Source organism: Spinacia oleracea, chromosome 5 (assembly GCF_020520425.1).
Source record: "Spinacia oleracea cultivar Varoflay chromosome 5, BTI_SOV_V1, whole genome shotgun sequence".
NCBI classification, from domain to species: Eukaryota; Viridiplantae; Streptophyta; class Magnoliopsida; order Caryophyllales; family Amaranthaceae; genus Spinacia; species Spinacia oleracea.
In genome coordinates, this window is record NC_079491.1 from 42,556,842 (window position 1) to 42,628,930 (window position 72,089).

The following is a 72,089-nucleotide window of genomic DNA, read 5'->3' on the forward strand; positions in this document are numbered from 1 at the left end:
GTTTACTATTCATATGGTCAAAGTTTAAAAACTTTTACCGTAATTAATAGTATGATTAAGAGTATAAATGTTAACTTGTGGGATATCATTGGATTCGTTTCAATATAAATTTTCTAAATATCTATTTTTTATAATTTTTACTAATACGAAATTAAAATTATTAATGGTCAAAGTAGTGCATTGGAGACCGTGCATAATGGAAAAGTGAGGAACATTATGGAACGGAGGGAGTAATTAGTTATAAATAATAATAATAATAATAATAATAATAAGTAATATAATAATATAAATATAAATAATAAGTAATATAATAATATAAATATAAATAATAATTAATACAATAATATAAATAATAATATAAGTAATATTGATATAAATAATAATAATAATAATAATAATAATTATTATTATTATTATTATTAATATTATGATTATTATTATTATTATTATTATTAAGTTAAATTGAATTGAATTAAACTGAACTGAACTTAATGCTGCTGAACTGATCTGAACTGAACTAAACTGAACTGAATGCTCCTAAACTGAACTGAACTGAACTGCCAAATAAGTTCTGAAACTGAAATTAAGACAAAAAGAACAGGGCCTTAGCCGCTATCACAATGGCGGTAATAATTTGGTAATTCCTTTATTTTAAGTTGAAAAATGGTTTTATAAAAGCAAGGAATTATTAGGGTGTTACAGTGTGAGTCTGAGCTGATTCTTCAGTTTGGCTAAGGGTGTGCCCTTAGTCCTTTTGACTAGTTTGTATATTGTGTTTGGTTGATCTTTTGTTTTTTTTTTAGGATAAGGAAAGAAAACTAGGAGGACTACCTAGCTCACCCTCTCGGGTGACCCTCCCTTTCAGATGTAATAGAATGACTCCGAGATGTAGAAATAAAATCGAAAAGAACAAAGAAGCTACACTCTACCCTCAAACTACCCAGCCCCGGTTCCAAGAAAACTTGGTGAATAGACTACAATGGTGAATGATTAGTCGAGCGATAAAAGATACACCTTTCGATCTCACAGATGAACTCGAAGACCATATATAACTGCTTAAATTAAACTACCCTGGATATATAAAAAAGCTCCCTACAAAAAAAAACTAAAAAAATAAATAAAAATAAACTAACTAGGTTGAGAAATTACAATAAAGCTTCCTTATTTACTATACAGAAAAGATGCATGTAGACAAATGTACTCCAATGGAATTGAAAAGGACTTTGCACGACCTTTGCCGAAGCTCGTGAAATTGCTAAAGATGGCTGAAACTGAAAGTGGAGGCCACTCCCACTGAACTTTTGATGAAGTGATGCTCCTCCATCACCTCACAAAACCTCACAATTCATGACGGGGTTCGGATATTGTAGAACTTCCAGATCCAGCCGACTAAGGCATTTGGAGGGTTGGGCGTTCTCAACATGAACACAATGATATTTCAATTTGATAGGGATGATAGTCTAGATCGATTTTAGACCAAACCAACCGAATTTTGAAATTGACAAAATGACAGTCGGGACATGGATTTAAAAGCATAAAAGACTATAAAAAGAGGGCTATTTACATCATCATTTTTCTTGAAGAAAGGTAAATTCTTTACTAGTTGGCTACATTGAGTAAATAAGTACCTCAATTCAAGAAACAATGGAGGAGGTTGACTTATTTTCTCCAATTCTAGATCTAGTTTTTCATGGACGGCTAGAAGAAGTAAGGCTTTGAGTTTTTTTCTATTATTTGGGGCTAGGGTTTCTAGAGAGAAGGAGAAGCCCTTCTCTCTAGAAAGCTTCCCAAAGCATTGTGTTTGGTTGATCTATAAAATTTCTTTCTTGCTTGTCAAAATAATAATAATAATAATAATAGTAATAATAATAATTGTTACTTATTATATTATTGAAACTTTAACTTATTAGACATGATTGTAATTTATATGAACTGGAACTTATTTTTAAGGTGAAAAGAACGCCCCCTTAGAGCAACTCCAGTGGTTAAAAAAGTGACATGTTCACAAAAATAAAAACATGTATGTGAGCAGGTAGCCAATCATTGGTACATCAATGACATAAGCAACTACCATGACAGTACAACACATGAGGAGGGGTTTACAACCTTCATGGAAAGAATGGGATTTTGGAATGTTAGGGGGCCTAACTAGATAAACAACAATATATTAAGTTTGAAACCATTACAACATTGGTTTGTTTGGGCTCTTAGAAATTAGGGTGAAGCCTGTCAACTTCCAGAAGGCTTTCCCTGTTATTGGTGCTGAATAGAGTATTGTTGCTAATTAGTGTAAACATCCTGGTGGACGAATATGGGTTATTTGGTAAATCTTGTAGCGATTTTAAGCTGATAGATGAAAAAGAAGAGGAAAAAAAAACAAATTGTTTAATAAAGATTTTAGGGAGCTAAAAGGTATTGTAATCGACCAATGAGAAAATTTAAGTTTAAATCAAGTGTAGCTAGAAATTTGACGTGACAAACGTAGCTAGAAAAATATTGTAGGCAACCACTTTGATAAGCGGGAACCCAGATTCTAACCCGTGTAGTTGAAAAATAGGCTCAAGACCCGACCCAGGAAAACCTAGGTACGACAGGAAGCGGTGCGCAAGAAGCCAAGAACCGGAAAAGTGAATACAAACTATGAAGAGAAGCGAGAAGTAGGGAAAGGGTATTTGGCGCCATTAGACCACTACAGTCTACAGAAACCAGCACACCGCTGCCATGATTACCAGAGCTTTACACCGTCTCCGATCTCCGATCACCACCTCCTTCATCCACCACCTAAACGGCGTCAGCCACCTCTCCTCATCCGCTGCTATTGACCCTGCGGCGCAACCGCACAGAAACTCCGCCGCCGCATCCGATGCTGACACTCCCAAATCCGCTCGTCCTTCCACTATAACGTGGGAGCCACGGCTTCATAACTCCGCCAGCTTTATTGGGACTGTCGAATTCCCTCTAAAGCAATATGCTACCCAGGATGAGCACCTTGGTGTTTACACTTCCCTTCGTGTGAAAACCTCTCCTCATTCTGATACTTCTTTCTGGTAAGATTCTTCTCTCTCTCAGCTTAATTTCTATATTTCTTTCTTATTTTAGGAATTATATTTTGGGTAATGTAAAATTTTAACTGGAAAGAATAATCTCAATTTTTGGTCATATTTTTTTGATTAATCTTGTAAACTGTATTAGTCTTGAGTTTGCATCATTTATTGCGAATACGGTACGAAAAAAGTGGATGTTTGATTGCCCACATGACATGATGTTATATCTGTTCATACAAAATGGAAAAATTGCAGGTTGTTGTCTCGTGACATTTAATTTTGGTTAAGGAGGATCATCTGATTTAGAGTGCTCGAATTTGGTGTTAATGAGAAAATACTATTGAAACTTAAAAGGCTAAAAATCTGTGGCAGTGAACACTATATTGAGTAATTGTTAAAATCTATGTTGTCAATACAAGCAATTATCACAGGATGGAAAGAGGGTTTTATATTGTTACAAAATATATTTTTCTAAATCTGGATGAGCTGTAGTTTGAAAAACGGTGCCAGTTAAAACTTACTTCCTAGAAAAGAAATGTAAAATGAGACTTCATTTTTGTGGAACATCAAGTATAGTGTTATCCATGCTTTTGACTGGTCGAGAAAATATGTTTTGATATCACAGATGCTTAAGACATCAAACATTTAAAAGCCCATTATAGGCGATTGAGCGTGATCCTTTTATTTGAATGGCTAGTCAAGCTAGACTCCATAAAAGAATAGGAGTATCCTTTCGCTTTGATTTGCTATTTGGCTTGCTAAATGGTCCTGATTCTTTTTAGAATTCTTACCTCCATATACACCTAGAATCACTCCTTGCAACATGCAAGTGTTTGTTATCCTAGCTGTAGACCGTTTTCAAGAGAAAATCAGAAATGAAAGAAAATTTTCTCACTTCTCCCTGGTTAAGGTAGGTATTAAGGATTCAAATTAACTTTATTACTTTTTTCAGACGGTTGTTCATGGAATTGGTTTCTCTTATATCAGCTTGAGAGTAACCTCCGGGAGTTCCTTTAAATGCCACCATGTTATCTGACTTATAAGAAATTGTTGTGTTTCTTGAGTTTTCAATCAACTTTGAGGAAGTTTTAGAGGCCTTTATTACATCCATATCGATGCCATTCAGAATTTGGACCTTCATTTTCCATAACAAAGGGGTGATAGTTATGCCCTTCGTTTGTTGCTAATAGTTCCTCATACATTGTTGGAGATATGATAACCTGTGAGTTGTTCCTCCTGTTAAATATCTCTATCCTATCGTATGCTCTTCCTAGAAACGGGGACAAATCTGTTTCCACACATCATTTTCAGAGAGTTGCCAACTATCTAATAATCTAATGTTCCATGCGAAACCAGAAGATGTCAAATTCTAAACCTCATCTATGGTTTTCTTGATCTCATAGTTCTTTACCTATCTAAATTCTAAACCCAAGCTGACTAGTGGTAAAGATGTGTACGTAACTGGCTTTGCCAATGTTGTGGAACTTTTGTTACTACGTAATCTTAACTTTAAAAGGTGCGAGGGGCAAAGGGTCTCTAAAGCCGAGGCTCTAAGAGAAGGCGTGTGCACATCTCATACGCGAGACACTATTGTAAAAGCCAAAAATTTTGTTGTAAAATTTATGTTTAAAATACATTACTGCAGCTTTTTAGTTTCTAGATGTGTTGATGAATATTGGTGATAAGAAGCATATTTTTGGTGGTTGAAATGTATTGTCTTCGATTTTCAGATGAGAAGTTCAATTTAAAATGATAATCAAATTCATTATACAGCCTTTTACAACGAGCTGTAGAAATCAGCGGACATCAATATTTGTTAGAATTAATATAGCATAGGTTTTTAGGAATTGATTTATTGGTGAACTAGCTAATATTGCTTTAACCTAATCTTGCCATTACCATCCACTATTTTCAGTATATGGACGTAGCAAATTTTCTAAACTGGTCTAATTTATAATAGAGTTTAAGAGATTAAATGGTTAATTGGTTACACCATATATGATGTTTTTCGGGCCATGTTATCGCTATTTTTCCCTCTTTCTTGAGTTCTAATTTTCAAAAATAAAATATAATTGCCTGCAAAAGTTTTGTTGTCTTAAAGAGTTCTCCTGATGTTAACTATCCTAGAACGTACACCTTTCAATATTGTGTACTGTTTCTTGTACAGTATAAGTCTCGAGATGTGGGGTGCGTTGGCTGAGAGAGCTTTGCTGCATTTGAAGCAAAAGGATTATATATACGTTTCTGGTGAACTGGGATCATATACAAAAGCAACTTCAGACGGGAAAGAAAGTTTGAAATATAAGGTGTAGTTTGCTTGTGCTTTTTGTCTTCTCCTTTTTTTTTTGTTATTTGTATTTTTTTGTTTTTGAAATGTTTCATCTGGATATAGGCGGGCTATCATTTTTTTCTTTTCTTAGAATAAATGTTTCATTTTTTAATTTGAAGGATATCTTAAAACCCTATTAGGGGGTGTTTGGTTCGCGGAATTTTGGTATAAGGAATGAGTTTGGAAAGGTTTAAATCCATACCTTGTGTTTGTTTAAGAAAATTTCAATTTCTAAACCCATCCCGCAACTCCCACAAGGTATGGGGATCCAAGGGGGTCCCTCTTCTTTTTGGTTGAATTTCAGGGAAATTCGGTTCAGTTAAGGAAAATTCAATTCAATTTAATTTAATTTAATTCAACGTATATTGTATTTATTTATTATTTACTTACTATTATTATTATTATTATTATTATTATTATTTAGTATTTTATTATTTTATTATTAATTATTATTATTCTAAATTATTTATTTATTATTATTATTATAATTATTTATTTTATTATTTATTTTGAAATATAATTATAATTTAATTATTTATTATGGAGTATTTATTATTTTTATTTTTTATTAATTTTTTCTTGGGAAAGCAAGTAAAATATACTCCTTGTCCCAATTTAGTTGTTATACTTTCCATTTACGTCCGTGCCAATTTAATTGTCACATTTCCTTTTATGGAATGAACCCACTAATATTTTGTTACATCTCTCTTCCCACTACCAAAAGTTATGGCCCTACATCCTCTCACATTCAATTAAAAAATTCCTTCACTATTTCTCATTTCATCTACTTTTCTATTAAAATATACTACCTCCATTTCAAAATGATCTTTACACTTTCCGTTTTAGTCCGTTTCATAATGTTCTTTACACTTTGCTTTATTCTATTTTAGATATGAAAATTTACTACCATACCCTTCTTGCCCCATAATATTTACAATTTCCCGCTCAAATTCTCTTACTTTATTCATTTTTTTTCTTACACTCACCCACCTTATTACACATTTCTTTTACTTTATCCATATTTTATTACTCCCTCCGTCCCAGATTAGTTGTTACACTTTCCTTTTTCGTCCGTCCCAAATTAGTTGTTACACTTCTAAATTAGGAATGACCCCACAATTATTATATTGTCCTTCTCTTCCCACTAAATCTTTTTTTGTCCCCACACCCTCTCTCATTCAATTAAAAAAATACCCCACTAACTCCTATCACATCTACTTTTTCAATAAAATAATAATTGATAACCACACTACTACTTATCGCATTAAACTGTGTGCCCAGGAGAGTGTAACAACTATTCAGGGACAGAGGGAGTATATTCAACCAATTTTTTTATTTATGTCTTAATATTTGTGCAAATAGGTACCGTAAAGGTCTTTATGAAACGGAGGTAGTAATAGATAAGCATGCAACAACTTATCACATAAAACTCAGTGAAAACCTTGGTACGACAATTAAATTGGGACGGATGGAGTATATTGTAACCAAACCAAAGTTTTACAACCTAGTAGAGAGCAAGGGAAAACCTTGACCCAAACAACAAATCAGAAGGCTAAGCAAGCCTAACAACTAACAAGCCCCTAAAAACTAATACCCAGGAGGCAACAAATCATCAAACCAGCTCTTGTTTGTAGTGCTAACGTTCTTCCCAATGATGTTCTTGATTCTGTTCTTGACATCAGCCTTGATATGCAACAAAATCTGCTTATTTGTTAGGGACTTTGGTTCCGCAAACACCTAGATTCCTAGCTTTTCAGATGTGGTAAACTATGCTTGCAACTGTAGCATATGTGACCTTCCTTCTAAACCCCCCTTTACAGTTTCTTCTTGTCTAGGAGAGCACAAAGGGGATGGTTCTTCTCTAACAGTGCAAACCCAACCATGTCAGAGTTTGAGTCAAGCACTGAAACTATACTGACAATCAAATTGGAGGTGAGAAAGAGACTCAGTGATGGAACCACAAGTAGGACAAAGGTCATTTGAACCAAGGCCTTACTTGTAAAGCCTCACTCTAGTTTTGAGTCTATCCTGGATAGCTAACCAGAGCATAATCTAAACCTTGGAACAGTTCTATATATTAGGTGTGCCAGTTCACAGTAGAAGAAGGAAGAAGGAGCACTGATACTGTTAACCCCTTGATGGAGTACTTTAGAGTGTGAGGCCAAGCAGCAGTGTGAAGATTGTGCATTTAGCCTTAACCCGATTAACTTGATGGCCAGCTAGCAGTCATGGGATCTGTGAATTGCTCCCAGTTCTTGTCCTTCACATAAAGGGTGTGAATCCATTTCACCCACAAGTTGTCTTGCTTTTGTGCAATGGACCAAGCTTGTTTTCCCGGTGCAGCTTGGTTTCAAAGCACCAGATTTCTGAAACTTAGCCCCCGTTGATTTTTGGGAAGACAGTCTGTCCCAGGTAACTCTGCCCATCATCATAAGCACCTAACCAGAGGAAAGACCTACAAATGGAGTTGATATTTATTATTTATTACTAATTATTAATTATTAGTTATTTATTGTTTACTACTTATTATTTATTACTTATTTCAGTTCAATAGTTCACTTAAGTTCGGTAGCATTCAGTTTAGCTCAAAGAAACTGGGCCTCATACCTTTGGTATCAAACTGAAGAAAACTATTCATTCAATCAAGTTCCAACCCCATACCACCCTGGATTCATTCTCGATTCCAAACTCATATCACTTTGCAAACCAAACGCCCCTTAACTGATTTACCGAAAGCCATGAAGTGATATGAGACCCTTTTCTTGAGTTTTGACTGTGCCTCTAGCATCTTATACACAATGGAAAAATCTCCGATGAAAAGATATCTAAGGAGCTTTTATTCCTTTGGATGCTCCAGATTGCTTAATTTCTACACTCCTTGTCATTTGATTTTGATGGGCTAAATTTTACTTCATAACTGCCTTGCCTTTACTGTTTTAATGTAATCACTAGAAATCCTTTGCCGTCTATGCCCTCATGTTTTTCACTTCGTGTGACGTTATTTTCAGTTGTTTTCATTCAATCAATATCCAGGTTAAGTTCCTGACCTTTTTGCTGCTTTTATGTCGCTTAAGCTGATGCACAGATCAAATTCAGCTCGCTACACTCTTTAATTTGCAAAAAGTCCATTTTTAATTACAACATTTCTTCACATAGATTTCATCCAAGCTGTAACTATGAGTATTTCAAGCCTCAAAGCTAAAGGAATATCCAGAATCTTCAAATTCCTCTCATCTTTCTGTAATTTCTGTAAGACACTACATGTTGTAGCCGGAATCAACTCTGGCATTTCAGCTTACTAATCTGTAATCCTCATAAGGCCACGTAATTGATGCGTAGCTTATTTGTTTTTACTTGTAGACTCCTTCTTTTCCCTTCCACTTCCTTTTGCGCCTTTGCATCAGGCTCTTTTTCCTGTCTGTATATTACTTCTCCTTCATTCCCTTTTTTGAGGACATGTGCTGCTGCCATTGGTCTTTTGTGCTCTGCACTCGGCAGAATTTTATACAACTATTCCGGTTATTCATTTCGCTTAAGATTAATTGATCCAAGCCATTTAACTATATCCACCAAAATAAACACTAATAAAGAAGTATTTCCCAACATGTCTCATGCTAAATCATGGAAACAAAGTGAATGGTTAAGAAAGACATTTTCATCTTATTGCTTAAGTAGCTGTATGAAATAGCTTTATGTACCGTAATGTCAAGAATCTGTATTAGGATATTCTTAGGTAGCAAAAGAAAATTGTAGAAGCATATGAAAGGGATGGAAAAAAAGTCGAGTCTCAAGTGGTCATTAATTTTCTTTCTTTAAGAAACTTTGCTCGTGCTGAATGGTTTTGCAGTCGAATGCATCATATCAGCTTTATCCTACAAAACGTTTGCAGCAACAAATTATGTTCGCACTGCATTTTTGCTACACACTTCTCTGTTGGCTACCTGAGTTGAGGTTTCTTATATTTTGGAATCTGTTAAATCTTTTCAAGACATGCATAATGCACATCTTAGGGAGTAGGTGAAGGTCTATAGCCAGATCAAATTTTTGCATCTCTTTTTTTTCTCTTGTTTGTTTTAGTTTGGCTGTTGAGAAGAGGCCGGAGACAAGAGGATTTGTAATGGTGATGCTACATTGCTTGTCATGATTGCTTCCTGACTTTAGATATTCTGTAGTCATTGTTAATTTGTTATCACTTGTTATGATATATGTCCCTTGCTGATTTTAGCCCGTGATGTGCACGGATTCTATTAAATTGTAAAGTAAAATAAAACTCCTATGCCAATTGCTATGTTTTGATCGAAGACCTAAAGTATACATTCTCATACCCTAAAATAGCGGGAGAAAATCGAGTTGCTTGGAAGACATGACAATAGAAATAGCCTATGTTATAAATTTTATTCCGTAATTGCCGAAGAGATTTATGAAGGTAAAAAAAGATCTACCTACTGACCACTTAAAAAAATTACTCCCTCTGTCCCAGAATAGAATAGTCGTTACACTTACCTTTGCACAAAGTTTTAGGTGATAAATGGTTGTTTGGTTATCAATTGTTATTTTATTGAAAAAGTAGATGTGATAGGACTTAGTGTGGTATTTTTTTAATTGAATGAGAGATGATGTGGGGACAAAAAAAAATAGTGGGAAGAGAGAGACAATATAATAATTGTGGGGTCATTCCTAATTTAGAAGTGTAACAACTAATCTGGGACGGACGAAAAAGGAAAGTGTAACAACTAATCTGGGACGGAGGGAGTACGTAGTACTATCAATAATTTTATTTACTTTTGTAGTATTATATGGTGTCCAATGTGTCCCTAATCTATAAAGTAACAATATACAACCCTTATTAAGTAAGGAAGCAATAAAAACTTCTCTAATTAATTCACAATATCCAAATAACATGAGTTACTAATTTTTTTTTAGAAGAAACTACACACTACTGCCATGCACAATTTGAAACAAAACATTAATCTCATTGTTTGAAACATTAATATATCCCTTCCGCGTTGGTGTTGTGGGCACGAATCATTAATGGAAGGGATGATGAACTAATTAAAGCTAAATATTCATACTATTTGAAAAAGGAAGAAACACAACTTTGCTAAAGGTTTACGGAACTTATTTTGCACCCCATGCTAAACAAAATCTCATTTTTTAGACTTTGAAGGCTGGTGAGGTTATGACGACCTGATTTATACAAGGAACTAAAAAGAGTTGCATAGTTATATGATTCTATATATTATTGTTTCGTATCAAGTAATAATTGTAGTGGCGTTATAATTCTTTCTTAGTATCTTTTATTTATCATATTACATAAAATAAAATAAAAATATTATTTTCCTAGGTGGCGCTTTTTATGCAATTCAAATGTTCATCTTTTATATAGATGGTTAGATAGAGAAGTATAAGATTAGAGTATTTGCTTTTGGATGGAACACTCTCGTGTATAGAGTTTTATTAGATATATATCTTTATTTATTAGAGTTTTATTAGAATTTAATTAATTAAAATATGTAGATGACACCTATTAATTTATCTACGTGGCACAAGCATTTTTTAATTCTAAAATAGATTAGACATCTTATTTCTCATTGGCCGAAATCTAATAATTTTAGAAGTATTTTTTAATTTTAAAATAATTAGAAATCTTATTTCTCATAGGCCGAAATCTAATAATTTCTTACTTGACGCTCTAATAACTGAGCAAATATGTCCGCTTTAATTATAGAAAATTAGATCAGTGTTTGATTCTGGATTGAATTTCATTTTAGATTTATTGTTTAATTATTAGAGCGTTTTATTTTGGATGGAGTTGTATATATTAGTAATTAATTAATTAAAGTATGTACGTGACACATAATTATTTATCTAAAAGTGACACTTGTCTTTTTTAATTCATAAATAAAAAATTAGAAATCTTATTTTCATTGGCCAAAACCATTAGATTTTCTACATGACGCTCTAATATTGGATTAGTGTTTGATTTTGGATTGAATTTTATTTTAGATTAATTTTAGATTTTGGATTGAATTTTATTTTAAATTTTATTTTTTAATCATTAGAGTGTTTTATTTTGGACGGAGTTGTATATATTTGTATTTAATAAATTAAAATATCTATGTGGCACCTAATTATTTATCTACGTGGCACTCGACTTTTTTAATTATAATATAAATTAGAAATCTTATTTTTCTTTGGCCGAAACCATTAGATTTCTTACGTGGCGCTCAAATAGCTCAGCGGATATGCCCGCTTTAATTATATATATTAGATTAGATACTAATACTCACTGGCAGCGTCACTACTACGAGTGTTTTTATGTGGGGGAAGGTGCAGTGAAGGTTTGAGGATAAGAGGGAAAGAGATAACTTGAGATGGAAAGTTTTTGGCTATGTTACTGAAGTGTACCTGATAATTTCTGCAAGTGAAACAATCGTAAGCTCTTTCTTTCCTGAAGATAATCTTTTGGAGTCCTTGATTTAATAGATATTATTGTTTTGGTGTAGAAATTGATTTCAGAATAAATTTTTTGATGAAGAGCAAATTTTTTAATTTTTTTCTCTTCAAGTCCATAACTTTCTGAAGAAAATGGGGACAGAGGAGTTACTCCAAATCGGATATGATGGTGAGGGTAATATGCTTATGTGCCTGGTCATATTTTATTTTTAGTTTGACGATGTTGAAGCTCATTAGGATGTGATATGATTTCCAATAATGTGCCTTCCAGCCAAAAGGTTACAAATTGCAACTGAGATGGATCGGATCCATAGACGTGTGGGCAGAGGTTCAATTTACACATATTTGTCCTTCTCAATCACAGGGTCTTTAACCTGTTTGATTTGTTTTTGCAGGTGACTGCAAAGGAATTAAATTATGTAAAGCTAGATGAGTCTGGGAAGCACTCGGATCACCAGCAAAAGGAAAGAGAGGCACCCGGGAAAAATTCTCCGAGAGTTTTGGATTCAGAAAAAGAAAGTGGTAAGGTTCGTGGTTGTAGTAAGGAGGCTATTTATAGTGATTATTCTCTAATTGGCATTGCAGTGAACCTTCTATGTACATGGTTTCCCTTTTATGAAATATTTGGAGGTACGCATAACATTTAACACTTAAAATTGCCTTAATCTGCTATATCAAGGCCTTGTTCCCTTCTCTTGATTTTTATGAAATTAAATTATTTTTAGGATTAATTTTTTTTACCACCTTAAAAAATTGACAAATGGTTTTCTACCACCTAATAAAAAAGCAAAATTTGTCTTTTACAACCTCTTAACGGCGAAAATCACAGAAACGTTATGTGGGCCCCTTTCAACGGCTATATTTCTATTAGCCTTCTCTTCTCCCACAATTTCAAGTATATAACTACCGGTTCCCCTTTTTCCTTCTCTTCCCGTTGATTCAAATAATTTGTTTCCCATTAATTTACATAATTGGTAATGTTTCTCAAATTGATAGAGTCTTTTGCAGCTTTGCAAAGGAGATTCAAGCTTATTTAAGGTATGATTTATCATTTGCGTCAAAAATAAGATTAGTAATTGGTAATCAGTAATTGAAACGATATGTTAATTGTGTTTGTAAAACAATTTGTGTGTTTAATTGATTCGGCAACTTGATGTATGTTAATTGATTTGCTGAATTTATGATCCAATGACTGAATTTTACCCCCAAAATTGGACAGAAAATTTAGGGTTCGGAACATAACATTTTTGTGATCTTTGTCGTTAATAGGTGGGAGCGGACAATTTTTGTTTTTTTAGGTGGTAAAAAGACAATTTTTCTTTTTTTAGGTAAAATACAATTTCTATTTTTTAAGGTGGTAAAAAACAATTAATCCTTATTTTTGTAACGATAAAAACACCTTTTTAACAAATTGAAACTGTTTTTTTACTGTTTCAAGCCAATATATACTGATTCCCTATTGTGTTTGTTCTAATAAGTTAAAACTTATTCTTAATTTCTTACCTAATAAAACTAATTAACTGATTAAAACTTAATTTACTGGTTGAGACATATTTTAAATGACTAAAACTTAGTCTTTTACTGATAGTTTCTTTTTCATAGTTTCTTATTTTGAAGGTGGAGAGAACAAGGTCTTAGTAGTAGGAGTTAAAATCTGCATTGTAGACTAGAATTCTGCATTATTGTTAGTCTAACGTGGCTTCCATATATTTCAATTCACCGACAAAATTGTTGCAAGCTTCGGTTATTGCATAGACTATAGCCTGCTTTTACTTATTTGTTGAGATCTGGGTTTGGACGTCATTGTCTAACTCCCTAGCTGACTCTTTAATGCTAATTGAGATTACAAGATATTTATAGGACGAGGAGGTTTAACTTTTTATTTTGGGTGTTTTATAGGTGAGCATTTAGGCGAATCTGGCTTGCAAATGAAAAATAACCGGTTTCACTTGTGGCAAATATTATTCGCCAATCCAAATGAATGGTATGACAATCGGAAAAATAAAAGGAATCCAAAGCAACCAGATTTCAAAAATAAGAGTACTGGTGAAGCGCTCTGGTTCAACGAAAGTGATCCGTCATGGGTTAAAAAACAAATTGAATTACTTGACTCAAGACTTTCAGGAAGCTCAAATTATGACATGACTTCCAAACTTTACCCATCCAGATTTGTGACAGACGAGCTGTTGATGGTGCCAAACCCTATGGTAAGCAGTGAATTTTCAATAATACAAGAAAACACAAGATTTATCTGTTAGGTTAGCAATATCATTTATTTAAAGGATGAAACAAAAATTTATTTACTTAACCGAAACACCCGTCAAAAAACTAAAAAAAACAACAGAACCATTAGTCGTAAGCTCGTAACTCGTGAGTCATGGATGCAAGTTATCCTGACATCTTTATTATTAGTAGTTTTTAGAAGTAACGACTCTCACTTATATCCTGAGCGGAATCATTCATGAAGAGGGAACAGTTTTATTAATACCTCAGAATGTTCTTTGAATGATATACTCCGTATCACTTACTAATGGTTCTAATGGAGTTGCTTTGCACTTTCTAGATCCTGAAAATGTGCTCTTTGCTTAGATACTAGATTCATGCATTGTCAGAAAGATGGTGATTTCTTAGCATGAAGCAATTTTAAACTTGAGTTTTTAATCCGACTGTCAAAGAATATTTCCCAATTTTCACATTTATTATGGCATGGACAATAGCTAGGATTAGGAAAGATGGATCTTTGATTGGTAAGGGTTTACTGTATTCTTGCGTTTCTAGTACCCCAAGTCAATTTGAATGTACAAGCTTCCTGTCTAAACAACCACGCCCTCTAGGATGTTAAGGGTAAATTATAATCGACCTATCAACCATTTTAAGAGATATTTACTTTCTGTGTAATAATAATATGTCAGCCAAACAATCTCTGTAGATTTTATCTTAATGCGCTAAGTTCCATAGCTGCCTATACTGATTCCTGCCTTATTTCAATGTAACCCGTTATAAGTCCTTTTCCCTGTATAGACGTGCCCATGTTTGCTTTTGCCAGTAATTTTCTTCTCAACTGCTTTTATCCAATCGATGGTCAGAGATTTATTTCCTGGCCTTCTTACATTATCATTTCTCTTAGATTTCCATCCAAACTGCAACTTTGAGTATTACAAACTATAGGAGTATCTAGATTTTTATAACTCCGTACGTCCGTCTGCAGTGTGGAATGACACCACCTGTACCTGCTGCCAACTCCAGCCTGTCAGCTTAGTGATTTTCAGCAATCCACTTGATATCTGAAATTCCAGCTAGTAGATGCTTTATTTTCTTATCCCCTTCCCTTTGTGCCTTTGCATCAGGCTAGCTTTACTATCCGTAAGTAGGTCTCCCATTCTGTGAGAATGAGGACACATGTTGCCATTGATCTTGTGTGGTCGCCTGAATTTTTTTACAGTTATTACCATTGGATAGACTTGCTTATGATAAATGGAATGAACTAAATTATACAAGAAAAATACCAAGTAAGAGAATTTCCCAACATGCCTCATGCTAAATGCTAGATACAAAGTGATTTGTGAAGGAAGAACCTTCACGACTTCATCCTTGGGCCAAAGTAGCTATATGAACTTCTTTTGCGTGTTGTACAAGAGGACGTCCTCCCTTTTGTTTATTATAGTGATATGATGCACACAATGTGTCAAGATTGGAAGGAGGATAATCCAACCATTTTTGCTCAAAAAAGTGAGCGAGAAGTAGAAGTTATGATAAAGTGCCATTTATTGGTGTCATACCCCTTCAGATTGCTTGATGGCTTTAGATTTCATGTAGTGATTGTTATTTCTTGATATTATACTTTCTGTATATAATAATATTCAGCCAAACAACCTCTGTAGGTTTCATCTTAATTGCGCTATGTTTCTGTCCATAGCTGCCTATATTGATTTCTGCCTTATTTCAATGTAACTTCTATAAGTCATTTTCCCTGTATGGACGTGCCCATGTTTGCTTCCTGCCTAAAGCCAGCAATTGGTTTACTTTGTTCAATTGGTGTCTGCAGGTGGCAGTAAGGGAATTAGATGATGCTAAGCCAGATGAACCTGAGAGAAATTTCCAAACAGTCGTGAATTCAGGCCAAAAAACAGGTAAGGTTCCTGTTTGTAGTTAAGAGACTACGTAGTATTTGTAGATATTGGTTCTATCATGCATTGACATTGTGATGAGCCTATGTACATGGTTTAATTTTTTAACAGTATTTGGAGATAGAAATACTCCCTCTGTTCCTTAGTGTTTTTACTTACTGTAGACTCTTGTTTCTAGGCAAGTTTGGAAAAGGTGGGTGGGTGTAACTGAGTAAGATAAATGTGAATAGAGTAAGAGAGATGTAATAAAAAGGTGGGTGGATGTAAGGAAAAGGTAGCTAAAGTAAGAGCGAGTAGATGGAAAGGTGTACATATTGTAGAGAAAGGAAGATAAGATGGTAAAAGGTATTTACCAAAAATAGAATAAAAGTAAAAGTTAGTAGGCTTTATGATACACCAAAAAAGGGAAAGTGAGTAGAATATTAAGGAACAGAGGGATTATATCTATTGCTTGAAATTGCATACCCCGGCCATAATAAAAAGTAAAAGCTGCAATGCTGCATAGGCTGATTGGAATTCTGTTATATGGTTAATCTCAATTCACTGATAGCATCTGTTATTGCATGGATTTTAGCGTAGCATGCTTTTACTTAACAATTGTGGCCTAAAGTTTTGAAAGGATTTTCTAATCCTGGACTCCCAAGTAATTTATTTTATCTGGAAAGCATATCAGGGTTTTGGGAAGAATGGTGAAGCTTAACCTCTTTTTTGGGTGTTTACACAGCTGAACTTTTAGACGAGACTTCCTTGCAAAAGAAAAATAATCGGCTTCTCTTGTGGCAAACATTCTTCGCGAATCCAGATGAGTGGTATGACAACCGGAAAAATAAGAAGAACCCAAAGCAACCAGATTTCAAGCATAAGAGTTCTGGTGAAGCACTCTGGCTTAGTGAACGAGGTCCTGAATGGATTAATAAAAAAATTGAAGAACTTGACTGTAGAGTTTCAGGAAGAGCAAAGGAAAAAGAGACATCCAAATCTTCCCAAACCAAATGGGTGTCTGAAGAGATGTTAAAAGAGGTACACCCTACCAGAAGCAAGGTAGATTGTCAATGATATAAGAAACACAAAGATTTCCAATTAGTAATGCCAAGTGTGTATTTTCTAAAGAGTGAAAAGGAAATTTATGTTAAGTTATAGTCATGGTTTGTAATAGTGATGTACACTTGGCGTTTTTATTTAATGTATGATATTTCCAACTTGCTGGCATGCCATCGCACGAGTTTGATACGAGTAGTGACTTAATTTAGCTAATAGCGTGACTACTAAAGTTTTTCATGTAAGGAAAGGTGCGGTAGTGGTTAGGCCGTGTGGGAAGAGTCCAAAGGCAACTAACTTAAGAGGCACTCAAACAGAGCTTTTATGTATGTAACTGAATGGGGCACCTTACGGCTCGTTTGTTTAGAGGGATAAAGAGGAGGGATAAGGATTTCTTATCCCTACTTACTACTATCCATTGTTTGTTTATAAGGAATTGGCAATTTATGAGGGATAGGGATAAGGATTAAATGCCTCCTTATCCCACTAATCTTGTACCTAGGCGGCTCGCTTGGTATGAGAAGGGGATAGGGATAGGGACAAAGATAGGGATAATGATAGAGAATTTGACATAGGGAATTCATTAATTTTATCCTTATCTCTTGTTTGGCATGGTATAGGGAATGTATTGGGAATTGTTGGATAGAATAGAAAACAAAATAATAAACTTACAATAATACCCTTCTAATTGTACATTTGTTTTTTTTATGGAGGATATAATTGTCTTTTCACAATTAAATGAGAAATCCCCATTTTTATACCTGCCCCCCCCCCCCCCCCTAGGTAAAAGATTAGTGGGATAAGGAGGCATTTAATCCTTATCCCTATCCCTCATAAATTGTCAATTCCTTATAAACAAACAATGGATAGTAGTAAGTAGGGATAAGAAATCCTTATCCCTCCTCTTTATCCCTCTAAACAAACGAGCCGAGGGGGGGGGGGGGGGGCAGGTATAAGAATCGGGATTTCTCATTTAATTGTGAAAAGTCAATTATATCCTCCATAAAAAAAACAAATGTATAATTATAAGGGTATTATTGTAAGTTTATTATTTTGTTTTCTATTCTATCCAACAATTCCCAACACATTCCCCATACCATGCCAAACAAGAGATAAGGATAAAATTAATGAATTCCCTATGTCAAATTCCCTATCCTTATCCCTATCTTTGTCTCTATCCCTATCCCCTTCTCATACCAAACGAGCCGTTAGAGTAAAGCCAATGGATGACCCAAAATTTTGGGTCATCAAATAAATAAGGATTTTTTACTTTTCCCACTCAACCATGACCAAAGCATATGACCAACAATGCCCAAACATCTCCAATGGTTGCCCAATTTATTTTGGTCACCATTTTATCTATCTTACTTTTATCCTACCCCACCACAATTCTCTCTCTTCTATAACTTAAAATAATTATTAATAGATGCATTAAACCTTATTCTTAATTAAATTATGACTTATAATTAAACACTAATCGACATTAGATAAATATTTAATTAAAAGTTAACAAAGAAAATATAGTTTAAAACGAAATTACATTATAATAAGATACGAGTACAATAATACGAGAACACATCTTAAAAGGATACGCCAATACATATGATAAACATAACATAATATATAAATATGATTATAGTTACGATATCAAGTCCGTTACTCTCTATTATTACCCTCTTCCCTATTATTACCTCCATATTTTAGCCACAAATGTTCTACCAGATCTGACTTGAGGGCTCTATGCATAACTTCATCACGAACTCGAACTCTATTAGACATGTAAGTATCCAAATTTGCTATCCTCTTAGCACCATTGTGAAATTGAAATGGTTCTCCATTATTTCTTCTGTTCGAGGATGAAGGTTGTTCCACGGCTTGGTCATACTCACTTGGGTCCTTATAATTTAAATATGTATCTCGTTCATCCTCAACAATCATGTTATGTATAATAATACAAGCTATCATAATTTTTCCAAGCATTGATGTATTACGAGCTAGAGCAGGTTGACGAATTATTGCAAAACGAGCTTGAAGTACCCCAAATGCACGTTCCACATCCTTTCGTCGACTTTCTTGTAACTTGGCAAAAAGGCCTTCCTTTTCGTTTTGGGGGAGGGATATCGTGGGAATGAATGCTGCCGATTTTGGGCATATACCATCAGTGAGATTATATCCCATACTGTATTGGTGGCCATTCACGACATAATTAATAGGTGGTTCACGACCTTCAAAAACATCTGTAAATAATGGAGATCTATCAAGAACATTGATATCATTACACCTACCTGGCGTTCCTAAGAAAGCATGCCAGATCCAAAGGTCTTGCGATGCTACAGCTTCTAAAATCAATGTTGGCTTATTAGCTCTTCCAGAGAACAACCCTTTCAATCTAAGAGGACAATTTTTTCATCGCCAACGCATACAATCAATGGAGCCCATCATGCTTGGAAATCCTCTTGCTTCTCCAATTTGTAAAAGTCTTGCTATATCCGCTTCCGTTGGCCTTCTGAATTATTCTTCACTAAAGTAAGACACAGTCCCTTCAACAAAATGTTGTAAGGAATATCGCGCAAGAGATGAGCTGATCCGTAAGTAGTCTTCAACATTATCAGCAGCGGTACCATACGCTAGCAACCTCATAGCTGCAGTGCATTTTTGCAATGATGATGCACCGAGTCTACCGATCCGGACGTTGCTGAAAGAACTCATGACGTTCTTCCAAAGTTTGCGTTATACGGAGAAACACATGTTTTTTCATGCGAAATCTCCGACGAAATAAAGATGGGGGGAACACCGGTTGGTCAGTAAAATAGTCATTCCACAAACGATCGTTTCCATCATCACGATTCCTCTGTACAAGGACCCTTGGTGCTCTTGGAACTTGATTAGCCATTGAAAAAATTGAAATGGATTATTCGCCAGCATGAACTCATCCATCATCCGATCAACTACACGATTCGCTTGTCTGCGTCTTTCATAATGTCGGTTATAATCATTGATAGATTGTTGGTTACTATTATCAGAATTATTGGAAGAGGTGGAAGAAGAATTTGAAGAATTGGTACTTTCGTTTGAGGATATCTTTCACTTCAAGCAAGCCAATTGAAGTGAAAATTTTTAGATTGAAATTAGAAGATACTACGTAGGAGATTGAAGATATAAAAAGATACTAAGGGTGAGTGGAGTAAAACTGAAATGTTTTCACTCAATTTATAGAACAATATTGAAGCTATCTAATTCAATAATAAGCATTATGAATACAACAATTTACTGCAAAAATTGATTGATGTGATAAATGGTAGCAGTGATACGTCACTTCATATGGGTCATGTAATGAAGGTGCAATGATACTTCACTTCATCAATGTAATTATTACCCAACATTGTCATAGCAATAAGTCATAGTGATAAGTCTTGTCACTCAAAATAATGGAGTAATTTTATCAGGAACAATAATAGAGTTATGAAATAATTTTCAAACAAAAAACAATTACATTATTGGAATGTTATGAATTTCAAAACAAATACTAATAATAGTTTAATTTAAACATCAGGATTTAGAAAATAACATTAGAATATTAAACATAAATAACTAACTACTATTAATACATTAAGAATAAATAACTTAAGCCTTAAGTAAATATTACACTAATTTCATGGGAATAATATCCTCACTAAATTGTTACGGCGTTCTTGATCTTCTTCCGACAAGTACGGTTTGGCTTCAAGTATCTTGAATAACTCCATGTTGATTTTTCGTTGCTTTCGTGATTCTTTCTCTCTTTCCAATTGAACCTTTTCAACCTCTCTTTCTCTTTCATATTTCAATTTTTCTCTTTCCATCTCAGTTTCAGATTGTCTTGTAATGTTCATGTTTTGCACAACATCTAACCATTGTTGAAATGACTCTGAAGGCACATTCATCACTTTCCTTGGTTTGATGTATTTTTCTTACAAGTATCAACAATATTTTCAACTGGCTCCCATCCTGAAGCATTTTTCAAAATATCCCAAGCATGCTTGTCATGAAATACCTTAGAGGTATTTTTTTGTATTGTCATCCCTATATAGTTTATGTGCTAGCTTCATTTCATCATCATCACATTCACCACTTGCCCTCCTTTCTACTGCACTTGCATATGCCCCAGATAATTTGGTGCATGAAGCTGCTATCATTTTCCATCGATTTCTAAGTTGCTCTAAGTTTCTTACCTTCAACAAATCACTCTTTGTAACCCCTTCAGCACCTTCATTATATAACTTTTCTTTATATAATCTAACATTATCAAACATTTTTACAATTTTACCCCAAAATACAGCCCCCTTTTGTTTGGTGTTAGTTTTCTTATTACAACCAACCTCAAGCCAAGCTTTCACAAGAAACTCGTCTTCAACATGTGACCAAAATCTTATGGACGATGAATTGGCTCCTCCTTCATTTTCGGCATCATCATCAGCAGCATCATCATCGTCATTGTCGTCTTCTGATACCGCGGTTTCTCTGTATGAATTATTGAAATTCGGAAGAACGTTATCACTTCTGACATGTGAAAATGTTGTGACATGGGAATGTGAAATTTGATAATTCCCATAAGTTGAAAATTCTTGTTGTGATCTTGGAGCAATTGGTGAGACAGAGCTCAGATTGGAGAAATTGAGATTTAGTGATCCATAATATAGAAACTGCGGAAAATTTTGGCAGTTTGAGACCTCTTAAGAGTTTAGATCAATTGGATAACCTGACAAATTAGGTGTAAAATTTGGATTATTTGGGACTTGTGAAGAATTTTTGGATTTTGGGGGATTTTTTTTCCTACTAGATTTTTTTGGTATTCATCTTCAAGAAAAAATATTGGATTGTTTAGAATGAAATAGATTACATATTAGATTGGAAGATTTGGGTAAATGATTTTTTTTGTAAAAATACCTCAATATTGGTCTCATTTTATAGAGGAAAATAAAATAAAGCTGTTGGTATAAATTTTGTAACTTTTTACTTTGTATTTTTTCAGATATTACCGTTTGAACTTTAGGTAACATTAATAATTATTTGAAAAAGAAACACAAATAGCCGTTGATGTTGATTATTTCATGCCGTTGATTTATATTGTTGTACTCTTGATGTCAACAAATCATGATAAAAAATCAGACATTTTGTTCTTTGCTCACACACGTGTCTTACCTACAATGAATGCCACAATTTTTTTTTGGGTCGTGGCTACGACCTGGGCATTACTCCATCTCCCTTCATTTCATCTATCTTCATATTTTTTTATTATTTTCCCCAAAAATTCTAACTTCAACCAATGCCCATGACCACTGCTGGCATTACTCTTATAATATATGTTCACTTGAAGGTTCCTGACATGGACATAATAATGTCGATATGTACATGGTATTACTTTAAGAAAATATTTGGAGATAACTATAGTTGCTCTGGTACGGAAATGGGAACTGTTTGAATTTGGAAACTCCTGTTTCCTATTTAACATTTCCTGCGCTGGTATGAATCTGCACAGGTAGGAACGTGATTCGAAAATCGCCTTTGATGTTTAAGTCAACATTGTAATTGGATTATCAAGTAAATGCTTAGGAGAATGATTGAGATTACGTACCTTTTGCTACGGCGGGTGTGAGGGGGTTGAGAATTTTGGATTCGCAATTCGCCCTTTTTCAAGGGGCAAGACACATGGTTACTTTCCCTCGTTATGTTAGAGTGACATTTGCGATTAAGAGATTTATCGTGACTTAACTAGTTAATGGAGCCGTAGATAGTACTAACAAAATCTTGTTTTTTTGATACAAGACTACTACAGATGTCAGATCTGCGGAAGCCCAAATATTTGATCACAATAGCAATTGGTTCCCTAGCTTGTGATCTTGAATGGAAATCGCCTCAACATAAATCCGCATAGTAGATATTAAGTTCGGGGGTAAAATTAGTAATACGTGTAGGGGTTCTTTTCACGCCCCTTGTGACACTCGAATAATTTCATGCCTTTATAAAACTATTTTCCAACTTAAATAAAGGAATTACTAGAATATTACCGCCACCGTGATAACGGTTAGGCTAGTACCAGAATTATGCAACGGAAATAACTAACTTTCAAAATAATAAATAATAGTTAATGCCCTCTACTACAAGTCGGAACCACAAAGGCCCAACCCAAAATCCAAATTAAAACAAATCCATTAACCAATAACAGTAATAGTAATAATACTCTAAACTAAATAAAAATAGAGTTTAGAATAATGCAAGTAAAAGCTCTTTCAACATTCCCATCCTGAGAGATAACTTGGCTTGCAAGTCAATTCAATGAAACATGTTTATTGACAACCTACTCCCCAACAACGCAAATGCAATTGATGGATCATCATAGGGTCATTATGGCGAAGGCCATGACCAAAAGAGATAAATCACGTAATCCATGACTTATAGATGAATTAGAATAAGTATCGAACGGGTCCTTGAAAAGAAAAAATCCATTGGACAAGTGTTGGGAGCCATCCAAACACTAAAAGAAATAGTAACCCTGTGTCACCATGATTTTTAGCATGTGAAGGAATTCCATGCGCATAAAAATTGGCAATACAACGTCTTTTATCAATAAATAGAAGCAACTGGCCAAATAGCAGTACTTCCCCCATTGTTCATACTCAAGGTGCATAAGTTGCAAGAGTTTTGAAGCTTATTCGGTTTCACTTTACGTTTATCATGAAATATATGAAGTTAAATTAATCTTCATGTTCATTAAATTTCTAGCAACATATATTATTAAGTTTTAAATCGCTTGAATTAATTAGAAATTAATCGTTATAAATGAAAATAATAGTTACAATTAATTACTTCAAACCTTAGCATAAAATTTAATCAATATCATGCATAAAACCATTAAAAACTGACACTCTATTGGTCATAAACGAATCTAAAAATTCATATTGATTATCATAATTAAAATCAATATCTAATTATGCTAATCAATTAATCATATGAGTTTATTTAAACCCTAACCCTATTTCATCATTAAAATCCATAAAACTAATAAAAATCAAAGCTTTACTTTATAATTCAAATCTGAAAATTACAAACTCCATAAATAATTTAAACATCAAAAATCCATAATTTGGTGTTCATAACCAATCCCAAAATAATATAAATCATCAATCAAAATAATTAATCATAATTTAAAAACGATAATTTAAATAGAGATAGATTAAGAAGAGAAATCATACCGGCCGGCCAAATAGCACGACAACGGTGGTGGTGATCGACGGAATAGAGAGAGCGAGCTAAGGGGGTGTGTGGCGCAGGAGTGCGGACATCCGCGTGTTGCTGCTGCTTCAGTGCGGTGACACGCGCGGGAAGGCAGTCACAACAGCGATGGCGCGCTGGCAGAGGCACGGCGTTGGGCGACGCGGACAACATCACGAGCACGACGAGGCCAAGTGTGGATGGGCGTTATTATGAGTTCCATATTCAAACTCTCTCCTCTCTTCTCTTCTTTTCACCAAAATTTTGAGCATTACTATGAGTTCCAATAGTTAAGTGCACATTTCGGAGGAACGTTGTGTAAAATCTTGGGGGGCATCGCCATTACTTATTTCACCATAGTCGGGATGAATTTTGCTTCTAAGACAGTGTTTTATAACACGTCGCAACTTTACATATATCAAATATTTGGCCCACATTTTACGGTATCATTTCCTACAACTAATTGGCAGGAATATGAGCTAAGGTAGTAATTGACAACAATAACTAAACATCTAGGTAGTAATTAACAACTTTTAACAAGCTAGGTAGTAAATTTTTTTTATTTTTTTTTACAATAGCTAAAGTTCCTTATACTAGGTTACACGAAAAAGAAAACCCGGTTGTTCGACAATTGTTAGCAATGTTGTGCGCCCTCTTAACTTGTTGTCGTTCAGCTTTAATGATGACACATGCCTTAAAAGTAGAAGCAACCTCCTTGATTTGTGCTACTGTCCATAATATGGAGATGTGTGGCTCCTTAGTTGTAGTCTCCAAGTTGGATAGTAAGGTTGTTGAATCCGTTAAGATTAAAACCTCATCAATCTCTTGGTTCTTGCACCATAGGATACCATTAAGACATGCCTGAGCTTCCGATTGTAAGGGTGTGTGAGCTAACCCATAGGATCCTCCCCCGTCTGTTGTTGCCTTCGTGGTCGGATTCAAAATGGCCCATCCTGCTCCTGCTTTCCTTGTATGTTTGTCCCATGATCCATCCACCTGCAAAACAAAGTTAGGGTAAAAAATTGTTCTTTGCCAAGTTGAACATGGTGGAATCCGGGAGGCTGGACTAGGTGCTGTGTATTCAATGAAGCATCATTATTTCCCGGCCCAAGCTGGTTGTTCTTAAAAATATTGCACTTAGTACACCAATTAAAACTCTCTCTGCATGACCCTCCTCGTTTTTGTGGATTCTAGCATTTCTAGCAATCCACAAACTCCATAAGACCGCCACAAAGGTGTCAATTCTCGTACTGTCCTTACCATCCTCGCTATGAAAAAGCAGGATATATCGTTGGAACCATTCCTCAAAGGCAATGGATCCATCATTGTCCGAACAAATTGTAAGGGGACTTAATTCCCAAACCAATTTTACAAGGCTACATGTTCTAAAAATATGTTGGTTCGATTCTCCTATCGTTCCACAATAGTCACATTCATTATTAACCTCTATGCCTCGTTGAGAAAGGTTACCCTTGGTGGCCAAAGCTTTATGAAGCAGTTTCCAGAGGAACACCTTTCATTTTGGTAGGATTCTCAGCTTCCAGATTAGACTGGAGAATATCCCAATTTGTTGTTGGCCTTCCTGAATAAAACCAGATAGGAACGCATATCCTGACTTTATAGTAAACTTCCCCGATGGGTGGTACTTCCAATATTTGTGATCAGCACGCTGTAAACTTGGGTTTTCTAGTGATAGAATTGATGTTGCGTCGTTCCACTCAAATCTCTCTTGTATCAATCTTGAATCCCAAGTCCCCTCTGGAGTTATAAAGTCTTTAACCAACCATTTGCTAGCATGTAAAATCCTTTGATTGTTCTTAACCTGTGGGATTGTACCATTTACCCAAAGCATGGAAGTTGCCTTGGTTTTACAACCATCCCCTATCTTCCACGCCATGCCATCATCAAAAACACGTACTGCATTAGCCAAACCTCTTTTTCCCCATGATAGTTTCTGTTTTGTTAACATCGCATTGCTACCCTTGCATACAAAACATCCTTGTGTATTGAATAAGGCTTTAGAAACCAGAAGATTTGGATTTTGGTGCAACCTTAATGCTTGCTTGAAAAGCATCGTGTCATTTAAGGTGCTTACTGACCTTATCCCTAAACCGTCCAAGCCTTTAGGTTTTTGAATCATGTCTCTATTTACCCAGTGGATTCCTCTGTCTCCATTTGAAGCCCACTAAATTCTTGTGATCACCGAATGAATCTTGTTTGCAATTGCTAATGGAAGCTTAAAGCATCTCATTACATGTGCCGATAAACTTAAGAGAATAGACTGAATCAATATGAGTTTTGCCGGTTGAGAAATGCGTAGATTAGCCAATGATAGCACCTTATTAACAACCTTATTAATCAAGGGTTGAAAGGAACCTGACTTTTTCCTAGGTAGGTCAATCGGTACCCCCAGATGTTTCCCTATGTTGTCAACTTGCGTCATTGCTAGAATGCTTTTCAGCTCTTCTTTCATATGCGAACTAATCTTTGGGGAAAAATTCACAGAAGATTTCAAAAAATTTAACTTCTGGCCCGAGGCCTCCCCAAATCTTTCCAAAATGTTGATCATGTTTGTTGCATAAGACGGACTAGCTTTGAAGAAAATCATTGCATCATCCGCAAAGAAAAGATGAGAGATGGAAGGTGAGCGTCTTGAAACTTTGATTCCTTGAACTTGCTTGATATTTTCAGCCATTTGGAGCATTCTAGATAGAATATCCATGCAAAAAAGAAAAAGGTACGGTGACAATAGGTCCCCCTGACGAAGACCACATGAGGGCCTAAACACTGACGATGTCTTGCCATTGACTAACACCTTGTAAGAGACCATTGATATACATTGGTGTATGAGTTGGATCCAGGATTGTGGAAATCCATACATCCGAAGCACCTTTAGCAGAAAAAGCCAATTTACCTTGTTGTAGGCTTTTGACATATCTAGTTTAAGAACTCCTAGATCCTGATTGTTTCTTGTATTAATGACATTGAGGAGCTCATGACTTAACATAATGTTGTCTTCCATATTACGACCCGGAATGAAAGCATGTTGATAATCCGAGATTAAAAAAGGCAATAAAACCTTTAATCTATTCACCATACACTTCGAAATGCATTTGTAGATTGTGTTGCAAAGACTTATTAGCCTAAAATGAGAAGCCAATTTCGGGTTATCAACTTTTGGAATCAGAACTAGGAGTGTTTGGTTCCATTCTTTCAACAAAAAATCCGTCTCGAAAAATTGTTGGACCCCTTTTGTAACTTGAAGACCGACCTTATCCCAGAATGTATGAAAAAATTCAGCAATAAACCCATCCGGACCCGGGGATTTCGCCTTATGTATTTGGAACATTGATTTCCTAATTTCGATAGGTGTAAAAGGGTTGACTAAGGTTTCTACTTGTAAGTGTCGGTAGATCAAGTTCTCTCAATACTAGGTCCACTTTCGGTCCCTGATCTTCATTTGCAATTGGGTTCAAGACTTCTTTAAGCTCATTGACTATTAGATTTGAAATTCTTTCTTTACCTTCAACCCACTCATCATTTCCAACCTTTAGAGTTAAAATTTCATTCTTTGATTTCCTTCTAACCCTTCTATAAAGCGTAGAAGTTGGACAATCACCTTGTTTTATCCAATTTTCTTTCATTCTTTGTTGCCAAAATTGAAACTCTAACTTTGCTAGAGGAAGCCAATCATTGATCAAATTGATGTGCGAGTTGCAATAAGAGATAGAATTCGTATCACCTGAAATATTGTCAAGTGCCTTCATAATTCCCCTCCAGTTGATTCCCTATGATTTCTTATGCTCAAGAAGAGTGCGAATAAATTGAAAATTTCTGCCTAACATAAAACTTCTAGAACCATTTCGAATTGTAAACCAATTTGCATGGACAATATCTTTGATTTCCTTAAATTGTAAGCGCCATGCCTCAAGTTGATAAGGCCTTGTGGAGTGAGAAGAAAAAACCTTCGTATTATAAGTTATTGCGGCATGATCCGATACAAGGATAGGTTCATGAATAACCTTGCCATTAGGAAATTCGTCAAACCAAGAATTAGAAACATAAGCTCTATCGAGGCGTTCCATGATTAGTTTCCCATTCTCCCTTTTATTACTCCAAGTAAAACGCGGCCCCACATACGGGACTTCCGAAATATTCAAGTTCATTCTCCAATTAAGAAAGGCATCAATCCCTCTTATACGATTATTTCCTCCTATCTTATCTTCCAAATTCTCAAGTTGATTGAAGTCACCTATAACTATACAACTAAGTAACAATGGTATATATGATGAGAGTTCATCCCATACACCTTGCCTTTCTTCCACTTCCGGGTGACCATACATACACAAAATGCATACTTCTTCCATTACTTTCCACAACATTACAAATCATGATATTGGTTGAGGCATACAAAAGATTTACAGTGGCTGCAAACCACGCAAAAACAGCTAATCCTCATTTACTACCATCAACATCTACCCCAAAATAAGAGGAGGGATTGAGAAAACCTAGCTTATCTACTACATCATCAAACACCATTTTTGTTTCAGACAGAAAAAGAAATTGTGGTTTCCTAGACCTACACAACCACACTAAGTACGGAATTGTGGGGGATCGAGGATCATTAAGTCCCCTACAATTCCATGCCACAATTTTCATTATAATTTTGGGGGCTGATCTGGTCCAGCCACCATACCAATGTCATTCCCTTCACTGAAAATTCATCCAGTAATGCTTGTTGAACATCCACCTCCATCTCATCTAGCCTTGGTTTGAAAGCTGATGTTACTTCCTCGCTTCTTGCTCTTTTCCCCCTATCAACCCAAACCATGGGCATAGGGGATGGTGCTCTCTTCAAACCGACCTTCTTGCCTCCACCTTCCAGCTTGCCTTTTCCTTTTGTTTCGAAATTTTTGTTGACTTTGACCCATTGACGTGCCATATCCACATCCGAGAAGGCTTTTGAACACAACTTCAGTCCCTTGTTACCTTTCTTCCACAAGTTGAAAGCTCCTTTATCCGACCATCCTCTTAGAGTTCGTTGTCTTTTTTCCTCTACCCAATCTAACTCAAATTCACTCTTTCGTATTTTTGACAACCAGTTACGATCTCCTGGATTGCTTTCTTGCTGAAAATCTCCACACGAAATTATATATTGACAAACCTTCCTACTACGTTTGTTCCTAGAATTTTCCAATGTCACATTATCAAAAGGAGACAAATCAATAGAATGAATAGGAGATACCGGAGAGTTGGGTGGATCGAACTCAGTAAGCGGCAAATTGGGAAGTCCCGATCCAAAAGTGCTCGGGCAATCTGGAAGAAACGGTGGTCGTGTTGGTTCAGGATGAACCCTATTTGCCTTACCAATGTCACGAAAAGACGCTAGAGATTGAGCTAGCCTTCTACTAGCCTCAATGAAATTCCTCGATGAAGTACCAAAGCATCCCACCACATTCCGATCTCTAAACTCAATCTGATCCACCCCACGCTGAATCAATCTATCACTTGGTCGAGGCAATTCCGAAGCTGCAGGACCAATAATTTCATTTGTAACATCCGTAAACCTCGATTCTGGTAATTCTAATGGGACTGAAATTGGGTTTCCATCAAAGGGTAGGGCAACTGTTTCTGGAATCCCAAAGGTACGAAACAAGTTTTCTGATGAAGGCGGGTCTGGTCGCCGTGGTCGCGAAGATTCACCCACCTCAAAACATCCATCTCTGAGCGTCGGTGCCGTCACCAGTGATAACCGGTCTGAATCTAAATTAAGAGATACAGCTGCTCTCTTTATATCAAAATAGCTACCCCACCCATACCTGTTTGAACCCATCCGACCCGGATCCGAATTGTTCCCAGATCCAAGTGATCCCCTAATTACACCTCCATTTTGAAATCTTGCACCCAAAGTTCCAGAATCTTCAGCAGGATTCCGACTCAAATCTCTCGAACTTTCTTCCATTGTTCTTCTTGGTTGAACAAATTGTGCATACGGGTCTTATGAGAAGCCAAAGCGTCTCCCCGGAGAACGAATTAGTAAATTCCCTCTTTCCCTTAGTTCCCTATTTGGATCCAAAACCTCTTGCATGTCTTCATCATGGAGCTCTTCACTCCCAAAATAGTAAACTTCAGTGTGTTCATTATCTGGCGAGTAATTTGGGCTGTCATCTGAAGAATCACTATCTTGATTCCCCCTAGCTTCTCTCCGTCGTTCCGAAGTGGAACATCTTCTGGCTCTTCATATCGCACCAAGTTAAGGTCTAGGTTTCGATACCTATACCTGTCAGGCAGCCCTTGAATATTATTGGTATAAAAGGGGTAGTTGAGGGGTCCATGCAAAACCCTTAAACCTTCTTCGTGGACTGCTTCCATCATTCGCCTGAGATTTCTCGCTGCTACGACACCCTCCACTCCACATCTACTTGTGGAATGTCCTATACAACCACAAGCTTTACAAAAATTGAAAATTCCTTCATATCCAAAGAACACCCATATCACCCTACCATCTTCTAATGGCACATAGCACCCATGAATTAAAGGGAGCGACAAGTCAATAAAAATACGAGCACGGATTTCCGCATTCCTTGCTAAACCTTCCCCTTCATGTTCAAGTCTATCAATCATACCTACATGCTGAATGATTTGCCTAGCCCAACTCGCAGTTAAATAGGGTAATGGAAGACCATAAATTCGGATCCACAAGCGAGTGGTATTAAAAGCAATTTGTTGAGGAATGAAAGTTGAGTGATATCTTCTAAAATTAATAATTCTACCATCAATTGTAGAAGTTTGTTGCCTAATTACTCCCTCTAAATCGTACCTGCTGCGACATTCAAACAGGAAGTAAGATCCCGATCGGTGCACCCTGATATCGTTCCTTCGAGTCCACCTTGTTCGAACTACATGCTGCACTATACTTTCAGCAGGGGGATTTGGTCCCATGAAAACTCCAATTGCACACGAATTATAATTAATCCCTCTTTTGGAATCAAAATCAGCAGGTGGTTGAATCAACGGCCCCATTCTATGATTCTGGTTGTCTGGGCTTCCACCTTATCCATTTGGTAGATTATGGTTAGGTATTTGATTATTATTCCTCATTGAAGGTTTTGAAACTGGATTTTTGAGATTAGTAGAAGAAAGACAGAAAAAGTTGAGAAGAGAAAGAAGGAAGTTGGATGGTTTGCAAAAACTAGAACCTTGTGGCCGATGCATTCCCAAAACCACGGCTGCCAAGTGTCAATTTTTTTTGTTCAAAAACCATCAAACATTTCGGAGCTCAATGAGGAAAACGTTCCTGAAATCTTTTGTGTAAAACCACCTTCAATTTGATTGGGCCTCGAGAAAAGAGAGTAATGAATACTCGAGTATTAGGAATAGAAATCGCCTAAAATCTTTTGGTAGATTTCCTCAGTGCATGTTTACTTGATGATGCAGTGGAAGAAGCTAAAAATCTATTGGTCACGAAGAAAATCTTGCTGCTTCAACCTACTTTGCATGCTACAGTACCAAGTATGGACTTGGACTAAACCTCACTTTCTAGTGAGAGATGCTCTCGATTTAGAGAGAGAATTTTTTTTTCTATGTAGTAATTTGCAAAGTCACTAAAAAGCAAGGTAATAATTGTCAAATTTTCCTTTAAACTTTAATAAAAAGTATGTATAAAATAATATGAACTTTCAACTTTTTCATGATTTTGATATTTATTTTCTTTGTTCCTCTATAATATATATTTTTTGTCGTAGGTGAATTCATAATTTTATACTTCGTATTTTTTTGTAAAAAGTAGCATAAATTAAAGTTTCTTTTGAAAAAAAAAGAAGTAGAAGTGGATCCAAATCCTACCCGAAGATCTGTTGGATACGACAGATCTGGATCTAAATCCAAACACCAGTTACTATTAACATTGAGTGAACCTGAATCGATTGCTAACCCAGAGTTGGTTCATCCCAGTAATAGACCTGTTCTAATTCGTCTTCAAGAGGTAATTCGTGAATTCAATGCTTCGTTATTTTCTACTGAGAATGGACAATCTGATAGATTAGTTCGAACTGGAATGTTGGATGCTATACATGAATTGGGGAATCATCCTAGACCTGATTCTACTAGAATTGTTAATCGTAGATTGGCAAATGGGAAATGCATCTAATCCGCATAAAAATACTGGTCTAGTATGTTCAAAGGGAGTTCTCTAGTTGCAAAGGGGTTTCTCCTTTGTGTACTGAGGGGAGGGTCGTTGCCCAGTTACAAAAGGAAGAGATTGATAAATGTACAAAGAAATGTGGCAAATCCAGTGGTGATGTTTGTACTTGGTGAAACCCCAACTATTGCTTATGTGATGAGGATTATTGCTAAGGAATGGAACTAGTTTGCTACTCCAAAAGTACTCTTTCATTATGAAGGTTACTTTGGGATGAACTTTGCTTCTTTCGAGGTTAGAAATGAAATTCTCAATGCAGGACCTCAATTCTTTATGGGAAATCAACTATAATCAAGCAATGGACTGCTAACTTTAACTCTCGTGATCAAGTGCTAAAAGAATCGAGAATCTGGTCGACCGAGGAACGCTAGCCCAGTGATACCTCTATGGGTTAGATTCCCAAATCTACTTCTTAATTCACCTGCTTATGAATCTAACATCAGACAACTACTTACACATTTGAGTATTTGACAATTACACTTCATGCCATGTCTAATAGGAAGCCAACCGAGCAATAGACTATGCAGCAGCCTTTGGTCAATACATTCCGACACCCCATGACATTGGTCCTTTACTTGATAGTAAGCTCATGGCATGTCTATCAGGAATCCAACCGAGCAACAGACTATGTAGAAGCCTTTTATCACTCCATTCCAATAAACCAAAAATATTGATCCTTTACTTGATAGACTACGTTAGATCAATTAGGATACAACCTTGAGAGAAAACTATTCCAATTACAGTGTACTTTTCCTTTTAAAAAATACTTTAATTTGATTTCAACCGTAAGTCAGTAATATCACAGCCACCTCTGAAACAGAAAGCCTGCCTCTGCCACTCAAATGTAAGACAAACTCAAACAGAGCTAACTACTCAATAATTATTCCCAACGAAATAACAATGTTCAACAACGACGGCAGCCTTTCATGCAAGTAAATACTACGTATAAGATAACGAGCATGTTATATGAAAGGAAATTACCATTAATCAACAATATTTAGAGTCAAAACGGAGGTGTTTGTCATAAAAAATGAACAAACCATTAAAAACCAATTGAGATGGTGTCACACGATAGACAACATAATCCATCGCAAAAAGTTTGTTTCTTTTTTTTCGAGGGGAGCTGATATGGAGCATATTAGCTCCCAAACAATTAAAATATTCACATTTGTTGGTGTAATCAGAGAAAAACTATTGAAAAAATATGTAAGTGAAGTCCGTCACCTTCCTTGGACTAAAAATGACATCGCCTCAGATTCTTCTATATAACAAGCGGATGGGTAAACTTGTCATGAAACAGCTACATTAAATTTCTCCGCATGTTGATCATATATAGTGTCTGTCAATTTGGTGGGAGGCCAGTATCGAAATACAGATCTGCCAACAATGTTTTTGACAGGTAGGGGACCCCTGTAGTAAAAAAAAAGCCAGATTACCAAATAATTTCAGCAACAACACAAAAACATCAAATATACCCCCAACAATTTCTCAAACGGAAGGCAGACATCTTAAACTTCAACAAAACAGAATGAAGCCGATATATGGAAATGGCATGTGTCACAAGGTTATTCTCTCTATACTTTCAATACGAAGTATCAAAATAACAGGAGGTGCAACATTACCAGTTATGAGAGTCGAAGCTGTTGTTGCGGTTGTCTCCCATCACAAAGACATAGCCTTCAGGCACAATCTGCATATATATTGGCACATTAGAGAATTCAAAATGGAAAGTTTTAGGATAATGTTACATACGCCGTAAATTAGAAAAAGTCAAAGCTCCTCAACATACCACAGGTTCCATTTCATAAGCTAAAGGCTCCAATATAAATTCTTCTTCACGAACAATACCATTCACTAGCAACTGCCCATTTTTTACCTGTTCAAGAGTTCATTCAGAACAGGTTATACAAACAAACAAAATATACAGAAGTAAAACCATATAGAGTACAATTACCTATAGAAAATACTCACTTCAACACAGTCACCAGCCTTTGCTACAATCCTTTTAATGAACACATCCCCGGTAGCAAACCCAATTTCCTGCAAAAATTGGAATACTGTAATGTTAATTACTTGACAAACTACAAAGTACAAACAGAAGTGAGGATCTTTCTGCACAACATGCCGTGTCTCAAATTTATACCGTACCTGAAGAATAGGTGGTGCTTTGAATATAACTATATCAGAAACCTCAGGCTCCCTGAAGATATAAGATACCTGGAAGGAAAAAAGAACACAGTTCAAAATTCATAACCTCCAGAACTCCATCAGACTTAAACAGAAAGATCATGCTTCAAGAAGCTGGAGGGGGTTAGTGTAAATCACAACCTATAGCTTCTATTCATGCATAAAAAATGTATATGTTCAACAAATCTTTCAAATAGTTCACACAAAGCACACATCTGCTCATCTAGTGTGGAACTGTGAATTATCATTCCATTTTTTTGCATTCAAGTTAATTATCATACTATACTATAGATCTTTAATGTTTAGGGGGCATTTCATTGTTAAATGTTTAGGGGGCATTTCATTGTTAAATGTTTAGGGGGCATTTTATTGTTAAATGTTTAGGGTATGGCATTGTATGAGTTCTAAGTAACGAAACTTCCATTTAAGGCAACCTTTAAAACAAATAACCTGTCGATTCGAACCTCTTGGCTCAACAAAATACTCATACAATAGAACCTCAAGTAGATGATAAACCAGTATCTATGTTTTTGTATTTCAATAGTTTGTAAACATAATCTTTCCTGAGTTCTATTCATATCAGTATATCACAATGTTCGTGGTTCAAATCAATAAATCATCCTGTTCATTGAACTTTATGCCATACAGCAACACTACCAGTACAGAACACTAATATAAAGCAGCACAATATATATCAAGTAAACCACTCAAGAACTACTATTATCATCATTCATACTAAGCTAATTGTATATACTGTAAGTCATATTATAATTTAAACTCAACTAACAATATAACAAATTACCAATACATTCAAGATAATCACATTTCTTAGTCGGTATAGAAACTACCTTCTCAGCCAAGATCCTGTCACCGACATCAAGCGTGGGGCACATCGAAGATGAAGGAATAGACCTAGGCTCAGCTAAGGAAGACTTATACAGTAGATTAACGGTGACAGCAGTGAAAACCGCCTTCGCATCATCGGACGAGAAGTTAAACATTTTCGATAGCCAGCTCTTCCTATCGATCACTTTCTGTTGCGCAATCACCTTAGAAACATCCACAGCAGCAGAATTCCTACTCTCAACCTTCTTCTTTATCTTACTCTCCTCCAAAATATTCGACGTCCCTCCTCTATCAACGTCACTACTCGTCGATCGCATCAACGCAGGCTCATTACACGGAAGCCATTTCGAAACCTGCAGAAACGGGATTATCGAAGCGCCACGAAGCGGCGTAACGCCCATTGTCCCCATCGAACCCGAAATTGAACCTCCAAAGACAGCGGCATTCACAAGCGAGATCAGCCCAGAAACAACAGGACTACTACTACTACTATTCCCAGTAATCAGCTCCGCAGCGAAAGTACTAAATGACGCCGTTCTTTGTCTAGGAGGAAAACTCGGCTTCGACCGGCGAGCATCCGGTTGACTATTCTTACAATTATAGGGATGATTGTAGTTTTTCGAGGGTTCAAGATTAGGGTTTGAAATGGCAGGTGTATTAACAACAGTAGGGCGGGGTTTGGAGACGAATTCGTGTACACATCGGTAATTGGTGACACGGTAGGTGGCGGAGGAAGCGATGTTTTGCGCGATGGTGGCGGAGAAAGCGACGGTGTATCGGATCGCCATAACGAAAAAGATTGAAAGATCGAATAAGATACGAAACAGGTTGATGTCAGAGAGGTGGCAGGGAGATGGGGGTGGACACCCTAAAGAGTAAAGAATTCCATTGATTGAAAATCGATTGGTTGATCGATTAGGGTTTCGAGGAATTGAGGGGTGGAGAGGACAGCGAGTGGGCGGAGGGAGGGTGGAGTTGGGAGGTGGTCAGGATCGTGTTTGCCGTGGAGAGGACAGCGGGTGGGCGGAGGGAGGGTGGAGTTGGGAGGTGGTCAGATCGTGTTTGCGGTGGAGAGAGAAGACACGGAGCTGATTTCTGGGAGAGAAACGAGCTCCGGCTATTGGGGTTGAAAATTGAGATTGGGGGTTTAGGAATTAGGAGGAAGGTGGTGTGGGTTAACCAAGAAAGTAGGAAGAGACTTTTGTGGATTTTGGTAGATGGCGTCATTATGGTGGGCCATGGCGGCGAGGTATTTGAATGAATTTATTCAGACGAGCTTCGCATGAAAGTATCCTTGAAGAGTAAAGCTACTTACTCCCTTTTTCTTAAAAAAAAAAAAAAATTTGTTTTAAATAATTCAACATTTCCACGATGTTACATTAATAATCCAACCTTTGAATTAGGATTTTTTGGTATTTACTACCTTAAAAATACACCACTTTTGTATTTACTACCTTATGAAAATTTTATTTTAAATTACTACCTTAAAGTTCCATTTTATTTGTAATCACTACCGTTTTACAGTTTTCTTATTTTAAAATTGAGATATCTTTTTCGTTTCTTAATCATTTTAAGTGATTCAAAGCTCATTCTTCTCATTTATATGTAAGGATTCCATAGGGATCTTACCTTTTAACATTTCGTAAAAGTTTAAACAAATCAAATATTATTTTTAAAATTTTAAAATGTTATGAATTATCAAACGATTTTTTTTTGAAATGACGTTCTCAATGAAATCCCTATAGAAAAAGGAAAATAATGAACTTCGAATCACTTTAAACGATTAAGAAACGAAGGAGATATCTTAATTTTAAAATGAGAAAACTGTAAAGTGGTAGTAAATAAAAAGAATCTGGAAGTTTAAGGTAGTAATTTAAAATAAAAATTTCATAAGGTAGTAAATACAAAAGTGGTGTATTTTAAAGGTAGTAAATACCAAAATTTCCTTTGAATTATTAGGAAATTTTGTGTTTTAGTACCTTAAAAGAACCGATTTTGTGTTTTACTACCTAAAATTCTCAAACTTTTATTTTACCACCTATAAATATAAATAAAAATTCATTTTACCACCTTTTACCTGCAAGTTAACGACAACGTTCGTGGAACCCACAAATTAAGCTTCTCTTTACCCAAATTATGTTATTATCTTTTTAACTCCTTCTCATTCAATTTTTCACCTTCTTATTTACTATGCTTAAATTCTCACCCCCCATTTTTGCACTTCAAATCTCCAAATTTATCAAATTATAAACTTATATTATACAACATGCTTAAAACATTGTGGAATTTTTAAGGGACATGTTATACTAGCTTTTGAAGTGTGTTCAATAACAATTCCGTTAAATTTACTATTAAAAGGTGGTAAAACGAATATTTTAAAAACAAATTAGGTGGTATAATAAAAGTTTGAGATTTTTAAGTGGTAAAACACAAATTTAGATTTTTTGTGGGTGGTAAATCACAAAATTATTATCTGATAATTCAACATTTGCATCCCATTAGCTTTTATTGCAACCAATCGGTCACCAACCCAATATATTAGGTAACCTATACACGTGTCACACAACCATTCGTTATAATTTATTTTTAAAATTATAATTTTTTTGTATGGTTTCTGCCTTCTTTCTTCCTAATTTTTTCGTATTTTCTTCCTCGTTGATTCCTCATTACTTTTCAGTTTCTGCAAACCCCCTCTCTTTGTCCTCCTTTCTCAACCAACATTATCATTTTTTTTATCCTTCCTCACCACCAACATCGACTATCTCTCCTCCTCACTCTGGCCACCATTTTCATTATGATCTTCATTGATCATCAAAATAACCACTATTTTGATGCACTATTTAGTCACTCTCAATTTCTATCTCTTCTTTTCTCGCATAAGCATACACGGTTGACACAAAAAATTAGAAGAAAACTAATACAAAAGCAGTAGCAACTAGTAACCATCTCCATCAATGCCGCAATAACCATCATGAAAGACGAACTTCAACACCCAGCGACACTGCATGTTGGTTAATACGAAGTATCTGCATCCCACCCAAAATATATACCCTAATTATTTCCCCAATTTAATTTGGTTGAATGTAAACTTTAATTTCACCAAATTGTAAAACAAGATTAACTTGATATAAATTAAACAGCAAATGCATGAATTCATCTTCAAATGCAAACAAGAATTGTTCAAAGTTTTCCCTAAACTATTTGAACATGAACCCTAAATTATTTTTTCCAGAATTTGATTCTTGGGGCTTGTGAAAATGGGCATCGAGTATTTGTTGGGTTGTGTGAATCTGACTTTTGAGTATCTGATAGCACGATGAAGACAATTCGAATGGTCAACGGTGGTGGTGATTAGTCATGTGGGGGAGACAAGGGAAAGAGACGAGGAAATGGGCAAGTGAGGGGAGGAGTTTAACCTGATTTTTTTTTAAAAAAACAATTATTCTGTTTTTAAATAAGATCTTTTTTCCCCTTTTTGGTAAAAGAGAGACGGGGTAAGAGGTCATTTAGGTGCAATAAAAGTTAATGGGATGTAAAGGTTGCATTATTAGATAATAATTTAAAGATTGGGTTATTATATACTCCGTAATAATCCAAAGGTTGGGTTATTAATGAAAAATCGTCAAAAGGTTGGATTATTTAAATCAATTTTACCTTGTTTTGTTATTGTTGTTGTAGTAAACCTCCTCCATATTTTCTTAAGTGGTGCATTTTCATCGCAACAGAGTTTAAGAAGGGGAAATCTATACTATATATTAAAAAACGTTTATGAGAAAGTATACGTTGAAGGAAATAATGCCCTTGGTCCAAGTATGCATATAATATTAAGTCTAATAAATGCGGTTCTGTAGACACCTACTTTTGTCCCCATTCCCGAAAGGGAAAGGTTCGATGATGAAAACATAAATCTCCACTTGACAAACGCATCTCCTATAAAATAAACGAATCTCAATTCCCCTTTTCATTTCACCCGAAACCTGCAATTTATAGAAACCTGCTATTTATGGAAACCTGCTAAAAATAGTAACTGCCGTAAAAGGTAGCTTCTAAAAGTGGCAAGTCATAAAAGATAGAAACCTGTCAGAATTAGGTGTTGCACTCCAACATAAATCCTAAATGAGATAGAAAACTGCGAGAATCCTATTCCTAATAGGATTCGGAAATAAGAGTTACGTATTAATTTAAATCCGAACGAGCCTAGAGTTCGTAACGGGCCCAGACGCATTCCGTCACAAATTGATACGCGCTAAAAGACTCAAATTAATCTCAAACTCTACGGATTTTAGAATCCGAATCTGACTAAACAAAAAACTGCCCATACCCTATTTTCAACGCCTGGCTCTGGGCGCCGAAATCTTCGGCGCCCAGGCCTGGGCGCTGAAAATACCTGGGTACGTTTCTTTTCCTAATTCTTTGCGGATTAGAACTCTGCAATTCTATCTTTCCACGAACTCTTCCCTATAAATAGGCCCCTAGTTTCGACGTGAAACACACATAATATACTCTGAGTATTGACTCTAAACCCCTTAGCCTAAGCCTCTCGCTGCGAAACTGTTCACGCGTTCTGTCGCAATCGATCCATAAATCGAACAGAACGTATCCTGTCCCATAATCGAGATTCGTTAAATAAAAAGGAGAAATAGCAAAGTCAAAGTGGTTAGTTTTCTGAGAACCGTGACGCACCTCTCAAGGGTGCGCCGTAATGTGTCCCTTTTCGATGATTTAACTGCTTTCCTCGCCCTTTTTATGAACTGTTAAACTAACCTAATATGATTGTTCTATCACGCCTAACAAATATAATATTTTTGGGAAATCGGATTATCGTGCTAGGTCCCTTAATGCTATTTAAATCAGATAATCACGATCGAATTAGTATTATATGTTGCATATTGCTAAAATCAATTCAGATTAGTTTAATAGTTAACGCATGTCCCTTCAATTATTTATGCTGAGCTAGTAAGGATATCCTGCCTTTGGAGTTATCGACGAGCGAATTACTCCTCTCGGTAGTTACAGTCCCCCGAACCCTCAATCTCTACCTTGCGGGTGTATATTGAGAGATCCCCACACCAGGGATCACAAGGGAACCTACGGCCGTCGTGGTCAAACATAATTGCACTCCCTTTATGTCACGATAACTGGATTTTGTCAGTTTTTCTCATTGTTGTTAAAAACTGAATGGCGACTCCTATATTACTAGTCAATTGGGTGTATACTTACAGGAAATCCAATTACACTTGATTGAATAAAAAAGAATCGTCACACCCACGAGGGACAAGGTCACGCATTAGCCTCGCGCTTTTTCGACCTCCTTATGGGCCAACTGAAAATGGAAAATGAAGCCTTAGCGGCTGCACAAGCCAAAAATGACCTCGAAAACGAGAAGAGGATTGAAAAAATGGTCCTACAGCAAACCATGGGGAGCAAATACTTCTCCCTCGAGCCTGAACCTTTTTCTGGCAAATTACCAGAAAAGTTCAGTTCATCTGACTTACCAAAGTTCAAGGCCACGGATAACCCCCATGATCATCTACTGAGCTTTGTGAATACCATGAACTTGAAAGGCGTGGACAAGTCCATGTACCTACCTGCCTTTCCTTTGTCCTTGGAACCTGTGCCGCTCAAATGGTACTATCACCAGGACCCTAAGCTCTTCCCCACTTGGGAAGACTTTGTCAATGTCTTCATCAAGCAATACTCGTCGAACATGGATTTCCAAGTCACCATGCACGAGCTGGAAGTTCTCTTCCAAAAGAAAAATGAGGGTTTCACAACCTACTTTGCTAGATGGAGGGACCAGGCGGCCCAGCTAATCAATAGGCCTCCCGAAACAGAATTGGTCCAAAAATTCATTGACAACTTGGACCCGGCTTACAGACAACACCTTAGGTACCTGGGACTCGACACTTTCAAAAGGGTTTATGATGTGGGAATAAAAATCGAGGACGACCTCGCCAAAACCATACAGAGCAAACCTGCATATAAGACCAACACCTATAATCGGGGTAACACATCCCAAGCCCAAGAAGTCCATGCTGTAGAAGAGGCTCCTGCCCGAAAATACCCTGTAAGATGGGCCCGAGACCGAAAGTTTGCCCCACTCGGGTCAACTTTGGTACAAGCCTTTGAAAGAATAACCAATCAAGGAAAGTTGAGACCTATAGGCCCCACCCGTGACCCTCCTGTCAAAAACAAATATTGGGTCGAAGGTACTTACTGCAAATTCCATCAAGGAAATGGGCATGACACTGAAAACTGCTGGCATCTAAAACATACGATCCAGGACATGATAGAGGATGAAGTAATACCTCTCCCTAACGTTGGCAAACCCAACAACAACAAGAGCCCACTCGGCTCTTGTCACATCTCTCTCGACCAACCAGAGAATTTCGACCCCACGGTGTATATTACACCTCAAGGTGCACCACTCGCTGTGGTACCTATGGATCGAATCGAGGGGGAAGTGTGCGGTGTGTGGAACGATGATGCTGAAGATATTTACCTATCTCAAGTCTCGGGCCAGGACCTCTTCACTGAAACTTGGCCCGGGTATGCTCTCATTGACACCACCCCTCAGGAGCCCGAGGTCGACAACCTCACCCGATCCGGAAGGATATACCAACCGGATATTCACCCACCTCCTATGGACGACATCCCGGTTAGGCAAACTCCTGAGAACGGGCGGCACGCCACTGTCGCGGAAGTCATTGAAAATCCTCTCCTGAAACAACTGAAAAGAACCAAGGCTGAGATTACCATCTGGGATCTTATGTGTACTTCAAAGGAACATCGCGAAAAGCTTATTCGCTCACTTGACCTCATCTCAGTACCCACAGATATCACACCTGACTCATTGGTTAGCCATGTCACGAGAGATGCTGGGGAAAAGGCCATAGTTTTCACTGATAAAGACTTACCCAAAGAGGGGGGTGCTCACAATAAAGCCCTTTACTTAGTGGTTGGATGCAAAGGACAAAACATCCCCCTAGCGCTCGTAGATAATGGTTCGGCGGTTAATGTCTGCCCATTGCGATCCGCCCATTGCTTGGGGCTAGGAAGCGATGACTTCCAAACCTCCTCACAAGGGGTACGAGCTTATGATAACTCCCGAAGGCCTGTGTTGGGAAAAATCAACCTTACCATACAAACTGGGCCTGTGGCACGCACCACGGAGTTTCAAATAATCGACATCAAGCCCACTTTTAACCTCCTCTTGGGGCGACCTTGGCTCCATGACTTAGGAGGTGTGGCTTCAACCTTGCACCAAATGGTTAAACTTAAACATAACGGGGTAATACTAGAAATCCGCGCCCCTCCTCTCGACGTCAGTTGTACCATGGTTGGAACGGCAGAAACTGCAGATGACCTTTATGGGTTTCAAATGGAAGAAGCAATCCAGTTCATCGAAGATTATGATCCAGCATTCCTAGACCCGCATGCATCCCGAGTCATCCCTAGAATGCTGTTGGCTCAAGGTTATTTCCCAGGAACCCCGTTGGGCATAAGGAAGAAGGAATGCACATCCCATCCTTTTCCCGACAAATCTACTCCCTTTGGCTTAGGTTATGAACCAACGGAGGAAGATATTGCTGACCGCCTATCTAGGCTACGCCTTAACAAAGCCAAACAAACCACCCTCCTTCCCCCATATCAAAGGACCCTTAACGGGATGTTTGTTCGGGAAGGAGAAGAACACCCATGCTGTGATTTCCCTGAACCCTTCGTTCAGGATGGCTTGCTAAAACCCGGATTTGAAATTTTCCATGACTGCCACACCTTGGATGAGGCACCCCACCTCACCAAGACTAAAACAGCTGAAATATTGGACAACCAGGCTCTATGGACATTGTTTAACGAATCGAGGCCTATGGAGAACGAGACTGTGATGACTACCCTAGCTTTACAAGATGAAGGTTTCGATCCAACCCGGTTAATCTCTCCTGCATCAACACTAGAAGAGGTCGGGAACGGATGGGGGAAGACATATCAGTGGGTCAACGCAAAAGGAATAGGATTCAAGATGAGTACCGGTGAAGGACCGAAGTTTTATGAGACTAAACCCCAGGCTTGAGCCATATAGAGCACCATTAGTATTTCTTTAGATTGATAAGAAAAAATAATAGAGACTTTAGATGGTCCTAAGGCCCTTTAGAATATGGGTCAGTTTTATTTCAGTGTGTTTTCCTTACTTTTCAAATCAATAAAGGCGTAATATTTCTCCTAAAAATTTTATTCTAACACTAAATAAACACCAAATGTACTTGCAAAAAAAAAAAAAAAGAAGAAGCGGCCCACTATAGGCCCAACAAACAAAGCCCACTCGGTTTTGAAATAATGCCATGTGAACCAGTTCCCGAAACCCACAAAATAAACCACACTATCCCATCCTCAAAAAGCCAACCATCATAAGAGCCAATCCATGCAACCCAAAATAAAAAAGAAATCAAAAATTTAAAACAAATGCAAATGTTACCAAAAAAAATAAATTCATAAAACATAGAATCCACCAACAGCGGTTTCACATAGATTCCATCATACCCTCCACAAAGATCTTCATAAGTTCCGCACCCTAACTCCATTTTCAAAACTGTTTTGAGTCACCAATAGAAAAAATTAATCTGGACAAAAATGCGTTTCACGCTAACAGTAAAAAAAGCCTCCAAAATAGCCTCAAAATTAACTTTAACTACGAAGCAAAATATCAAGGCACAAAAAACAAAATAGAAATAAACGCAAGAACATGTGAAGCAAAAACGTCAAAATTGACCGCCCAAGTTATTTTCAGCGCCCAGGGCTGGGCGCCAAAATTTCCGACGCCCCAGCCTGGGCGTTGAAACTCTCTGCCTGCCAAAAGTTTTCCTTTTTTCAAAAAGTGCCCGTCATTTTATCCGCACACAACGGAAAAATAACGAACACTTGGGGGGTACAGTACGTATCTAAATAGGTTTACCAACAAATTGGTCGAATTTTACGCAACCTATGGAAAACGGCAAATGAAAATAATGGCAAATACTTCACTCATTTGACCGATTAAGTAATATGTTTCCACTTCAGGACATATCTACCGAAATCCGGCATACTAGAACTTATTCTAAAGCTAAGAACTACGCGCGACCTGATTCTGACAAGATACGTAGGCAATCCTTACCAAGGATTCGGTCCAAATAATAATAAAAAATTATATTCTTTGTGTAAAAAAAGTGTTAGACATATAAACAAAATTGAATAGGAACTAAAAATACGCCTTTATTAAAATATAATAAGAAGGAAAACAAAGTGCTAGGAATAAAAACAAACACAACTGAAATAAACAGAGGGCACCTACACCCTAGCAAAGAACTACACTACTCTAGTTTTTCCGGGTCATCAAATAAAGTCTTGAAGAGAGCAATGTTCGCAGGATCCACCCCCATAGTCTTCTGCACTGCCCCAATATCAATCTCCATAAGAACTGGCTCCTGGACACTAACTTCCAAAGATGCCAAAGCTTTAGAAACATTCTCAGTTATAGCCCGCTCAGCCTCAAGGGCACAAACAGTGGTGGGAGAAGGATTACTATCATCAACTGGACTAGCCACTGTTTCTACAGGCGGCTGAGCCTTCCTAACCCATACATTGTTCCGGCGACGATCTCCGCGAGAGCTTGCATTTCTTTTAACAATAGCAGGCCCCTTCATGTTAGGAACCTTTTTAGGCCTGACACTGGAACGGGGAAGAACTTCCTTTCGCTTTCGATCAGGACGAGCTTTCACAGTCTTAAAACTATAGGTACGAGTGAAGGAAATAATGCCCTTGGTCCAAGTATGCATTCTATGTTAAGTCTAATAAATGCGGTTCAGTATTAATTAACAAGTTAATAATTCAGTGAGATCAAGTGAGCTGAATGCCTAGCTAGAGGCCGCTTCAGTTCAAGTGGAATTAATGATATTAATCCACAGCTTACTCTTGACTGAACCCGTAGGGTCACACAAATAGTATGTAAACGGATCAAGTATTTAATGGCATTAAATACTCCATCTATGAATATTCGGAACCGACGGATCTTGGTTTCAGTGGGAGCTAAGATCGTCACAGGCAATAAATGAATACTCCGGAAACGATGATATTGCCGGAAACGGAAATATGGATCGTATCGGAAATATAAATATTATCCAAGTCGTAGATGTTGCCGGAAACGGAAACATGGTACGTATCGGAAAATATTATCGGAAATGGAAATATTGCCAGAATCGGAAATATTGCCGGAAACGGAAATATTGTCAGAATCGGAAATATTACCGGAATCGGAAAATAATTCCGGAAACGGAAATATTAAATATTTGTTCGAAACGGAAATTAATTCCGGAATCGGAAATATTAAATATTGTTCGTATCGGAAATGAATTCCGGAACCGGGAATTTAATCGGAAGCGTATGGTACGAATAAGCATCGGAGGAGGCCTGCCGGACGAGGCCCAGCACGAAGCCAGGCCATCGCCCAGCAAGCCAAGCGCGCCGCACAAACAGCCACGCCAGGCCCAGCGCAAGGCCAGGCCCAGCAGGCTGCGCAGCGCGCACAGCGCGCACAGCACGCGCAGCGCGCAGCGCGCGCGGGCGCTGCGTGGGCTGCTGCTCGCGCGCACGCATGGGGCCCATCGTGGCTGCCGTGCGTGTGTGTGCAAGTGTTTGTGTTCGTGCACGTTTCCTAAAACATGAAGAGTTCGGTTAATGATTAAATTCCTAATTCTATTTGATAAATTAATTAAATTAGAGTTCTTGTAGGATTCTAGGTTTAATTAATTTGTATCTGAATAGGATTTCGATTCCCTTTCCATACCCCTATAAATATGAGGCTAGGGCTCACAATTTATAACAAGTTTAAAAGTATTCAAAAAGTGAGTTTTTGAGAGAAAATTAAAACACACATCTTGCTCATAAAAGTGCCGAAATTTTCTAGTACCTTAAGGGCGATTCTAGTTGGTCAATCTTAAGGCGGATCCGGACGTGCTGTGGACTATCTACGGAGGGACGACACTTGGAGTCCTAAAGACTTGTTCTTGTTCGGTTCGGGCGCAGCTAGGGAGGGCACGCAACAAAGAGTATGCATCTAAATTATGCTATATGATTATGTGTAAATAATATGTTGTCCTGGGTTAATGGTTGTTTCCGCATGATCTATGTAATGTCATATGTATCATAACCTAACAGTGGTATCAGAGCCCCTTATTATTTTCATAATCTAAATTGCATGAACATGGTTAAATATTACAAATTTGCAAGAATTAAAAGGGGTGATTAATTTTCGTAATTGTTAATTAATTGCAAATTGCGTTTATTTAATTATACGTACGCAGTTTTTCGGCAGTTTCTTCGTTACTCATCCGAATTGAGTGATTTTTGTGTCAATTCCGCATGTAAAAGGCACTCTAAAATTTTGACAAAAGTAGTTTTTTTCTGCCGAACCCAGAATTCTCAAATTCGAAGCCTAACTATGACTTTTCGAAGGTTTTAGTTTTTCGAATGCAAAATTTCGTAAATTTAAGATGTTAAATTAAATATTTGCGATTCTTGTTGATAAATCTTGAATTTTTGATTGACCTACTGCATATGTTTAACAAGTTTGAATGCCTAGTCTTGTTAATTATGCAATCTAATTTGTAATTATGATTAATTTGTTGAAAATTAGAATAATTTAGAATTAATTTGATTTTCATAATTAATTGTAATTTAATTAGAAACCTATGATTAAAAACCACCATAAAAATTGTAAATTTATGATAAATTTTAAATTTTTATGACCTAGACTTGAATCCATAACAATCGGAAATCAATTGGATAATAAGTTTTCGATTTTTCGCCCTAAAATTATGAAATTAATATTATTTATTAATTTGTCATTAATTTTAAATATAAATTTTAAATTTTTATGCGATTCGTTCATAAAACTTGCACGCACGAAGCAATGGACGCTTCGTGTTACCCTTAAGGGGTGTTGTATAATGCGGGCATGCGACGACGAGCAAGGGAGCTCGTCGCCCGTGCGGCACGAATGCAATGAGCAAGGGCGTAGTGCACGAGCACAAGGCAGCAGCCCTGCCTTGTGTCGTGTGCCACGAGCAATGGACGAATGGGCATGGGCGAAGGGCGAGCCAAGGCAGTCGCGTGTGGGCAGCAAGCGAGCTGCGCCACAACGCGCGCTGCCTCGCACAAGAGCGCGCAGCCTCGCGCGCAGCGAGCGCAAGCTCGCGTGCCACGAGCGCTGCGCCCAGCATTGCTCGCGCGCACAGCGAGCGATGTCGCCCGCCCAGCGAGCGATGTCGCGCGCACAGCGAGCGATGGCTCGCGCGCCCAGCGAGCGATGTCGCGCGCGCACTGCGAGCGATAGCTCGCGTGCGATGAGCGCTGGCGCGCGCAGCGAGCACCAATGCGTGCGGAGGCTTGCGATGGGGATGCAGCAGCTATGCGACGAGCGCATGGGCTGCGCGCACATGGCCAGCAATGGCTGTGTGCGTGCGGCCCATGGGCTTGCAACGCGTAGGGTGTTTGCGTTACGATTAAAGATCGTTTTGAATGTTTAATTTGAAAATTTCAGTTCACGTAATTTTAATTAATTTTAAAATTAATAATTTAAATTATTTTCTTGGATTTTAATTTTGAATATTGTAATTATAATAAATTTTATTTATTCTAATTATTTTACTAAAATTAAAATCATGAATTAATTTAAATACGACTGAAATTAAATTAAACTTTTTGGATTCAATTATAAATTGATATGAGCTTTAAATTTTAATTAAATTTGTATGTTTCCGGTTGGACTAGAAATACATTTTTATGTTTAAAATTAGTAAAGCATATAAATTTATTGGTTTAAGTGGGAGCGCTTTTAGTCATAAACTCTTGATTAGGTCTACAAATCCTTAAGGTTAAAACAACTTGATTAGAATTAATAAGGACTGAATAATTGGTAGATTATTGGTGCCCTTGATTAATTGCTGCAAATGTTTACGTGATGCATAATGTGTTTTACTAACCAGCTATGTGGGCCATTCATGATAATGAATGGGTGAATGGTATATATTGTATATGTACTGTTTTGCAGGTTATGAAGTGACTAGTATGGCCCAAATAGGATAGAAAATATGGTCTGCGTACCATTAATTTGAATGTAATTGGTCTAAAGTACCAAAGTTATTTTTCAATTCAAATATGGTCTGCGTACCATCAAATAGTTGTAATTAGTTATAACTTATCCTATTTGAAGAAAATGGTGCCTCCCACGGAGATTTTCAAGACGGACTTTGAAGTCAAAGCTTCAAGATGAAGTCGGGCCATACTAGATCACATTTATCTTATGCATGTTTTAAGTTATTTATTGTTTTAAATATGTCTTAAAATGCATGAGATCAAAAGCTTGATTATGTTGCATGATTAAGGATTTTAGTTCACTTAAAATCTAACCAACATAGTAAGAGCCTTAAGTTCCAAACTTAAAAATTGAGTTAAAAGGTGCCATGCCAAAATATACACTTGCTTGGATATCCTTTACATCAATCTAGTAATAGTTTTCGCTCAGCGAGGTGTTACTTATTGGTCCTAAAGGGGCAAGGTACACAAATAATTGTGAGTACATGTTAGTTTTGGTGAAACTCAACGATATAAGTAAGGAGTCCTTTTATGTCGTGGCAAATTCGATAGGTTTACCTAATAAGTTCTTAGACGTACCTATCAACCAAGAATAGTTTCTAGACTATTAGCAAAAGGCTTTTGCTTACCTAAGATGTTCTAGGATTAAGTCGACAAACTGTGCTTAGTTCTTCAATGATTTTAGGATCTTGGAATCATTTTATTCACACCTGCCGGAACACATAATTTGAATAAAATGCTTAATAAACATTGAATTATGCATGTATGCTAGAATTTAAGTTTATTAAGAGAAACTGTGAATGGTTATTTATTTGTTTATTCTTTTCAATTGTAGTTTTTAATATGGCAAACAACAATTCATTCAACATTCGATCAATTCTCGAAAAGGAGAAGTTGAACGGGAAAAACTTCCTTGACTGGCAAAGGAACTTGCAAATAGTTCTTATGCAGGAAGAAAAGGAGTATGTCCTGGATGAGGCGATGCCCGAAGCTGCAGGCGACGGGGTCACTCAGGCAGCCCTCAATCGTTGGATTGATGCCAACAAGGATGTGAAATGTCTAATGCTCGCCACCATGAGTGCGGATCTGCAGAAAACGTTCATCAACTCAGATGCTTTCACAATCATCAGTGAGTTGAAGAACATGTTCCAAGATCTGGCTCGAGTCGAAAGATTCGAGACTCATAGGCAAATTCTTGAGACCAAGCTTAAGAAAGGCGAGCCCGTAAGTCCACATGTTCTCAAAATGATTGGACTCATTGAGAATATGAGTCGGCTGGATCAGCAATTTTCTCAGGAAATGGCTATAGACACCATCCTCCATTCTCTTCATAGCGGGTATGATCAGTTCAAACTGAACTACAGTATGAATAGTCTGGACAAAACGCTCACTGAGCTTCACGGTATGCTGAAGACCGCTGAAAAGACGCTCAAAAGTGATAAGCAGGATGTGCTTATGGTGCGTGGGGGCAAGTTCAAGAAATCTGGAAAGAAGAGGAATGCTAAGAAAGGTGGCAACAAGGCCAGCCCAACTAAGCAAACTGGCGCCAAATCTGCAAAGAGGAAGGTCAGTCAACCCACTTCTGAATCCGAATGCTTCTACTGCAAGAAGAAGGGGCATTGGAAGAGAGATTGCTTGAAGCTAAAGGAAGATCAGAAGAACGGAACAGTCGTTCCATCTTCAGGTATTTTCATTATAGACTGTATACTTGCTAATTCAACTTCTTGGGTATTAGATACAGGTTGTGGCTCACACTTATGTTCCAATCCACAGGGACTAAGAAGAAGTAGAAAGTTAAGCAAGGGTGAAGTCGACCTACGAGTGGGAAATGGAGCACGGATTGCTGCATTAGCTGTAGGAACTTACTATTTGTCGTTGCCCTCCGGGCTAGTTTTGGAACTGGAAGAATGTTTCCATGTTCCAAGTCTTACTAAAAACATCATTTCAGTTTCTTGCTTAGATGCTAAGGGATTTTCCTTTTTAATAAAAGACAATAGTTGTTCGTTTTATTTTAAAGAGATGTTTTATGGATCTGCTAGATTAGTCAATGGACTTTATTTATTAGATCACGACAAACAAGTATATAACATAAATACCAAAAAGGCCAAAAAGGATGATTCAGATCTCACCTATCTGTGGCATTGTCGATTAGGCCATATAAACTTGAAACGCTTAGAAAGACTTCAAAAGGAAGGAATTCTAGAACCATTTGACTTAGAGGATTATGGTAAATGCGAATCATGTTTACTTGGCAAAATGACAAAGCAACCTTTCTCTAAAGTTGGAGAAAGAGCAAATGAACTATTGGGTTTAATCCATACAGATGTATGTGGACCAATGAGTACAAATGCTAGAGGTGGTTTCAGCTACTTTATCACTTTCACTGATGACTTCAGTAGGTATGGTTATGTCTACCTAATGAAGCATAAGTCTGAATCCTTTGACAAATTCAAGGAATTTCAGAGTGAAGTAGAGAATCAATTAGGCAAGAAGATTAAGGCACTGCGGTCTGATAGAGGCGGTGAATATCTGAGCTATGAATTTGATGACCATCTGAAAGAATGTGGAATTCTATCAGAATTGACTCCTCCTGGAACACCACAATGGAACGGTGTGTCAGAACGGAGGAACAGAACCTTGCTAGACATGGTCAGGTCAATGATGGGTCAGGCCGAACTTCCATTAGAATTTTGGGGACATGCACTAAATACAGCTGCACTCACTATAAATAGAGCTCCGTCTAAAGCTGTCGAAAAGACTCCATACGAATTATGGTTTGGAAAGCCTCCAAATGTGTCTTTTCTTAAGATTTGGGGATGTGAAGTATACGTCAAACGATTAATTTCAGACAAACTTCATCCAAAATCTGACAAATGTATCCTTGTGGGCTATCCAAAGGAAACAAAGGGGTATTACTTCTACAATACATCTGAGAACAAAGTGTTTGTTGCTCGAGATGGTGTCTTTTTGGAGAAGGATCACATTTCCAAAATGACAAGTGGGAGAAAAGTAGACCTCGAAGAAATTCGAGTCGAACAACAAACTCTAGAGAATGCTCAAGATGACATTCAGGATGAAACTCAGAGATCTTTAGAAGAATCTGGTGAGAATCATGGTCAATCTAGAAATGTTACCCCGCGTAGATCGCAAAGATATAGATCTCAACCGGAAAGGTACTTAGGTATTTTGACGAACGAGAGCTATGACGTTCTATTACTTGAAAGTGATGAACCTGCGACTTACAAGCAAGCTATGACGAGCCCTAGCTCCAAGCAATGGCAAGAAGCCATGCAATCTGAATTAGACTCCATGTCTGAAAACCAAGTATGGGATTTGGTCGATTTGCCAGATGGCTACCAAGCCATTGGAAGCAAATGGGTTTTCAAACTGAAAAAGGACAAGGATGGGAAACTTGAAGTTTTCAAAGCTAGATTGGTCGCAAAAGGTTACAGGCAAGTCCACGGTGTGGATTACGATGAAACCTTTTCACCAGTTGCAATGCTAAAGTCTATTCGAATAATGTTAGCAATCGCTGCATATTACGATTACGAAATATGGCAGATGGATGTCAAAACTGCTTTCTTAAACGGCGTTTTAACAGAAACTATGTTTATGACACAGCCTGAAGGTTTTGAGGATCCAAAGAATGCTAAAAAGGTATGCAAGCTAAAGAAGTCAATCTACGGATTGAAGCAGGCATCCAGGAGCTGGAATATACGTTTTGATGAAGCAGTCAGTGACTTTGGTTTCATCAAGAACGCGGACGAATCTTGTGTATACAAGAGGGTCAGTGGGAGCAAAATTGCTTTCCTAGTATTATATGTCGACGACATATTGCTTATCGGAAATGACATTCCTATGTTGAACTCTGTCAAGATTTGGCTTGGGAAATGTTTTTCGATGAAGGATCTAGGAGAAGCACAGTACATATTGGGCATCAAGATTTACAGAGATAGATCTAAAAAGATGATTGGACTTAGTCAAAGCACTTATATCAATAAGGTGCTTGATAGGTTCAAGATGGCGGACTCCAAGCGAGGCTACCTACCCATGTCTCATGGAATGACTCTAAGCAAGACTCAGTGCCCAAAAACACTTGATGAGCGTAGACGAATGAATGGGATTCCATATGCATCATTGATTGGTTCAATAATGTATGCTATGATATGTACACGCCCGGATGTTGCGTACGCACTCAGTGCTACGAGCAGATACCAGTCAGACCCAGGAGAGGCGCATTGGACTGCTGCCAAGAATATTCTGAAGTACCTGAAAAGGCACAAAGATGACTTCCTGGTCTATGGTGGAGATGATGAATTAATTGTTAAAGGCTATACGGACGCAAGTTTCCAAACCGACAAAGATGATTTTAGATCACAGTCTGGGTTTGTCTTCTGCCTCAACGGAGGAGCAGTAAGCTGGAAAAGTGCTAAGCAAAGCACCATTGCGGATTCTACAACTGAAGCGGAGTACATTGCTGCACATGAAGCAGCAAAGGAAGCTATATGGCTAAGGAAGTTCATAGGAGAACTTGGTGTAGTCCCCTCCATTAAAGGACCAATAGCCCTGTATTGTGATAATAACGGAGCTATTGCACAGGCAAAAGAGCCTAGACACCACCAGAGAGTCAAGCATGTACTTCGTAGATTTCACCTTCTACGAGAGTTCGTTGAAAGAAAAGAAGTCGAGATAAGCAAAATTGGAACTGATGACAACATATCAGATCCATTAACTAAACCTCTGCCGCAGGCGAAGCACAACTCGCACACTGCAGCTATGGGAATCAAGCATATTGGAGAATGGCTTTGATGTCTCTGTTTAATGTTTTAAAGTTTTAGAGTTTAAATCTTTGTAAAACATTATTGGTTAATCATTCACAATAAATGAAATGAATTCATTTTTCCATTTAATTTGTGGTTTATTAAATGATGAGTCCCTTCAATTTGACGATATATTCAAGATAGACTGTCAGGACCAGTCCTGTGACTAAGAAATGTCTATCAAGTGAACTTGAATGTCAAAGGTTGAAAATGGTCCCTAATCGGAGTTTTCTATAAAATTGGACGCATAGAAAACGTTAGACGATTAGAATGCAAGATGACTAGTAGTTCTGTTTCTTGAACTATGTGGACATGGCAATGTCATAATCATTTGCATAGATACTTACTTTGGGAAGACTAGTATCGGACAAGACCTATGAAACTTTACTGTAAGAGATGAAAATCTGTCATGAGTAAATTTCATTAAATTATTAGACACTAAATCCTCAATACCTGAGTGATTTGAAATTACTTGTTTGAGAACTGGTTGCTTTGACGTTGACCAACCGTCGCACCGTAAAAGGAGGCTATAAAGGCAACGCTCAGGTAATCACCTATCAAACGAAGTCTAATCTCAAGATCGCAAGATTGGGATTGTCCTCCCATAAATCGGGATGAGATGCTTAAAAGTTGTACAAGGCCACTCGGAGAGCTAGAAACTGTGAAATGCATGGCCGTGCTCGGATGAATCATAGGCTATGATTATCTGTTTATTTGATCAGTTGAACTCTGAAACCGAGGAACACCTCTGGACGTAGTAAGGATGACAACTCTTACCTTATGTTCAAGAGCAAGCATCGAGCGACAAAGGAATTAGGAAATGCACACTTGTCCCTAAGGACAAGTGGGAGACTGAAGGAAATAATGCCCTTGGTCCAAGTATGCATTCTATGTTAAGTCTAATAAATGCGGTTCAGTATTAATTAACAAGTTAATAATTCAGTGAGATCAAGTGAGCTGAATGCCTAGCTAGAGGCCGCTTCAGTTCAAGTGGAATTAATGATATTAATCCACAGCTTACTCTTGACTGAACCCGTAGGGTCACACAAATAGTACGTAAACGGATCAAGTATTTAATGGCATTAAATACTCCATCTATGAATATTCGGAACCGACGGATCTTGGTTTCAGTGGGAGCTAAGATCGTCACAGGCAAGAAATGAAAACTCCGGAAATGATGATATTGCCGGAAACGGAAATATGGATCGTATCGGAAATATAAATATTATCCAAGTCGTAGATGTTGCCGGAAACAAAAACATGGTACGTATCGGAAAATATTATCGGAAATGGAAATATTGCCAGAATCGGAAATATTGCCGGAAACGGAAATATTGTCAGAATCGGAAATATTACCGGAATCGGAAAATAATTCCGGAAACGGAAATATTAAATATTTGTTCGAAACGGAAATTAATTCCGGAATCGGAAATATTAAATATTGTTCGTATCGGAAATGAATTCCGGAATCGGAAAATTTAATCGGAAGCGCATCGTACGAATAAGCATCGGACGAGGCCTGCCGGACGAGGCCCAGCACGAAGCCAGGCCATCGCCCAGCAAGCCAAGCGCGCCGCACAAACAGCCACGCCAGGCCCAGCGCAAGGCCAGGCCCAGCAGGCTGCGCAGCGCGCACAGCGCGCACAGCACGCGCAGCGCGCAGCGCGCGCGGGCGCTGCGTGGGCTGCTGCTCGCGCGCACGCATGGGGCCCATCGTGGCTGCCGTGCGTGTGTGTGCAAGTGTTTGTGTTCGTGCACGTTTCCTAAAACATGCAGAGTTCGGTTAATGATTAAATTCCTAATTCTATTTGATAAATTAATTAAATTAGAGTTCTTGTAGGATTCTAGGTTTAATTAATTTGTATCTGAATAGGATTTCGATTCCCTTTCCATACCCCTATAAATATGAGGCTAGGGCTCACAATTTATAACAAGTTTAAAAGTATTCAAAAAGTGAGTTTTTGAGAGAAAATTAAAACACACATCTTGCTCATAAAAGTGCCGAAATTTTCTAGTACCTTAAGGGCGATTCTAGTTGGTCAATCTTAAGGCGGATCCGGACGTGCTGTGGACTATCTACGGAGGGACGACACTTGGAGTCCTAAAGACTTGTTCTTGTTCGGTTCGGGCGCAGCTAGGGAGGGCACGCAACAAAGAGTATGCATCTAAATTATGCTATATGATTATGTGTAAATAATATGTTGTCCTGGGTTAATGGTTGTTTCCGCATGATCTATGTAATGTCATATGTATCATAACCTAACAACGAGGTCTGGCAGAATCAGGACCCTCATACTTAACACGAATACGAGGTATCAAAAGCTCAGCCGGCTCCCCATTACGAGCCTCGGTCCTCACATCCTTGTCATCGGAACTCATCCACAACTTATAGTTTTCAGAAAGAATCACAAACCCATTTGTAGCTACATCCCAACGCGGGAGACCATCATAATACCTAGCCCACGCTAAGACCCGTGTTTGTGCAAAGGTCGCTACCTTAGGTGGTACCGTATCAAAAAAGGGGATAGTCTGCCTTAAACCATATTGACGCATGACTCGGTAAGGGACAATATAAATGGGACAAGATAGCCCCAACAAAGAAATATAAACCGATACATCAGACCCCCCTGTCATAGTAGTCAAACCCCACCATGGTACCACCCACTTAATAGAACAAATGCCATAAGTAAAAAAGGAGGTCCATTCTGAAGGAAATAATGCCCTTGGTCCAAGTATGCATTCTATGTTAAGTCTAATAAGTGCGGTTCAATATTAATTAACAAGTTAATAATTCAGTGAGATCAAGTGAGCTGAATGCCTAGCTAGAGGCCGCTTCAGTTCAAGTGGAATTAATGATATTAATCCACAGCTTACTCTTGACTGAACCCGTAGGGTCACACAAATAGTACGTAAACGGATCAAGTATTTAATGGCATTAAATACTCCATCTATGGATATTCGGAATCGACGGATCTTGGTTTCAGTGGGAGCTGAGATCGTCACAAGGCAAGAAATGAATACTCCGGAAACGATGATATTGCCGGAAACGGAAATATGGATCGTATCGGAAATATAAATATTATCCAAGTCGTAGATGTTGCCGGAAACGGAAACATGGTACGTATCGGAAAATATTATCGGAAATGGAAATATTGCCGGAAACGGAAATATTGTCAGAATCGGAAATATTATCGGAATCGGAAAATAATTCCGGAAACGGAAATATTAAATATTTGTTCGAAACGGAAATTAATTCCGGAATCGGAAATATTAAATATTGTTCGTATCGGAAATGAATTCCGGAACCGGGAATTTAATCGGAAGCGTATGGTACGAATAAGCATCGGACGAGGCCTGCCGGACGAGGGCCCAGCACGAAGCCAGGCCATCGCCCAGCAAGCCAGCGCGCCACAACGCACCAGCCAAGGTGCGCCAGGCTCACCGCAAGGCAGGCCCAGCGCGCGCCAAGGCTGCTGCAGCGTGTGGGTCTCGTGGCAATGGGCTGCGAGCTCGCGGGCTGCGCGCGCGCGCATGGCGCCCCTCGTGGGCTGCTGTGCGTGCGTGTGTGTGTTTGTGTGCTATACGAATCCTAAAGCTATCAGGTTTCGACATATGATTAAATTCCTGAACCTAAAAGGATGAATTAATTAAATAAGAATTCTATTAGGATTCTAGTTTAATTAATTCGTATCCTAATAGGATTCCAATTCCTTTTCCATACCTCTATAAATAAGGGCCTAGGGTCATTATTTATATATACGATTCAAGTATTCAAAGTGATTTTTGAGAGCAAAAATTCAGTCATACAATTGCCTACAATAGCCGAAAATTCTAAGTACCTTAAGGGCGATCCTAGTTGGTCAAGCTTAAGGCGGATCCGGACGTGCTGTGGACTATCTACGGAGGGACGACATTTGGAGTCCTAAAGACTTGTTCTTGTTCGGTTCGGGCGCAGCTAGGGAAGGCACGCAACAAAGTGCATGCATCTAAACTATGCTTAATGATTATGTGTAAATAATATGCTTTCCTGGATTTATGGTTTTTCCGCATGATTTATGTTTTGTCATATGAATCATACGTACGCAGTTTTTCGGCAGTTTCTTCGTTACTCATCCAAATCGAGTGATTTTTGTGTCAATTCCGCATGTAAAAGGCATTCTAAAATTTTGACAAAATTAGCATTTTTCGGCCGAACCCAGAATTCTCAAATTCGAAGCCTAACTATGACTTTTCGGAGGTTTTAGTTTTTCGAATGCAAAATTTCGTAAATTTAAGATGTTAAATTAAATATTTGCGATTCTTGTTGATAAATCTTGAATTTTTGATTGACCTACTGTATATGTTTAACAAGTTTGAATGCCTAGCCTTGTTAATTATGCAATCTAATTTGTAATTATGATTAATTTATTGAAAATTGGAATAATTTAGAATTAATTTGATTCTCATAATTAGTTATAATTTAATTAGATACCTATGATTAAAAACCACCATAAAAATTGTAAATTTATGTTAAATTTTAAATTTTTATGACCTAGACTTGAATCCATGTTAATCGGAAATCAATTAAATAATAAATTTTCGATTTTTCGCCCTAAAATTATGAAATTAATATTATTTATTAATTTTTCATTAATTTTGAATATAAATTTTAAATTTTTATGCGATTCGATCATATAACTTGCACGCACAAAGCAATGGACGCTACGTGTAACCCTTAAGGGGTGTTGTATAGTGCGGGCATGCGACGACGAGCAAGGGAGCTCGTCGCCCATGCGGTACGAATGCAGCGAGCAAGGGCATGGTGCACGAGCACAAGGCAGCAGCCCTGCCTTGTGTCGTGGGCTGTGAGCAATGGGCGTGTGGGCAGGGGCGAGAGCAAGGCACAGCAGTCGCGTGTGGGCAGCAAGCGTGCTGCGCCACAGCGCGCACTGCCTCGCGCAAGCATGCGGAGCCTCGCGCGCAGCGAGCGCAAGCTCGCGTGCCACGAGCGCTACGCACAGCGTCGATGCCTCGCGCGCAGCGAGCACCAGCTCGCATACTGCTGCCTCGTGCGATGAGCGCAAGCTCGCGTGCGGGAAAGGCAGGCGCGCAGCGAGCGATGGCTCGCATGGATCGAGCGCTGGCGAGCGAGCGCAGCGAGCGATGGCTCGCGTGCATCGAGCGCTGGCGCGCGCAGCGAGCACCAGCTCGCGTGATGCCTTGCGATGGTGAGCAGCAGCGATGCGACGCAGCGCATGGGCTGCGCGCACATGGCCAGCGATGGCTGTGTGCGTGTGGCCCATGGGCGTGCGTTGCGTGGGATTGTTGCGTTGCGATTAGATCGTTTTGAAATTTTAATTTGAAATTTTCAGTTTACGTAATTTTAATTAATTTTAAAATTAATAATTTAAATTATTTTCTTGGATTTTAATTTTGAATATTGTAATTATAATAAATTTTATTTATTCTAATTATTTTACTAAAATTAAAATCATGAATTAATTTAAATACGACTGAAATTAAATTAAACTTTTTGGATTCAATTATAAATTTATATGAGCTTTAAATTTTAATTAAATTTGTATGTTTCCGGTTAGACTAGAAATTCATTTTTATGTTTAAAATTAGTAAAGCATATGAATTTATTGGTTTAAGTGGGAGCCCTTTTAGTCATAAACTCTTGATTAGGTCTACAAATCCTTAAGGTTAAAACAACTTGATTAGAATGAATAAGGACTGAATAATTGGTAGATTATTGGTGCCCTTGATTAATTGCTGCAAATATTTACGTGATGCATAATGTGTTTTACTAACCATCTATGTGGGCCATTCATGTTAATGAATGGGTGAATGGTATATATTGTATATGTACTGTTTTGCAGGTTATGAAGTGACTAGTATGGCCCAAATAGGATAGAAAACATGGTCTGCGTACCAGTAATTTGAATGTAATTGGTCTAAAGTACCAAAGTTGTTTTTCAATTCAAATATGGTCTGCGTACCATCAAATAGTTGTAATTAGTTTTAATTATAGCTTATCCTATTTGAAAAAAAATGGTGCCTCCCACGGAGATTTTCAAGACGGACTTTGAAGTTAAAGCTTCAAGATGAAGTCGGGCCATACTAGATCACATTTATCTTATGCATGCTTTAAGTTATTTATTGCTTTAAATATGTCTTAATTATGAATGAGATTGTGGCTTGATTATGTTGCATGATTAAGGATTTTAGTTCACTTAAAATCTAACCAACATAGTAAGAGCCTTAAGTTCCAAACTTAAAAAAATTGAGTAAAAAGGTGCCATGCCAAAATATACACTTGCTTGGATATCCTTTACATCAATCTAGTAATAGTTTTCGCTCAGCGAGGTGTTACTTATTGGTCCTAAAGGGGCAAGGTACACAAATAATTGTGAGTACATGTTAGTTTTGGTGAAACTCAACGATATAAGTAAGGAGTCCTTTTATGTCGTGGCAAAATCGATAGGTTTACCTAATAAGTTCTTAGACGTACCTATCAACCAAGAGTAGTTTCTAGACTATTAGCAAAAGGCTTTTTGCTTACCTAAAATGTTTTAGAATTGAGTCGACAAACTGTGCTTAATTCTTCAATGGTTTTAGGGTCTTGGAATCATTTTATTCACACCTGCCGGAACAATAAATTCGAATAAAATGCTAATAACTTGTTTGAATTGCATGATTGCTTTAATTTTCAAGTTATTATTCATGATAAATGTTTAGACTTTGCATGCTTCAATGAATGTTTTAATTATTGTTTATAATTAAATATCTTGCACTGCAGTAAACCCTTTTAGAAAGGTAACAGTAAATTTCCTTGATTGGTAGTGAATCCAAGAACGATTCACGGAAATGAGAGAAAGTGAGCAATTTAAAATGTACGTTTCTTATATCGACTTTTATGGTTGTTTTCGAATATCAAAATCGAATGGCAAACCAATTGGTGCTTGTGAATTCAAAATACACTGTAGTTTTGAGATCATAAAGCATTGAGCTTAAACGCTCAGCTTTACCAATGGTTAACAACCTAACATCTTTGTCCATTTAATTCTCGAATGAGTCTAATCCCTAAGACATTCGAATAGATCGATGCTTAGAGAACTCTAGAAGCTTCTGGTAAGATCATCTAGTTGAAACAGAATATTCAACATTTGTTGGAGTGACATTGGACATGTCTAACAAAGTATAAAAGTCAACACTAAAGAAATCAATTCTTAAGACTATAAGAAAGGGTACAAGAAATAGGAAAACAAGGAACAAGTGAAAGGAATTTACGATTCCATTTCTATCTAAAAGTTAATATTTAAAGAGAAGTGACCTAGCAATCAAACTTCCTTGGTATCATATACCGCTTGAGGTTCTTACTTCGGTAATAACTCAAACAATGGAAGCTAGGCTACACTAATGACCTACAAGTGGGAAATGAAGCATGGCAATGCTACATTAGTTGTAGGATCATCTAGTTTGTTTTAAGTCCTTTTAAAGGCTGGAACTTAATGGTTATTTTGTTCCATAATCAGCATACCTAAATTTCTGTTTTCAAACACAGAAAGACTCACATTCAAGAAAACAAAAACAATGTTTGTTTGTTTATTTGAATGAAATGGTCAATTACGGGTTGAGTCAATATGCTTGATTAAAACAAACAACTCTTTAACAAAAAAACTTTACTAGGTTCAAATCAACCCCTTGATTTGAGTTCCACTAATCTTTGGCATTGTTGCTTAGACCATATCAACAAGTTAACATTCAAAAGCTCTATTTTGATGGACTTTTGAAAGTTGATTGATTTCTAGATCAATTTAAGACAACTAGTCTTACTTGTTGAAAGTAACAAAAGATATGAACTATTGTTAGAACGCCTAGACGATAGAGTTCAAAGCTAAAGAAAGGTTTTATGACTTTATTATTTCACACAGATTTGAGTGAATATAGGTTTATTTACTCAATATGATATAAGTTTGAATCTGTTTGGCTAGTTCAAAGATTCAGAAGTATAAAATCCACTTGGCAAGAAATCATAAAGATCTAGGTTAGATCATGTTGATAATTACTTAAGTCAAGAATGATCATCAATGATTGTATGAAATAAAATTCACAATCTAGCTCCATAAGATATGGCATATCTAAGTTGGAATGATCGAAGTCGATTAGTACTTGATTCGATCAATGATGAATCATAAAGACTTTTCCTATAATTTCTAAAACAAAATGCTCAACTACCACCAAACTAAACCAAATTCGTCAAAGCTATTGAAAAGTAATTTCAGAATATCTTTTCATAATATATCTAAAGAGTTCCTAAACTCAGTGGGAGCTTAGTGTTTGTTATTCAACAAACTAAGGCCCAAGTATAGATATATATGTTTCATTGTGATTTATTCAAATGAGACACAAGGGTATTGTTTCTACCATGAATTTTGAGAACATAATGTTTGTTTGCTCGAAATAATGTCCTTTTGGAGATTCGTTTCCAAAATGACAAGTGGGAGAAAATAGACCTCGAAAGTCTTCGAGGCGAACAACAAACATAAATGGACATTCCGGAGGCTTTTCGAAGTTCTTTAGAAAATCCGAACACGTATTCTTTAAGGACTTTAGAAGTGGCTTTAAAGAATAGACATCTCTTAGAAGACTTTACAAGTGCTTCAAGGAGAACAGAATATTCAAAGGACTTTCAAGTGGCTATTGATATTCTATTGTTTGATGTTCTATACCCAAGTAGGCATAGAATTCAAATCACTGAAACTATGAGATTCTTCTATTAGATAGTGAAGAAACATGGAGTTCAGGTCACTGAAACTATGCAATTCTTCTATTAGATAGTGAAGAAACCTACAACTTACAGTCAAACTATTATCATGTAGATTAATGAGTTTGTGACCTGTAAGAAAGCTATGACGAAACCCAGATTCCCTAAAATGGTTAGAGGCCATATATAGACTCAAATGTTTTAAATGGTTAGAGGCCATAAAACGTACTCAATGTTTTGATGACAAAATTGAAATTTTGTTGATTTGCAAGAATAGTTTCACACCTATTGGTTGCAAGTTTGTTTTAAGGATAAAAACCATCAAACATGAAATTGTGTTCACAACACAAAGCTAGATTAGTGGCTAAAAGGTTACAAGAAAATTCACGGTGTGGATTGTGTTGAAACCTCATGCATAATCGTAATGCTCAAGTCTATAATTCAAGCAATGATTGCATATTGGTACATATAGCAATTGGATGACAAAACGTATTCCTCAATCAAATGTTGGAATAAACTATGTACATGGTATGTCATAGGATTTGTGGATCCAAGTAAATTCTTGAAAAGGAAAGCTAGCTTATAAAATCTAAGTACAGATTTAAGCAAGCAATTGGGAATTAGAAATGTATTTTAGTGAAGCTAATAAGCATTTTAGTTTCATAAAATGTACATGATTCTTATAGATATATAAGAAGTTTAGTGGGAGTACGTAAAACTTAATTGGTCCTATGTGTATCACACATATCTCTCTATTGTGAAATAACATTCAAATGCTAATGACTTAGATTTGAAATTATTCATCAATGATGGACCATGTCGAAACTTAGTACATACTGGGTATTAAGATCTATTTACAAAGATCTTATAATATTGTTTTGGATTAAGTAATGGCATTTACTAAATCAAACACGAAATACTCCATTGGAGATATTCGACCCATGTGAATAAATCTAAGTAAAAGATGTCTGAACTATGTATAAGCGTCTACTAAGTTAAACATCAAAGGATCTAAGTAAGATTCTTAATCTATATTATATGTCAAAGAATTTAGCTAGATTTAGTATCTACTGAAACTAGATGAGCTAAACTTACATGAATAGAATTCAATTGGGAATTATTCTGCAAAAGAATTTATCATGTATGATATAATATGAGGATCGCCAAAAACGTATCGTATGGCTTTAGGCATAACGAACATATACCAATCTCTATTGATCTAAGTGAAGATCAACTAGATTGAGATCAAGAAAAACTTATGGTACTTGAAAAGGTACATAGGAATAGTTCTTGATTCAAGGAAATAAAGATATGCTAAATATTGATGCTACACGCATAAACACTGGCAAAGGATCAAGCAAGATTCCTTTGAAGTTAACCATTGACAAGGACGAGCTATAAAGCATTGTGTTTTGAAATGGCAACATGGATTGGAGACCATGAGTTGTTGCGTGGGAAATTAAATATTAATTTCTATGTTCTAAGATATAGCTGGAAAGTCTTCCACATATTTGTGAACTTCTTGGATAAGCAAATCCAAACAAAGTATCACTAGCAACCTATACAGTTGAAGTAAAAGTAATTATTGCCTAAGAAGCAATGAAACAGGGTTGTTTAAGTTAAAGAGTTCTTCACTGAACTTGGGTAAATCACATGTCTGTTGACTTAATAGTTCTTCATTGCAAAATGCGTAGAACCACTATTGTAGCAAGAAAGACTAGATCACAAAATAAACATACTCAAAAGATCTTATCATCTATCTCGAAGAACATTCGATGAAAAGGATATTAAGATTGGCAAAGCATGATAACTAAACCTATGCAACAAGTGAGAAGCAACACTTACATTGTAGCACTGGAAATCAAGCATAACTTTGAAATTCCATGAACTGTTTTAGAAGATGGGTTTGAGGCCCATGGTTATAAAACATTGGGGTTGAACATTTATCATATATGAAATGTATTTTCATATTCCATTTAATCTTGGTTTAGTATTAAATGATGAGTCCCTTCAAATTTGACGATATATTCAAGATAGACTGTCAGGACCAGTCCTGTGACTAAGAAATGTCTATCAAGTGAACTTGAATGTCAAAAGTTGAAAATGGTCCCTGGTCGGAGTTTTCTATAAAGATGGACGCATAGAAAACGTTAGACGACTAGAATGCAAGATGACTAGTAGTTCTGTTTCTTGAACTATGTGGACATGGCAATGTCATAATCATTTGCATAGATACTTACTTTGGGAAGACTAGTATCGGACAAGACCTATGAAACTTTACTGTAAGAGATGAAAGTCAGTCATAAGTAAATTTCATTAAAATTATTAGACACTAAATCCTCAATACCTGAGTGATTTGAGATTACTTGTTTGAGAACTGGTTACTTTGACGTTGACCAACCGTCGCACCGTAAAAGGAGGCTATAAAGGCAACGCTCAGGTAATCACCTATCAAACGAAGTCTAATCTCAAGATCGCAAGATTGGGATTGTCCTCCCATAAATCGGGATGAGATGCTTAAAAGTTGTACAAGGCCACTCGGAGAGCTAGAAACTGTGAAATGCATGGCCGTGCTCGGATGAATCATAGGCTATGATTATCTGTTTATTTGATCAGTTGAACTCTGAAACCGAGGAACACCTCTGGACATAATAAGGATGACAACTCTTACCTTATGTTCAAGAGCAAGCATCGAGCGACAAAGGAATTAGGAAATGCACACTTGTCCCTAAGGACAAGTGGGAGACTGAAGGAAATAATGCCCTTGGTCCAAGTATGCATTCTATGTTAAGTCTAATAAATGCGGTTCAGTATTAATTAACAAGTTAATAATTCAGTGAGATCAAGTGAGCTGAATGCCTAGCTAGAGGCCGCTTCAGTTCAAGTGGAATTAATGATATTAATCCACAGCTTACTCTTGACTGAACCCGTAGGGTCACACAAATAGTACGTAAAAGGATCAAGTATTTAATGGCATTAAATACTCCATCTATGGATATTCGGAATCGACGGATCTTGGTTTCAGTGGGAGCTGAGATCGTCACAAGGCAAGAAATGAATACTCCGGAAACGATGATATTGCCGGAAACGGAAATATGGATCGTATCGGAAATATAAATATTATCCAAGTCGTAGATGTTGCCGGAAACGGAAACATGGTACGTATCGGAAAATATTATCGGAAATGGAAATATTGCCGGAATCGGAAATATTGCCGGAAACGGAAATATTGTCAGAATCGGAAATATTATCGGAATCGGAAAATAATTCCGGAAACGGAAATATTAAATATTTGTTCGAAACGGAAATTAATTCCGGAATCGGAAATATTAAATATTGTTCGTATCGGAAATGAATTCCGGAACCGGGAATTTAATCGGAAGCGTATGGTACGAATAAGCATCGGACGAGGCCTGCCGGACGAGGGCCCATCACGAAGCCAGGCCATCGCCCAGCGAGCCAGCGCGCCACAACGCACCAGCCAAGGTTGCGCCAGGCCCACCGCAAGGCAGGCCCAGCGCGCACCAAGGCTGGTGCAGCGTGTGGGCCTCGTGGCAATGGGCTGCGAGCTCGCGGGCTGCGCGCGCGCGCATGGCGCCCCTCGTGGGCTGCTGTGCGTGCGTGTGTGTGTTTGTGTGCTATACGAATCCTAAAGCTATCAGGTTTCGACATATGATTAAATTCCTAAACCTAAAAGGATGAATTAATTAAATAAGAATTCTATTAGGATTCTAGTTTAATTAATTCGTATCCTAATAGGATTCCAATTCCTTTTCCATACCTCTATAAATAAGGGCTTAGGGTCATTATTTATATATACGATTCAAGTATTCAAAGTGATTTTTGAGAGCAAAAATTCAGTCATACAATTGCCTACAATAGCCGAAAATTCTAAGTACCTTAAGGGCGATCCTAGTTGGTCAAGCTTAAGGCGGATCCGGACGTGCTGTGGACTATCTACGGAGGGACGACATTTGGAGTCCTAAAGACTTGTTCTTGTTCGGTTCGGGCGCAGCTAGGGAAGGCACGCAACAAAGTGTATGCATCTAAACTATGCTAAATGATTATGTGTAAATAATATGCTTTCCTGGATTTATGGTTTTTCCGCATGATTTATGTTTTGTCATATGAATCATAACCTAACACATTCGGCCTCGTCCTGGCCTTGGTGCAAGTATTTTCGGTTACCCAAAGCTATAGGGCGATAATGTTTAGGATCGGCAGGAGCTTCCAAAAGTCTAAGCCGTTCCGCAAGCCAAATCTCCAAAAACAGGTACGATCGAATCAAAAGAATGAAAAGAAAGAAAAAAGGTTCCTGGGGCGCAGTTTCCACGCCCAGGACCAGGCGCCGAATATTCCAGCGCCCAGCCCTGGGCGCTGAAACTCAGCCCCAGGCGAAAAGAAATATATAAAAGTGGCGTATGTGTGCGGAAAGAAAAAATAGATTACCTGCAGTAATAGGGGGCTTCCCTTAAAAATTTCGGATTTTGCATCCTTCTTCAGCTCATCCGCACTTAGCAAAGTCTCAGCAACAACCAACGACATAATAGAATAACAACTTTCCATCTGGCTAATCAAGGGGATCAGCCTTATGTCACCGAACTCACCATTATTATTCGACAGCAAATAATGATTCAACAAGCAAAATACAAGGGCTCGAATGTTCAATTTTTGTTCGGTCATATTCTTACTAGGCCTAAAATGATGTTTTACGAGTTTTGCCAAGTTAACCTTATCGTCTACAACAAGTTCAGCAAACATGTTATCATCTAGCCCTAGGAAAGCCCTTATGGTTGTTTTACCCTCTTCAATAGTGCCAGGGGTAACAGGAGTAGCATTAGTAGGATAACCAAGGATCGCAGCAAATTCATCAGGCAAAGGACATATTTCATTGCCCCGAAAGGAAAAAACATGATGATCGGAGTCCCAAAAGTTTAGGGCAGCATGCAGAAAATTATAATCAATATTAATTTGTTGTAAGCCTAAAAGTGCCTCTAAGTGGTATTCTTTTAACAAAGCTTTTTCTGTGGGAGTAAGGGCTCGTAGCCAACGCCTAAAAGTCCGTTGGAGTGAGAAAGTAGGGACCGACATGGCAAAAGCAGTAAATAATTAGAGCACAGCAAAAAAGAGAGAAAGAATTTGAGGGTGGTGGAAAATAAGGACGTACCTAGCCCCTATATATAGCTGAACGCACCCAATAAACATCCTGATCCCATTCGGAAACGTGTTTAGAAATCCGAAAATCAAATATTACCAGGAAAGAACTTTCAGCGCCCACCTCTGGGCGCTGAAATTTTTAACGCCTGAGCTTGGGCGGTGAAAATGCAGCCCTAGGCCCAGATTTCACAAAAACACGGAATAGGAAAGAACCTAAGACCGTGTTGCTAAAACACGAGGCCCTATTACAAGTAAGATCAAGCCCAAAGCACCTTTAGCTCCCCAAATAAGCAAAAAATAATAATAACATTGAAACTTGGTCGAAACTTAGACTCATCTCAGAAAACGCTCATGTACACTTTTAAAAAAAAAGCAAGTTAAATATCATGGTCATTCTTCGAAACACCAAAAATATGTGTCGTCAAGTCATTGGTTTTCCAAATAGAAAATGTCTGTCTGTCAAAGGGATAATTCGGGCCAAGCCAAAACCGGATGTCGCCTGAAAGCTAAAGTCGCACTCCACGGCTTCACTAAAATAGCACACTACTATAGGAGGTCGCTCGCACATACGAGCGTGACCCCGAACATGATTACAAGACGCGAAAAACAACCGACGAGCCCCAACACTTGGGGGCTCGCGAAAAGTGGACTCCAACAAAGAGCGCGCAATCAAAATCACATTCCCAGACTGCGCCACGCACCATATCATGTTTGGATATCTCAAAAAATATATTGTTAAATATACACAGTGTGGACCCACTTATAGGACACATCTAATCAGGAAATATTACGACCCACCAACAGGTTGTAATCACCAAAAGCTCTTCTACATAGGCAAAATAAGAAATTCAAAATGGGCTCGCCCACCCTCAGCGGGCGGGGTCTGCGTTACTAGCCGCGCAGATCCTCAGTTTTTCAAAGAATAAAGTCTTCAAATTTAAAATAGGCTCGCCATCTTCAGCCGGCGGGGTCTACGGCGCAAACCACGCAGGTCCTTATTTTCAAAAAAAATAAAAATTTCAAACAGATTCGTCCACTTCTATCGGACGGGGGGTCCACCCTCAGCGGACAGGCTCGCCATTTTCAGCCGGCGGGGTCTACGTCACAAACCGCGTAGGTCCTTATTTTCAAAACAGATTCGTCCACTGCTATCGGACGGGGGGTCCACCCTCAGCGGACAGGCTCGCCATCTTCAGCAGGCGGGGTCTACGTCACAAACCGCGTAGGTCCTTATTTTCAAAACAGATTCGTCCACTTCTATCGGACGGGGGGTCCACCCTCAGCGGACAGGCTCGCCCACCTTCAGCGGGCGGGGTCTGCGTCACTAACAGCGCAGGTCCTTAGTCGCTGCAGCGATAACTTTTATTGGTTTTCCCTTTTTCCAAAAATTAAAGGATTGGTTTGTTGGATTTTCCTTCGTTTTACGTCCTATAAAAACAAGGGGGTTTTCTCGTTTAGCTAGCCCTGAAAATGAGAATCTTTAAAAACGTTTTACCTCGTGATTGGGCTTGGCCAGGCCCAATTACACTTTACAGCTTTAATTTCGAAAACATCTGTAGTTACTCCCAATGACAAAGTGAGGGAGTTTCTACGCATCTTTAGATCCTTCCAATGACAAAGTGAGGAAGTTTCTATACTATCAGTTGACAAATCCCAATGACACGTGAGGGATATGTCGACACTTCAAGTGATGACCCTTAAGTCAAATGTTATCACTCGGGGGCTCGTGAGACCCTTCGCAAAACAGGTCACATACACCATGGCTTGTGTGACGCACTCCGTCTAATACTTTGACCATCGTCTTACTCCAAGACTCAGTGAAAGTGGGGGCTAACTGTAGACACCTACTTTTGTCCCCATTCCCGCAAGGGAAAGGTTCGATGATGAAAGCATAAAAACTCCACTTGACAACGCATCTCCTATAAAATAAACGAATCTCGATTCCCTATTTCATTTCACCCGAAACCTGCTATTTATGGAAACCTGCTAAAAATAGTAACTGCCGTAAAAGGTAGCTTCAAAAAGTGGCAAATCATAAAAGATAGAAACCTGTCAGAATTAGGTGTTGCATTCCAACATAAATCCTAAATGAGATAGAAAAATGCGAGAATCCTATTCCTAATAGGATTCGGAAATAAGAGTTACGTATTAATTTAAATCCTAACGAGCCTAGAGTTCGTAATGGGCCCAGACGCATTCCGTCACAAATTGATACGCGCTAAAAGACTCAAATTAATCTCAAACTCTACGGATTTTAGAATCCGAATATGACTAAACAAAAAACTGCCCAGACCCTATTTTCAACGCCTGGCTCTGGGCGCCGAAATCTTCGGCGCCCAGGCCTGGGCGCTGAAAATACCTGGGTACGTTTCTTTTCCTAATTCTTTGCGGATTAGAACTCTGCAATTCTATCTTTCCACGAACTCTTCCCTATAAATAGGCCCCTAGTTTCAACGTGAAACACACATAATATACTCTGAGTATTGACTCTAAACCCCTTAGCCTAAGCCTCTCGCTGCGAAACTGTTCACGCGTTCTGTCGCAATCGATCCATAAATCGAACAGAACGTATCCTGTCCCATAATCGAGATTCATTAAATAAAAAGGAGAAATAGCAAAGTCAAAGTGGTTAGTTTTCTGAGAATCGTGACGCACCTCTCAAGGGTGCGTCGTAATGTGTCCCTTTTCGATGATTTAACTGCTTTCCTCGCCCTTTTTATGAACTGTTAAACTAACCTAATATGATTGTTCTATCACGCCTAACAAATATAATATTTTTGGGAAATCGGATTATCGTGCTAGGTCCCTTAATGCTATTTAAATCAGATAATCACGATCAAATTAGTATTATATGTTGCATATTGCTAAAATCAATTCAGATTAGTTTAATAGTTAACGCATGTCCCTTCAATTATTTATGCTGAGCTAGTAAGGATATCCTGCCTCTGGAGTTATCGACGAGCGAATTACTCCTCTCGGTAGTTACAGTCCCCCGAACCCTCAATCTCTACCTTGCGGGTGTATATTGAGAGATCCCCACACCAGGGATCACAAGGGAACCTACGGCCGTCGTGGTCAAACATAATTGCACTCCCTTTATGTCACGATAACCGGGTTTTGTCAGTTTTCTCATTGTTGTTAAAAACTGAATGGCGACTCCTATATTACTAGTCAATTGGGTGTATACTCACAGGAAATCCAATTACACTTGATTGAATAAAAAAGAATCGTCACACCCACGAGGGACAAGGTCACGCATTAGCCTCGCGCTTTTTCGACCCCCTCACAGTCTCAAACACTCCTGATTCTAAGAATCCGAATCTGACAAAGAAACGGCCCAAACAGCAATTTCAACCCCCAGCCCTGGGCGCTGAAATTGCATGGTTCCTATTTTCAACGCCCAGAGCTGGGCGCCGAAATCTTTGACGCCCAGAGCTGGGCACTGAAAATACCTGGGTACGTGTTTTTTCCTAATTCTTTGTGGATTAGAACTCTGCAATTCTATCTTTCCACGAACTCTTCCCTATAAATACAGCCCCAAATTCGACGTGAAAAGGGAACAACACACACAATTCATATTCTGAGTATTGACTCCAACCCTTAGCCTAAGCCTCTCGCTGCGAAATTGTTCACGCGTTCTGTCGCAATCGATCCATAAATCGAACAGAACGTATCCTGTCCCATAATTCGAGATTCGTTAAATAAAAAGGAGAAATAGCAAAGTCAAAGTGGTTAGTTTTCTGAGAACCGTGACGCACCTCTCAAGGGTGCGTCGTAATGTGTCCCTTTTCGATGATTTAATTGCTTTCCTCGCCCTTTTTATGAACTGTTAAACAGGAATCGAGCACCAGTCAGGGACGCATTTTAAGCGCCCCTGTCTGGGCGCCAGAATTTCTCACGCCCCTCGCTGGGTGCTGAAGTTGCTGCTTGGCCTTTTTGGTCAGGCACAACAGCCTCGGTGCCCGCGCAAAAAAAAAACACGTAGCAAAAAAAACGTTCGTAAAAAAAAAAATTGCTGCGAGGGCGTATGAAAGGCACTCGATTCTAAAAGGCGACTTGTAAAAAATAAAATAACTCTTTGTGTCGTTGTTAGGCCTCCTACGACGACAATGCTCGGCACCAAAACCGAACATGCTAATTGAAATAACCTTGAATGTCACATGGGCAAAGCATTCAAAAAAAGATGTTCGAATAAAGTCTTCAAGAAAAAATAATGTTCAAATAAAATAAATAAATCCAAGTCTAGACTAGGCTATGCCAAAGTACAATCTAAATCCTAAGTCTTAGTTGTCTTATCCGTAGAATCGGTCCTAATGCTTGGTGTCGTTCTGCAAGTAAAAAGGTTAAACCATATTGAGTCTCCCTTCCTAACATTTAAATCAATAAACACCCATATGTAATTGTCATCCATTGCTAAGAGTCTACGGCCTCAATACTCTCTCTCACCAATAAAAAGAATATACTATAGTATTTGCAAAATGGAAACAGTCATATTCTGAAAATCATTCCCCATAGTCGCACAACCCCCAAATGGAACCTAAGGTTTCAATACCATTAGCAAAAATTAATGGCCTCAAGGCTTATAATCACATTGGGTCACGACTATCATAGTCCTCTCGAGTCACTCACTCCTTGAAATACTACTAAGTACGGACTAAAAGATTTTCCATGAATGCAACATGACAAACCATGAAAATACCCAAATCGGCATACCATAAGGCTACCATTGGGGTAAAGCAATACACACTAAGAGAGAAGCC

At 37.7% G+C, this 72,089-nt stretch overlaps 3 protein-coding genes across 3 annotated transcripts; 1 reads left to right on the plus strand and 2 right to left on the minus strand.

Annotated features, from left to right (window-relative positions):
• Nucleotides 1-2,571: 2,571 nt before the first annotated feature.
• Nucleotides 2,572-17,165, plus strand: LOC110795539 (protein OSB2, chloroplastic). Its single transcript, XM_022000554.2, has 6 exons — nt 2,572-3,047; nt 5,212-5,350; nt 12,225-12,351; nt 13,729-14,036; nt 15,875-15,959; nt 16,681-17,165. Exons 1-6 carry the CDS (start codon nt 2,722-2,724, stop codon nt 17,010-17,012), a joined length of 1,317 nt encoding a protein of 438 aa, XP_021856246.2. The 5' UTR covers nt 2,572-2,721; the 3' UTR covers nt 17,013-17,165.
• Nucleotides 17,166-18,650: 1,485 nt separating this feature from the next.
• Nucleotides 18,651-19,887, minus strand: LOC130461474 (uncharacterized). Its single transcript, XM_056829587.1, has 3 exons — nt 19,731-19,887; nt 19,528-19,636; nt 18,651-19,383 (listed from the first exon to the last, which is right to left on the minus strand). Exons 1-3 carry the CDS (start codon nt 19,885-19,887, stop codon nt 18,651-18,653), a joined length of 999 nt encoding a protein of 332 aa, XP_056685565.1.
• A 13,520-nt stretch (nt 19,888-33,407) lies between these two features.
• On the minus strand, nt 33,408-36,703 carry LOC110795540 (thylakoidal processing peptidase 1, chloroplastic). Its single transcript, XM_022000556.2, has 6 exons — nt 35,481-36,703; nt 34,594-34,662; nt 34,417-34,485; nt 34,235-34,321; nt 34,068-34,135; nt 33,408-33,855 (listed from the first exon to the last, which is right to left on the minus strand). Exons 1-6 carry the CDS (start codon nt 36,264-36,266, stop codon nt 33,735-33,737), a joined length of 1,200 nt encoding a protein of 399 aa, XP_021856248.1. The 5' UTR covers nt 36,267-36,703; the 3' UTR covers nt 33,408-33,734.
• Nucleotides 36,704-72,089: the final 35,386 nt, after the last annotated feature.

Coding starts and splice junctions, on each gene's coding strand:
- LOC110795539 (XM_022000554.2), top strand. CDS start 2,722: ATGATTACCAGAGCTTTACACCGTCTCCGATCTCCGATCACCACCTCC. Junction 3,048..5,211: donor CATTCTGATACTTCTTTCTG/GTAAGATTCTTC, acceptor TTTCTTGTACAG/TATAAGTCTCGAGATGTGGG. Junction 5,351..12,224: donor AAGAAAGTTTGAAATATAAG/GTGTAGTTTGCT, acceptor TTGTTTTTGCAG/GTGACTGCAAAGGAATTAAA.
- LOC130461474 (XM_056829587.1), bottom strand. CDS start 19,887: ATGGCTAATCAAGTTCCAAGAGCACCAAGGGTCCTTGTACAGAGGAAT. Junction 19,637..19,730: donor GAAAAAACATGTGTTTCTCC/GTATAACGCAAA, acceptor AATGCACTGCAG/CTATGAGGTTGCTAGCGTAT. Junction 19,384..19,527: donor CATTTTGTTGAAGGGACTGT/GTCTTACTTTAG, acceptor TTGTCCTCTTAG/ATTGAAAGGGTTGTTCTCTG.
- LOC110795540 (XM_022000556.2), bottom strand. CDS start 36,266: ATGGCGATCCGATACACCGTCGCTTTCTCCGCCACCATCGCGCAAAAC. Junction 34,322..34,416: donor AGGCTGGTGACTGTGTTGAA/GTGAGTATTTTC, acceptor ACTCTTGAACAG/GTAAAAAATGGGCAGTTGCT. Junction 34,136..34,234: donor CTTATGAAATGGAACCTGTG/GTATGTTGAGGA, acceptor ATATATATGCAG/ATTGTGCCTGAAGGCTATGT.